Source organism: Rattus rattus, chromosome 9 (genome assembly GCF_011064425.1).
Source record: "Rattus rattus isolate New Zealand chromosome 9, Rrattus_CSIRO_v1, whole genome shotgun sequence".
Taxonomy (NCBI): Eukaryota; Metazoa; Chordata; class Mammalia; order Rodentia; family Muridae; genus Rattus; species Rattus rattus.
In genome coordinates this window covers 81,994,237-82,066,325 of record NC_046162.1, presented here as the reverse complement: position 1 = coordinate 82,066,325, position 72,089 = coordinate 81,994,237, and the positions used below count along the sequence as shown (strand labels likewise).

Here is a 72,089-nt window from a genome sequence, read left to right as displayed (position 1 = left end):
GTACACACGTGTGTCTATAACATACGCCACACACAGAACATGAAACCAGGAGCTCGGTTTTGTGTCAAATGCAAAACCTATGGCTATTCTGTTTACTTTTTATCGTTTTAATTTTATTTTAAATTATGTGTATATGTGTGAGGATGGGGGTGTGTGTGCGTATACAGAGGTCAGAAGAGGACTTTGGACTCATCCCCTGGGGTTACAAGTGGTTGTGAACCACGTGACAAAGATGCTGGGAACCAAAATTGGGGCCCTCTGCAAGAGCAGTATGTTCTCTTAACCACGGAGCCATCTCTCCAGTCCCCTGGAATTAGCTCAGAAGGAGTTATAGAGTTAAACGTGAAGGTCAATGCTGTGTAACTTCAGGATGAAATATAAGAGAAAACAGTGCTTACATTTTTTCCATGTGTCTGTTTGAAGCAGGTCTTGTTAGGTTACCTGGGCAGGCCTTGAACTCCTGGACTCACGGGATCCTCCTCCCTCAGTCTCCACCAGTGACTGCGATCCAGGTACAATCCACTCCATCCAGCTGACAGAAGTTCTATAAAAAGCTTACCACGGGTTCATTGGAAGGTTCTAAGCATAGAGCTGAGTTTCGCGCATTGAGCAATCTTGCTAAGCTTGTCTGTTATCTGGAATTGCTTATTTCTGCAGATTCTGTTGACTTTTCAAATGTAGACTGTGATGTCATTTTTGAATAGAGACAGTCTTACTTCTTCTTTTTTTAATCCATATGCCTTTTTCTTGCCTTATTGCATTAGCAATAGTGAACTCACCTTAACTCCTGCTTTAGGAATTACGGTTTCTTTGGCTCTCATTAGCTAAACTTGTAGCAAGAGGGAGGCACTCTCTCCCACTAGAAGCTAATCTTCTGTCTCAGGGGCAACTTGCAATCTAACTTTGACTTCTAAGGCCCTGGTATACCTTTGAGGAAAGTTGGAGCCCAGGATCTCAAAGTCAGTCCCAGCATGCATAACTCTTCTAACACTTCATCTTTCTTAGAAGGGGAAATGTTAGAAATGGGCCAGGAGTCTCAACAAAGCGGCCACACAATCTGTGGTGGTTTGAATATGCTTGGCCCAGGGAGTGACACTATTAGATGGTGTAACCTTGTTGGGGTAAGTGTGGCCTTGTTGGAGGAAGTGGGTCACTGTGGGGGTGGGCAATGAGACCCTCCTCCTAACTACGGGGGAGCCAGTATTCCAGCAGCCTTCTGATGAAGATGTTGAATTCTCAGCTCCTCCCACACCATGCCTGCCTGTATCCTGCCATGCTCCTTCCTTAATAATGGACTGAACCTCTGAACCAGTAAGCCAGCCCCAATTAAATGTTGTCCTTGTAAGAGTTGCCTAGGTCATGGTGTCTGTTCACAGCAGTAAGACCCCAACTAAGGCACAATCTTACTTCCTCATAGAGGTGCAGAGCTGTGCCATATCAGGGAGGCGAGCACTCCCAGAGAGGGGCTGCTGAGTTTTTATTCTTGATGTCAAGGGGTCTCGTGCCCTACTCTGAGCAGTCAGAGCTCAACCTGACATTCCTTCGTGACTGACTAAATGAAAGCGGCACACAGCTACTTTGGAGAACAGGACGTAACCCCAGGGCGCGTCCCTTGACCTTAGAAAAATGCTGACTCCAGGAGGGACCTGCTGCCGGATGTGCCTTTAAGACTCTCTCTAAAGATGGAGAGTCCTTTGTCTCATTTAACCCTTTGCTAGAAAAGGCTGTCCATTGCATTTGCACCTCACACATCCTCGACGCCTAGTCCTCGGTTTTAAAACAGATTTATTTTCAAGTCTGTGCACATGAGCACCGTGCTGATGGACGCTAGGGCAGAGATTCAGGATCACTGGAGCTGGAGGTATGGGCAGCGGTAAGCCACCTGATGTGGGCGACGCTCCCCGAGTTTAGGTCCCCTGCAAGAGCAGTGACTGCTCTTAACCACTGAGTCATTTCTCCAGTCCTGACACCTATTCCTTTTTTATTCTCAGGATTTTGAAGCCAGTCCCAAAACGGAGACATCCTTTGGTATTCAATCCTGCCACCTAAAACAAACAAGGGAAAATTAATCTCAGAAAGTTTACATAATCTGCCTGGGTCATATAATTAAGAAATGGCATACTTTGAACTCAGATCTGTTGGGAAAAGAAAGAATGTCCTTTCTTCTAGACTGTACTATTAGGAAAAGCCGGGCAGGATTTGTCACACTCTGTGCAGACACAGAAATGCATGGTGTGAAAGAATTCTCAAGTTTCCTTCAGCCGTCTAAAAGACCAGACTGTGGCAAGTGAGAAAATGGTGTCGCATGTGTCCTCCAAAAGGCTGTGGAACAACGTTCCTCTGAAGTCCTGAAGCAGGTGCAGAAGTCAGAGGCCAAGAGTCTCTAATTATCAGCCCTGGTCCCCTGAAGCTTATTTGAATAATTCCAACCAGGAACCAGAATTGCCAATATGGACTTAAGTTTTTGTCCACAAAATTATCTACTGGTTTTTAGGTCAAGGAGCCCAAGCCCGTTTGCTTCTGTGACCACTTCAGAAAGCCTGAGAGTCACCTGGAGAGGGCTTCATCCTGAGGGAGGATGGCAAAGCCCAAGCAAATGTTTAAGATGGAAACAGCTCCCATTGCAACCACAGGGGAAGAGAACCAGGTGCCTGGCCGCCCTCCACAACCCTTGAATGAAATCTTGCTTACATTTTCAAAATATCAGTTCTTCTAAGGGCTGGAACATTTAATTATAGAAAGGTATCTCAAAACGTCGTTCTTGCAGGGTTGGAGGGATAACTCAGCAGTTTAGAGCCCTGATTGCTCTTCTCGAGGACCCGGGTTCAATTCCCAGCACCTACCTGGTGGCTCACAACCATTTGTAACCCCAGTTCCATGGGATCCAACTCTCTCCTCCGGCCTCATGGACATGTATGGGATGCACAGAGATACGTGCAGGCAAAATACCTATATGATACAATAAGATAATAATAGCTTTTAAATGTCATTCTTGGAGAAATGTCTTAAAGAATAGAAAACATATTTAACAAAAGTCTGCCCCCAGTGTTCATAGTTACACTGTTTGCTTGTTTGTTTGTTTGTTTTCCCAGACAGGGTTTCTTTGTGCTGCTCTAGCTGTCCTGGAATTCTCTCTGTAGATCAGGAAGGCCTCGAACTCACAGAGATCCACTTGCCTCTGCCTCTCTGCCTCTCTGCCTCTCTGCCTCTCTCTCTGCCTCTCTGCCTCTCTGCCTCTCTGCCTCTCTGCCTCTCTGCCTCTCTGCCAAGTGCAGGATTAAAGATGAGTGCCACTACCACCTAGCAGCTATACTATTCTTATATTTTTGGTTGTGAGCCTAGCCTTTAACGGCTGAGCCATCTCTCCAGCCCAGCTATACTATTCTTAATCATCAAAATGTAGATATAACTAAAACAGCCCCAAACTCACAAAGATCTGCCTGCCTCTGCCTCAGTTGCTGAGAGTCCATGTTGTATTGTGTTGTGGTTTTAAATCTATTCTGTTTTGTCTTCTTATCTCATCTGTTTTGGTTTTCATTTTGGTGGTTTTGTTTGAGAGAGAGAGAGAGAGAGAGAGAGAGAGAGAGAGAGAGAGAGAGAAATGAGTAGGGAATCGGGAAAGACGGGAGGAGTTCAGGGAGGAGCCTTGACTGCCCCTTCCCTGTGTGTGCCTCACCACTGTGTGCCTCACAAGAGCTGGAACTATGGTGCTCTTACAGGCCCTTCCGTCCCTAACACATAGACTGGCCCTGCACGGTAGGCTCTTAGTAAATATTTAGTGTCTAAATTAACCAGTCTTAAGCCTATCTCTGTAGCTTAAATACTTATTCTCCAAATATCCAACAATACAGCCAAACTAAGCTCCCAGAAGCCAGGCAAACCTAGGTGTCCAAGCGTCTGGGGTCGTCGTGCTCCTTGGCTTTCCTCCCTGTCAGGAAACGCCTGAGAGGAACTGAGAGACCAGACTGATGTTGGTTTACGGCTGCAGAGGTTCTGGCTCGTGGTCACTTGGCCCCATGGCTCTGGGGCTGAGCCAAAGTTGAACATAATAACAGAGAAGGTCAGGGGAAGACACACACTATTCCCTTCCAAGCCACCTTCATCCCCTGCTGCTTCTTATTGGGCCTCACTTCCTGGAGTATCCTCTCTCCAGTAATGACCCCAAAATGGCAGCTCTATCAGTGGATTAATCCACTAATGTAGTCAAAGCCTTCATGGTCTAATCACTTCTAAAAGTACCACCTCGGAGCACTGGTGTGTCGGAGCCTTAAGCCTTTGGGAGGACTGCTTCATAATTAAGCTGTGACAGTCCCGTTGGTCGCTGCTTAGATGGTTCCTGACCATCTGGAAATCTGAGCACACTCTCTGTTATTCTTTGAAGCAAGCTAACATGCTTGGTCTTTGTGTCCAACAGTCCCAGGCCCCCAAGCCTTGTGTTCCATAGCACCCCATATAGCCCCTTGTGGCAGGGCCCTAAAATAATTTATCAACATTTTCCCTCTTGCATCAAGGGAACTGATTGGCTCCTCTCAAGTCTCCCTGATCACCAGAGCTACCAAGTGTGAGACACTGCGCTTGGAGTATTATAGGCGATATTTGAGACATAAATAAACAAGGAGCCACATGATGAAGAATCAGCCTACAGATGTATGCATGCATGCATGCATGGGCGGATGCACAGATGCATGGATGGGTAGATGCACGGATGCATGGATGCATGGATATGGATTCCATACAGGCAATATGAATCGAATTAGAGAGGGAGGCAGCTATCACCAACTGTTCAGACCTGGCAGCAGGGAAGGAAAGAGGAAGGAGGCAGAGTCTGCAGTTAGTGGAGAGGGAAGGGAATGGTAACATCACAATGCCCAGCCATTCCTCCTGAGGCACACCACAGTGATTACTGAGCCACACAAACAGCCAAGTCTGCGAAAGCTACGAGGAGAAGCTGTGAGCGCTGGAGACAGCCACCTGGTACAGGCATCACCTCCTACTGAGCCTAGACCAGTATTCCTCCTCGTCACCTTCCCTTTGACGTTCAGTCCCCCTCAGCCCACTCGTACGTAACAGGAGCATATTTCCTCACGACCCCTAAGAACGCCTGTCTCTTCCGCCTGGTCAGAGCGAGCTGTGCACGCTGGCCCTTGCTCAGCGCCTGGTGCTCCTGGCTCAACATCTCTGTTCTGTTGCTTGCTGTGTCTGCAGCCAGGTCCCCTGGGTGCCTGGCCCTCTCCCTTTCCCTGAACACTGTAAGAAGGCTTAGGTCCCAGGGTACACCTCTCTCCTGGAATCTTTCTCTGATGGCAAGCCACTCTGGGCCCTGGATTGCTAGGATCTGTAGGGAACGGTAAATCCAGAAACAGGTAAATCCAAAAACACAGACTGGATGGAACTATTACATGGCCTATGGTGTTATTTCCATGAACAGACACTGGTTGAACAGCTCTCTAAGGCCAGTCAGCTGCCTGATACCAGATCCAAGCCCCTGAGAGCTATCCAGTCACCTCCTGTGAGCTGAGGGGACAGAGAGGCATGGTGGATTTCTGGTCCTAGGATTTCTTTGTTTCCTTTTCACTAGTCTATTAGCCATAAGTGCTGGAAGACAGTGAGCAGAAAGAAGCCCCCAACAGGGAGGAGCCGATGAAGAGCCAGCAAACACTCGGTTCTAAACTGTAGATGGAGTTGGACTAGGGCCAGGATCCCCCACCTGGAAATGAGGTGGTGATGAATCATCTGGGCTGGCAAGATGACTCCGTGGGTAAGAACACCTGCTACCGAGCCTGACAACCTGAGTTTGCTTTCAGGGACCCACCCGGTAGCAGGAGAGAACCAACGTCCACAAGCTGTCTTCTGAGCCTTACAGAGGTGCCATGGTACGTGTATGCCCACACCCAGACCTACAGCATGCATGCAGACAGACAGATGACAGATCGTGGACTCATTCCCTGGGACACTCCCGTGGGATTGGGTGGGGCTCCGACATGGAAGCCAGCATCTCTAGAGAGGGATGAAGCTTGGTGGTTTTGCGTTTTTCCCATTTATCTTTAACGCGTCCGCTGCTACCATCAGGATGCGGACCCATTGCATGTAGCAATGCAACACTAGCCAACTGTAGCTGAGTGTTTCTCTGAGCAAAGCCACAGGCTGAGTATCTTTATCCAGTGGGCGAGCCGGTAAACAATTAAGGGACCACTGTGGATGAGGTGCTGGGAATATTCAAATGAATAGGATCCACTCTCTGCTGAAGCAGAGACCACAGGGAGCCAGAGAGCAGACACGACAGGCATCATAATGGCGGAAGTCACCTCACAGGCATGCAGAGGCATGTGAGGTGCCTGAGGAGAAGCCAGGCTTCTTAGAGATGGCGGTGGACTTATCGCCGGAGAGGGGGCATTGCTGGGTCATTAGATGCTGATGGCCAGGCCAGGCCAAACCTTGCAGCAATCCCAAAGCTAGAGAGGCAGGAAAATTTCAGGGAGTCTGAGGCTAGCTTGGGCTACATAGCAAACTTCAGATTGGCCTTGGCAACATAGCAAGACCCCATTTCCAAAAGGAAAAAAAAAGGAATAGAAAAAAACAGAAGGTAAGAACAGCTTTCCAGGAAGAATGGGGGTTAGGAGAGAGGTCACGGGGCTGAGAAAGTGAATGGAGAATAATGGAGGTGTGATGAGTGGGACCTGGGTATTCCGGAGACAAAGCTCAGATGTTGTCAGCCTAGAGAGGAGAGCAGCTGAACACTCTTAATGATGTAGTGACAGGGTCAAACAAGGAAGAGTGGTACCAAGAAGCTATTTCTATGATAATAAGGCAGTCTTTCATGAGTTTTGACATGATGCCTATGAAAAGTTTAAGTCCCTCTGTCAAGTAGAGGCTCCTCTCAGAGCTATAGCCCCCTCTAGCAAAGCTTTTTCAGTGAGATATATAGGCTTCATCACTGAGTAATGTATAGGCACCCCAGTGATGCCAAGGCCCGTCTGTGAGGCACGGGACCCTTCAGTGAGGGCTTCAGTGTAGGCTTCCTCACTGAGGTATAAGATTCTCTGTGAGGGACAGGCCCCTTCCATTACTGAAATGCAGGCCTTTAGATGAGGTATAGACCTCTCTGGGAAGTGAAGGTTTCTCCACTTAGAGATGACATTAGTTCAGGGAGTTATAGACCCATCATTGAAATGCGGATTGCTCAGTAAGAATAGGTCTCCTCTGCGTGGTGCAGGACCCACTGTGAGGTACAGGCCACTCAGTGAGTACAGACCTCTGTGAGGAAGAGGTCCCTTCATGAGACATGGGCCCTCTCAGAGAAGAATAAGGCATTTTGTGATGTACAGGTTGGCACAAGGAACCTGTACCCATTCCTGTCATTATATCTGCTTGACTTGAGTCCGGGTCTGCCCTAGCACCCGGATAAAATACTCCGCTCGACTCCTACACGTTGGACATTTGAGGTTAACTTTGTGCATGGCTGAGGGAATCAGAGTGAAGCCCCCAGGACCCTACAGACCCTTGCCAGAGCCTCACTTTTGCCTGTCCGGCTGATGGCTTGCCTCGCTCTTAACTAACCTCCTAGCAGAGAACTCCCCATCCCAAGGCCTGCTTCTGAGAAACCTGATGTAAGGCACCTCAAGGAGGGAAGGTTTCAGACACAGCTGACGCCAGCCAGAGCCACACTGGCTTCCTGTAGGGATGCCAGACTTAGAAAAGGAAAACACAGGATGCCTGTTCAATTTGAATTCCAAATAAACATTTTTTTTTCTTTCTTCGGACAGAGTCTCATTATGTAGCTCTGGCTGGCCTAGAACTTGCAATTCTCTTACCTCAGTCTTCCCAAGGCTGTGACTAGAAGCATGCTCTACCACACCCAGCCAATAATCTTTTGTGGCTATTCCCCCTGTAACATTCATAATAAATTCAGACTAAAATATTCATTGCTTATTCGAATTCAAATTAACTGGGTATGCTGTCTTCTTAATTGCTTTTCTATTGCTGTGATAAGACACCATGATCAAGGGAACTTACGAAAGAAAGCATTTAATTTTGGGCTTGCTATTCCAGACGATTGGAGTCCGTGAACATCATGGTGGGAACATGATAGCAGGCAGGCTGGGGTGGCACTGGAGTAGTAGCTGAGACATTACATCTTGATCCACAACCATAAGGCAGAGAAAGTGACTGGCATGAGCCTTTGAAAGCCCACCTCCTCCATCAAGGCCACGCCTTCTAATCCTTCCCAAACAGTTCTACCAGCTAGGAACCAAGTATTCATATATATGAGCCTATGGAGGCCATGCTCATTCAAACCACAATTGTCTTTTATATGACAGTCTTTAGGAAAAACCCTATGTTTTTTTGTGGTCTCTTCTGGGGGTATATTTACAACTAAATTGGTAGAAAGATTGATGTGTTTATAAAAAGATAAAGAGAAGGAGGTATGTTCTATGGAGGTGTAGCCAGGTATGGGAGAAGGGGTTGCCTCGGCGGTATAGTATAGAATAGAGTTTATTCAGGGCTTGGGGAGGGGAGTCAAGAGGGTGGTAGAGGCAGAGAAAGGCAGAGAGAGAGAGAGAGAGAGAGAGAGAGAGAGAGAGAGAAGAGAAGAGAGAGGCCGCCATGAGCACATGGAGAAAGAAAGGAGGGGAATGGGGAGAGAGTGAGAGCAAGAAGAGAAGAGCAAGAGAGAGGAGGGGACAAGCAGCCCCTTTTATAGTGAGTCAGGTACACCTGGCTGTTGCCAGGTAATAGTGGGGCGGAGCTTAGACAAAATGCTAACGAAGATAACCATAACTCGGACCACATATTCATTACCACATATTCATTATTGTTATCTTCTTTTTCTTCTGCTTTAAAATGAGTTAAATAAAATGTGGTCATTGACCCCTGAAATCCATGGGCACCAGGTACTATACCTACTATGTTAATCGGTTTTCTGCTACTATTTTAAGTTGCAAATGTGAGGAGCTGGGAATGTGGCTCAGTAGGCAAAGGGCTTGCTGTCCAAGTATGACGACCTGACTTCAGATCCCTAGAATCCATGAAGAAACTAGGCATTGCTGGCATACTTCCATAGTTCCAGAGCTGAAAGTTAAAGACAAGAGGATCCTGGGCATTGGTAGCCAGCCCATTATAGCTGAAACAGTGAGCTCCAGGTTCAGTGAGGGGCTCTGCCTCAAGGATAAGATAGCAATATAGGAAGACATTGGGGGGGGGGAGATGGCTCAGGAGTTAAGAGCACTGACTGTTCTTCCAGAGGTCCTGAGTTCAATTCCCAGCAACCACATGGTGGCTCAAAACCATCTATAAAAGGATCCAATGCCCTCTTCTGCTGTGTCTGAAGATAGCTACAGTGAAATAAATAAATTAAAAAAAAAAAGACACTGAATATCAACCTCTAGCCTCCATGTGTGCATGCATGGCCAAGTGCACCTTCCCACACATACACATATGCATACACCTTACCCCACATACGTGCAAATAAGATACCTTAGATAATCAACTCCATTCAGAGAAGATTATTTTCCTTCACAGTTTTGGAGAGTCCAGTCTGTGAGTTAAGTGTCCCCATCGCTTCGGCCTGTGGTAAGTTAGCACGTCACCTTAGAAATGTGTGATGGAACCGAGGGTTCAACTCACGTTCAGGAAGAAAAAGAGAAGGGAGGAGAGAATCAGACTCTCACAGCCTCTTTGAAAGGTAGTCTTCAAGAAATATAAAGACTTCTTCTTAGGACCCACGCCTTAGGGGTTTCGCCATCTCTGCGCTGGTTTAAGTTGTCAACAGAATGCAGAATCACCTAGGAGATGGGCCTCTCTCCAGGCACGCCTGCAGGGGATTTTCTTGATTGCATTAATTGAAGTGGGAAACCCACCTGAGTTTCCATGGCTGCGTCCTGGATCCAAGCAGAAGCACACATCCATTACTGTTTCTGATTTAGGGATGTGATGTGACCAGCTCCCTCAATGATTTCACCCACTAGGATGTACACAAACCCTGAACTGTGAATTTCAATTAACTTTCCTCTTTAGGTTGCTTTTTAAAATTGTTGTTGTTATTTAATCCTCAGTAACACCACCCTGGAGAGCAAGCCTTCACTACATGCCCTTTAGGGGGCACGGAAGGTCTAATCCACAGCGCCTGCTATCCCAGTGGATAATTTAGCCCTGGTGCAGTTCATAAAGGGCCTTGAATGCTGTAAATAAATGTGTTCCCATTTTATCAACCAGTGTTCAGAGACAACTCTGTGGTCAGACACCAGTGGAGGGAGTGGAGAAGGAGACAAGACCAGAATATTTGACCAGGGATGAGATGGTCACCATGATGAAGGGCAACCAACCAGCTCATTCATTTGTGTGTCTGCACTCTAGTGAGCACAACAGGTTTCCATCGTGTAAACTCATGGCCTGGGGCACAGGCAGCCTGTGTGACGGACTTAACTAAATGGACCAGAGCAGCTTCTTGGTCTTAGCCCTCCTTGTCACAGCAGCCAAGATCTCACCAGGCATAAACTAGGATCTGGGCCACTTTCAGTGAAGTATCCCCAAGAGATGTTTCAAGCATGACTCTATGGTGTGTTGTCTTTGTGTGTGTGTGTGTGTGTGTGTGTGTGTGTGTGTGTGTGCGTGCGCGCACTCATTTGTGTACATGTTCATGTGTTTATGTGCATGTGTCTATGCATGCAAATATGGAAGCCAGAGGTGGATTGCTCTTTGCCGCTGTTTTTGTAGCAGGATCTCCAGCCGAACCTGAAGTCTGCCGATTTGGCTAGACTGGCTAGCCAGCAAGGTTCAGGGATTCCCCTGTCTCCACGTTCCCAGTGCCTGGGATCATAGGTGAACCAACTGGGTCTTGTGGGTGCTATGGATTGGATTCAGCTCCTCCTGCTTGCATAACAAACACTTCACCCACTGAGCCATCTTCCCAGCCCTGCCTTTTAATTCTGTTTATGTTATAAGACACGGTCTCACATAACCCAGGCTGTTTGACTCACTTTGTGGTTGAGGATGATTTCGAACTCTTAATTCCCCTGGCTCTCTGCCCCTCCCCAAAGGAGTGGGATTATGCATGAGCCACTTTACTCAACTCGTTGTCCGTTTAAAAATACTTTTTAAAATATCTATTTTGCTTTATGTGTAGCTCTGTGTGTGTGTGTATGTGCTCACACATGTGTTCAGGTGCCTTTGGAGACCAGAAGATGACGTCAGATCTCCTACTTACATAGGCAGTTGTGAACCGCCAGATGTTGGTGCCGGGGCTCAAACCTGGAGCCTCTGGAGAGCAGTGGATCCTCTTAACCACTGAGCCATCTCTCCAGCACTTCCTTGTCTATTTTTATAAATGATGTTTCACTGAATAAGGAATACATACGTGAGACTCTACTGCTGGCTGTTGTTTCTGTGCAGAAGCCTAAAACATTTACTACGCTGTCCTTTACAAAGTTCTCTCAGTTCTTCTCCTAGGCCATAGGAGGAAAGTCACAGGATGGGATTTTGTGAGAAACCGATACTTTAAGAGTGTTTAAAGTGGAAAAAAAAGCGCCTTTTCAGTCAGTCCTCGATGACTGCACTAAGCGTGGTCCTTCCCTTAGCCACAGACCAGACATAAACCCTATGAGGTATCCTGGGTACATGGAAGACCATGTTACAGAGTGAAATACCACAGAGAAACCCATCCACATGGTATTCAATCAGGAAACTTGATATGCAAAGCCCAGGGTGCCTTTGAGGCAGCCACCGCCCAGGCTCGGAGCTTAAGGACTGAGGAGAACAGGTGTTTAGGAGGAGAGCTGCTATGCTGCTCAGACCTCCCTGCCCGGCCTTTGTGGTCTTTCAATCATCCACCAGGCTCCATGGGTACATTACTTGACCTAATTAAAGCTTGCGTTGCCATTTTAACTGAGAAAAGGCTACTTTCAACTGCTTTTTTGAAAGGGAGTCGGGGGAGGACATTGTCAAGACCATCTCTTGGAAGATTAGGACCAAAAAAAAGGAGACGCTTCAAAGCTGTTTTTGTTTTCCCTGGCTTTGAAATACACAGACAGCCTGATAATTTTATCTTCCTCAAAATACAGCAAATATAATCTATTTACTATCTGTAAGCAATTTCACACATAAATTAAAATATGCACACACACATACACAGACACAAACACACACACATGCAAGCACACACACACACACACACTCGTGTGCACACTCGCACACAGCATAAAGCGCTTTAAACGGCCCCTCCCATGAGTTCCCTGATCCATCATCTCTCTCCCTGTGGTGAGGGCTTTCTGCCACAGATCGATGCAATTTGAAAGTTTCAGAGGTGATTTTGTTTTTCACGTTTTGCCGTTTGATGAGTTTTCAGATGGCCATCTAAAGCCCAGCTCCCACACGGCCTCATACTGATCTCCCCAGCCTTCGGGTGAGACGGCGCGTTGTGAGATGGTTAGCAGAGATAGACCGTTCTATCTCATTTCTCTAAGTCAGCTTTTCAATGAGCTCCGACACACGGCTTAGGAGACTCATGAAAAACCTTTCTTTAACCTCAAGAATAGTGTTTCCGCCTCTCATCATCATATTTAGTAGGAGAGTTGCTTTTCCATTTCAAAGAAGGTCTCTCTAGGCACAAAGTGCGCCACAAAAAGCGTGTGCAAGGAAAGAGGATTCCCTTTGACTATGTTTCTGAATGCTCTCAGTTGAAAGTGGGATATGATATTCTTATTTCCCTAATTAAATTTTTTCAGACAGCTTTGTGGCACTAAAAAAAAAAAAAAAAGAATCCTAAGCTAAGCTGATGGCACAGCACACCTATATGGCTTGGGAGGTAGAGTCAGGCGGGCTCTGAAGCCAGCAGGCCAGAAAGCCCAGTCTAATTAGCAATCTCCAGGCTAATTGAGAGACACTGTCTCAAAAACACAAAGAATGACACCTGAGGTTGTCCTCTAGGTGTCTCACACACATGCACATGTGCAAGTGTTACTTGTACACATGTGCATTTGTACACACATATGTTCACATGCATACACACAAGAAAACATCACATTTTGGTAGACGATGACTTTGTTTTGTCTCTTCAGACTCTTGCTATATATATATAGCTCAGGGTGGCCTTGAACTCTTGGCTTTCCCTGTGGGGTGCCTAGTTTGGCCTCAAATATTCAATTCTCCTTTCTTAACCTCCCCAAAGCTAGGATTACAGGCCTGCACCACCACGCCCACCAAAGACATGCATTTTTGGAAGGTCTAATTTGGCTATTTTCGTTTCTTTCTTTGATCAAATCATCTAGTTGTCTCTTGAATGGACCACACAGTAGGGACGCCGAGACTCAGGGATATGATTCATTCCGTGTATTTGTTCATGGTCTGGGGCAGATGAACACAGCAGAAGGAATGGCAACACAGTGTAGCAAGTGTACCCACAAACCCTCTCTCTGACGTTACCTCTGTCCCCCAGTGGTGTATAACAACAAGATTGATTTGTTGGCCAGCTGACTGATGGATCCCCAAGCTTCATTTCTAAAAAAGACATTATCAATAGCGCTCATCAAATGGTACAGCAAAAAAGCAAATGGACAGATGAGATGGAAGTTAGTTGGCTCTCGCGCTTTCTGTCAACGAGGATAAATGTCTACCTCAACCCTTCCGTGAAGAACACATTCAGCCGTGGTAGCTCCTTTTTCCAGGCCACTGATGTCACCTTGCTTTTCCCCACTTCAGCTTTCTTTACTATATCAGGAACGTAGGCTGGCAAGATGGCTCCACAGGTAACAGAACTTACTCCGTAAACCTGGTAGTCTGAGTTCAATTCCTAGAACTCACAGAAAGGTGGAAGGAGATAACCAACTCCACAAAATTATCTTCTGACCATACATTTACCATAGAATGTACACCTCCCTGCCACACATACACATCACACATCACACACACACACACACACACACACACACACACACACACACACACCGTGGTAGTCCCTACAAGCATAGTTCAGAGGTGACCAATCTCATTTGACTCCTGACTGCAAAGCCAGAGAGCTGTTTGTGGCAAACAACTGACTGTCCAATTAAAGTAGTGATATAACTGGGTGGAGGAGTATGTTTTCCTTACAGAATAATTGTAGTGGTTTAAATAAGAATGGTCCCCATAGGCTGATATTGAATGCTTTGCCACGAGGAAGTGGTACTATTTGAAAGGATTAGAAGGATTAGGATGTGTGACATTGCTGGAGGAAGTCTGTCACTGGGGGCGGGCTTTGAGGTTTCAAAAGCCCAGATTATCTGTGTCTTTTTTCCCTGTATCTGTGTCTCTGTCTGTCTGTCTCTCTCTCTGTCTCCTTCCCCCCACCATGGATCAGGATGTGGCTCTCAGCTATTGCTCCATGCCATGTGTATTACAATGTACCCAGTCATGATGATAATGGACTAAATGTCTAAATCTATAAGCAAGCGCCCCCAATTAAATGCTTTCTTTCATGATATTAGCCTTGGTCCTAGTGTCTCTTCACAGCAATAGAACAGTGACTAGGACAATAATAAAATCCACAAGTGCTGATTCTAAACAAAGGGCAAAAATGGAATTCAAAAAACTTAACCAACATTCACCAGCTCCCATAATTCAGAAGCAAGGCCTGACCCATCAACAAAGCCCCACTCTGACAGTCATGGCTGGCTGAGTCCCATCCCTAGTTTTATCCTGACTCAGCAGCTCAATGGAGGAAAGATTTGGACCGGCTTCAGGAAAGTTTTCTTGGCCTTCCCTTTGTGAAGATACATCTGCCACACCTCCAAACATCTAACTTGTCTAACAAAAAAGTCTAGAAGCAGGTGGGAAAGAATGAGTGCTCCTTTCAGTGTACTTTAAAAAATTATTACAATTATTGTGTGTGGGACTGCCTGTGTGTCTGCTAATATGTGTATGAGTCTGTGTAGAGTGAGTGTATGTATGTCTATGTGTATGTATGTTTATGAGTGTGTGTATATGAATGTGTGTATGAGTGTGTGTGTGTGTATGAGAGAGAGAGAGGGAGAGAGAGAGAGAGGGAGGGAGAGAGAGAGAGAGAGAGAGAGAGAGAGAGAGAGAGAGAGAGAGAGAGAGAGAGAGAGAGAGAGAGTCACAGATAACATGTGGAGGTCAAAGAACAACTTATAGGAGCCAGTTCTCTCCTTCTATCATATATATCTCAGGGACAAAACTCAGGTCCTCAGACTTAGCAGCAAGCCTCTACCTGCTGAGCCATCTCATTGACCCCTCAGTGCACTTTTTATCAGAGGAAATATCTCCCAGAAGCCCAAGGACTCACCCTCTTAGTATTTGCCAGGATTGAGTCAATAAGCTTGTCCCACCCCCCACCCCCCGGCCCTTTCTTTGCAGCATTGGAGGGTCAAACTCCAGCTATCAGCTATCCCCTTCCATCGAAAGTACAGCTGTTAGCTCGGACCAATCATAGTTCATTCTCTACGAGCTGCAGAAGTCTTCCCAATCCCACCCTGTCCCACCCCACTCACCTCCCACCCATCCACCCCCCACACCTTTGCCAAACCACATGCTCGCCTTGTTAGAAACAAAACAGGAGATCAGAGGGAAGCAGAGCCGGTCACGGAAGAGCCTCTGGGTAATGCCAGCCACGAGAGGTTTTCAGCGCAAGCCAACTGTTTTCATTGTACCCGGTTGGTGGGTTGGGATTGGGGACCCACTAGTATCGCCCCTTTTCCCGCCTAGACCTGAACACGTGACTCTAGAGCTCTTCAAAGCTGTGACAGATAGCTCCGACTTCCACACTGAGTACCAGACAGCCCTGATCTCACAAACTCCAAGTGGAGCGCCTCAGTGGGTCATATTTTACCCAGATTCACAAAGTTTGAGTAACAGGTACTCTGCCCCCACACTCAGGCCGTCCCTCCATGTCTTCCACGTGTACATTGCCGTAGGAAGTCCAGAGGAGCTCCGGAAACTACAAGGTAAACTCACCGTCATTGGGAGAGTCCAGAAAAGAACTGCTCATTCATTAGTTTCACTCATCTCAAAAGAAATCTGTGCGCAGTAATAAAACCAAAACCAAAAAGCCCCCTCCTGTGAAACTAGGAAGCACTTGCAAAGGCACGAAAATAAATAAGTACGTTTTAGGTTGTCCTACGCAGAGACCTTTGGTCCTGCGACTGCCGAGGGGCTCAGCCCTGTGGGAAGTACGCACCGGTGTCTGCATCCTCCGTGGGTCCACTCCTTCAAACAGTGATGGGCTCTACTCATTAGAGGAAGAGTGAGGAAGCCCAAAACACTCTGAGGAAGGCCTCAGGTGCTCAGGAAAGCAGACTTAGGAAGGAGATGGAAGGGAAGGGAAAGGTTTTTCAGCATAATTGAGAGAAGCGATCAGACGTGCAGCACAATATGGCTGTGACCCATAATGCCTGCCTAGACACACCTTTTTTATTTTTATTTTATTTTTTTTTCCTTTTCTTTTTTTCGGAGCTGGGGGCCGAACCCAGGGCCTTGCGCTTGCTAGGCAAGCGCTCTACCTCTGAGCTAAATCCCCAACCCCACCTTTTTTATTTTTAAAAAATATGTATTTATTTATTTTATGTAGATGCGTGCTCTATCTTCATGTACACCTGCATGCCAGAAAAGAACATCAGAACTCACTATAGATGGTTGTGAGCCACCCTGTGGTTGCTGGGACTTGAACTCAGGACCTCCGGAAGAATAAGCTCTGCTCTTAACCGCTGAGTCACCTCTCCAGCCCCAGGCTGGCTTTAAATTCAGAGATCCCCCGGTCTCTGCCTCCTGGGTGCTGGGACTAAAGGATTGTGTCACCACCATTGCCTAGATACATTTTATAAACCAATTCGGAAACCAAGATCCAAGTCCAAACCAAGATAGAGTGCCTGTGAAGCTATGCCACGGCCCCCAAAGATGAGCTAGCCACGCTCAGCTTCTCTACCACGCGTAGCAGCCCAAAACACACAAAAACAACTCACCACTTCTGTCCATGAGCAGCCTGCTCTTGGCATGCTCTCAGGCGACCCCTTCTGAGTCACTAATTGTTTTTCTGCTGTGCCTCATGCCACACGTTTGCCCACGTTGAGGGCGCTCTTTACCTTGTATAGCTCAGAATGAGCACGAAGGTTAGCTATTGATCAGAAACACCAGGCATGGTGTTGGACCCCTTTAATCCCAACGCTCAGGAACGGAGATGAAATGATCAGTAGTTCAAGGTAGTTCAGCTGTACAGTGAGTTCAAGGCCAACTTGGAATTCATGAGAGACATTATGAGAGAGAGAGAGAGAAAGAGAGAGAGAGAGAGAGAGAGAGAGTTATTTAAGAATTATTTATTTTATGCATATGAGGTACACTGCTGCTGTCTTCAGACACACCAGAAGAGGGCATCAGATCCCATTACAGATGATTGTGAGCCACCATGTGGTGGCTGGGAATTGAGCTCAGGACCTCTGGAAGGGCAGTCAGTGCTCTTAACCTCTGAGCCATCTCTCCAGCCCGAGAGAGATCTTTTTAAAGTGAGCGTCTAAGTGTCAAGACACACCCTTGTAATGCCAGCTTTAGGATGCTGAGGCAAGAGGATTGAGAGTTCAAGGCCATCTGAAACTGTCTCAGATTCCTCCTTCAAAACATGAACTTTCAAGGGAATAATGGATTAAGGGAGGGTGAGTTTCCTCAGAGCGTACTGAATTCTTGAGTGGAAATATCACATCATGTTCATTAATATACATGTTTAATATATCTTAATTGAAAATGTTAAAAATAAAGTGAAAAAAATGGAGCTGAGTAGTAGAGCATTTGACTAGAATGCATGAGGTTATAGGTTTGTTTCTCAGCACCATAAAAAATAAATAAAAATAATAAGTAAAAATTAATGCAACACATTGTTTAAAATCGTGTGTTCTGCATGGTTGGGTGGGGGGAGGTCAACCTCCAATATGGTTCCTCAGGCACCATCTGCCTTCAGGTTTTGTTTTGCTTTGTTTTGTTTTTGAGACAGAGTCTTTCATTAGGACCTGGGATTGCCAGGTTACAGTAGACTGGCTGTCCGATAAGCCCTGAGGGTCTGTCTGCCTGAGTCCACGTCCCAGCTCTGGGGGTACAGTGCATGCTACCTCACCAGGCTTTTTACATTGTACTGCGGCTCAAACCCAGGTCTTTACACAACCAATGCTTTCCTGACTGAGCCATTTTTCCAGACCACTCTTACGGCTGTTTTCTGTTTGTTTGTTTTTGTTTTTTGAGACAGGGTTTCTTTGTGTAGTCCTGGCCGTCCTGGAACTCACAGATATCTGTCTCTGCCTCCGGAGTAATGGGATTAAAGGTGCACGCCACCACCGATTGGCTCTTCTTCACCTTCTCCTTTTTAATAAATAAAATGATAAAGCAAACTTCTAAGAAGAGCAGAAAGCTATACGCCCGCTTCCTGAGAACTGAAGTGAACCAGTTGTCTTAGTCTAAACTATTTTTTCCACCACTAAATGTTACACAAATTATAGCCTAGACATCCAGAGAGCCATTTATGTAAAAACTCAAGTAGGAAAAATGTCAAGATCAAAATGAAAGGCTTGGCCTGTAGAACTTGCGAGGATTTGCCCCCTCCCCTCCCCCACCTTCATCTGTGAACTCTTTTTTATTTATTTTTTTAATGGTTCCACTTCTTGAATCAAATTCTAGGAATCCCTGTTTTTATTTTTTCTGGTTCTCTCCTGCGTAAAGATTTCTTTAAAAGTCTGCAAGAGAGTCCTGAATAGAAAAGTTTATGCTAGTGGGAGACATAGCAGGGATTTTTTTTTTCCTCTCCTGAAAGGGGTCCTTCAAGAAATTTCCCTCATCCAGGGAGTCAGCGGGTAGACTTTCCCAAGGAAGGTGGCGGGCCACTCTGCCAAGCTCAGAAATGGGTAGCCGTCATCAAGTCCCAGGCCTTCAGATAAAGGGGACTCTGTTCTGCTAAACATCCCCTGCAAGCCTGGACTGACCAGAGATGAAACTGGGGATCACCTTTCCCTAAAGTCAGGAAACCCACTCCTTGGGTTCTTCCTTCAGAAGGTGTAGGAGGCCCGTGGCAAGCATTCGCTCTCTGCCACTTTGACAGTGGGAGTTGGGCATTCATAGTAAAGGGTTTCTTGTTTGCATTTAAAATTAAAAAAAATATATTTATTTATTTATTTAGGTGTGCCCGTACATGGTAAGGAAGACTTGTATATGGAGGTCAGAGGACAACTTGGAGTCAGTTCTCTCCTGTCATGTGAGTCCTGGGTCCTGGGGAAAGAGCTCATGCTTTTCAGCATGTGCCGGTACAGAGCCATCTATCTCTCCAGCCCCCAAACCTCTTTTTTTTTCTTTCTTTTTTTTTTTTTTTTCCGGAGCTGGGGACCAAACCCAAAATCCCCAACCCCCCCCCAAACCCCTTTTTAAATAAAGAAAAAACGTGAAGGCTGGGAGATGGCTCAGTGGTTAAGGGCACTGGCTGCTCTTCCAGAGGTCCTGAGTTCAATTCCCAGCAACCACATGGTGGCTCACAACCATCTGTAATGGGACCTGATGCCCTCTTCTGGTGTGTCTGAGGACAGCTCCAGTGTACTTATATAAAGTGAGTAAATCAATCTTGTGAAGTTTTGGGCTTACAGGAGCAATACTTGTGATCAGTCATTGGACCCAGAATAAGGGCCTGAAACCTAGCACCCTGTGCTACGAGAGCTAAAAATAGAATTGAATGAGGATACCCGGCTTAGAAGCCTCCGTCTTCCAAGTGCTTCTGCTTCAAGGCCCACAAGGGTCTCTTGTAGCAGCTCCCTGCAGTAAAATGAAGGGAGCCAGCGTCCAAGATGTAAAATCTATTCCACTGTTGCTCGCCCACAGTTCTGGGAAAGTGACCTAATCGCCGTGTTCCTTTCACTTCCTCAGAAAACAGGATTAATTTTAAGCTCAGAGAGGCAACGAAATATTATATAGACATCTTAGGGGCTCCAGTGGCTAGGATGATGTTTGCTACACTGGGCTGCTTTTATGGTTGTTTTTGATGGGGTTTTTGTTTTACCTTGACACAGGTCTCATATATTCCAGGTTGGCTTCAAGCTCAATATGTAGGAAATGGTGACCTTGGACCTCCTGTCTTGCTGGGATTATCGATATGTGCCAACATGCTTGCTTTAATACTGGGGATTAAGCCCATGACTGTGCGTGCTACAGAAGCACTCTACCAACTATGCTACCCCACTCCTTTATTTTAAAGACAGGATCTCACTATGTAGCCCTGGCTGCCCCGCAACTCATTATGTAGATCTGGCTGGTCTCAAATTTGCAGTGAATTCTTCTGCTTCTGCCCCTCTGCACCTCTGCGATTATGGTCATGAGCCAGCAAGCAGGCTTTTGCTATATCTGGGTAGCCTGGGCTATGTGTGCTAACCTATAATTCTAGAGGTCTTGGGGTCTCGGGGGCTCATTAGATTAAGTTCTTCATTCAATTGGCCCACTGTGGGATGGGCATTATTCTATTCCATATGCCCTTCCCTTTGTGGCCTGAGATGCTGGAGTGCCTCATATGTAAGTCATTGCTAGCTTATGTTTTAGGAATCCACACAGGCCCTTGAAGCTTCTATCTAGAAGACGCACAGGTCATGTCTGCCAGGTGTCACTGGCCCAAGTCATATAATCAAGTCAGCCCTTAATAAAGTGGGAATGTAGACTGGGGAGCTGGCTAAGTCAGTAAGCCATGCACACTTGAGGACCTGAGTTCAGATTCCCCAGAACCCAGGGGAAAGGCTGGGCATACGGGCTCATGCCTGGGGAAGGGGAGTGTAGAGACAGGACAGGCAGATTCCTGAAGCTCATTTGCAAACCAGCCTAGCTAATCCTGACATTAAGGTTCAGTAAGAAACTGTCTCAAAAAGTAAAGGTGGAAAGTGATTGAGGAAAGACAGCCGAAGTCGACCTCTGGTCTCCACGCATGCGTGTGTACACTCTTCCAGATGCACACATTTCTTAGAGTCTTGCTGAGTCTAATGAGAAAGGCGAGATCTCACTCGTGTTGTGGGACCCTCCTGAGTGTAGCTCCATTCCACACACAGAAGTGTGCACACATTCACACTCACAAGTATGTACAACCACACACACACATATATATTCCTCCTACATGGAAAAAGCCCATGAATATTGCAAATACTAAATTCTGTCATTGCTACATGACATCAAAATCCCCAACTCCAGAAGCAAATATAGACACTCTTCCTTCCTCATAATTATGCCCCTAAATGATGGCTGTCTTAATTTGGGTTTTACTGCTGTGAACAGACACCATAAACAAGGCAACTTTTATAAAGGACAACATTTAACTGGAGTGGCTTACAGATTCAGAGGTTCAGTCCACTATCATCATGACAGGAAGCACAGCAGAGTTCAGGCAGGCATGGCGCTGGGGGAGCTGAGAGTTCTACATCTTCATCCAAAGGAAGCCAAGAGCATAGATAGTGTTTCCAGGTAGCTAGGAGGGTCTCAAAGCCCACCCTTTACAGTGACACACTTCCTTCAAAAAGGCCACACCTACTCCAACAAGGTCACACCTAGTAGTGCCACTCCCTGGGCCAAGCATATGCAAACCACCACAGTCCCTTTGGGGCTCTGTGAAAGCCCCAGTCACAGGGCTACCACCCTCAGCTGCCTGTTCTGTCACCTTCATGCAACAAGTTATTTCCGAATGGTAGCAGATTAGCGTGTGCCCTTCACGAGTGAAGGGAAGGAAGGGTCCCCGATAGACAGGAAGTTCCTACTCCTTAGTTGATCAGGAGAGGAGCAAATGAACAGGACTTAACCCAGACCTTCATAGCAAAGGAACTAGCACTGGGCACCGTGGAGCACACTTTAATCCCAACACTTGAGAGGCAGAGGCAGGGGGATCTCTGTGAGTTCAAAACTAGAATAGGCTGGTCTACACCGTGTCTGAAAACACAGAGAGAAAAAGGCACACACACACACACACACACACACACACACGCACACACGCACACACGCACACACACACACACACACGGGGGGGGGGAGGACATGGAAAGAGAAAACCGTGTAAGAAATAACCAACATTAAATAGAAGTAATCAAACACTTATGGACTTTGACGCCAAAAAGGTCTCAAGTGCAGGGAGTGTGGAATAGAGCTTTAATCAGGAGGGAGCCACAACTCGAGCGAGATCTCACCTTTATAGTCAGCAAGACAATGGGGAGAGGGGTCAAGTCATCCTCTGCTCTCCCTAGGTCTCTGGGGACCCATCTGTTGTTTGTCTTTTTCAAGCATCTTTCACAGCCGAGGTGTGACTGGCACTAGGAACTCATCTGCAACCGCTATTGTTCTGTGATTCTCCGGGGCCCTCTTAGGTGTTGTTTCTTAATGACTGGCTAGAGCCAGTTCTTGTCTCTTCCTCCTCTTGTTTCCTTGTGAGACAGGGTCTCACTGTGTAGCTGGGCTCCTGATTCATCCTCTGGCATGCTAAGGACACAGGCAGGTCCTGCCACACCCAATCCTGCTTGTCTCCATTGTGCCCAACCTCTGTTGGTTCTAAGGGATCCTCCACAAGACCTGAGACGCCAGCTCAGATCTGACCACTGGAGTGGCTGGTGTGACAGCAGCCCAGGAATCCTGATTTTTCTGGGTGCATTTCTCCCCGAGACCTCAGACTGTTCCTCCTCCAGGGCCTTAATTCTGACCTTAGCTTCTATCCAGCCCTGAGGAAGAGAGTTCTCTTCCATTTCCACCACATCTGTCTCTCAGAAAATTCCTTCTTGGAATTTCAGGGAATCCAGAGAGTCAGGGAGCCCAGGCCCACTGCCAAGTTCAGTGTTACTTCAAGTATTGATTTGTATGGTTGTTGTTGTTGTTGTTGTTGTTGTTGTTATTGGTGGTGGTGGTGGTGGTGGTGGTGATGGTGCGTGTGTGTGTGTGTGTGTGTGTGTGTGTGTGTGTGTGATGATACAGTGTGCACACATGCTACAGACCATGCGTAGAAACCAGAGGTCAACTTTTTTTTTTTCTTTTTTCTTTTTTTCGGAGCTGGGGACCGAACCCAGGGCCTTGCGCTTGCTAGGCAAGCGCTCTACCACTGAGCTAAATCCCCAACCCCCAGAGGTCAACTTTTAAGAACTGGTTCTCTCCTGTGGTGATTTAGATAAGATTATCTCTTGGGCTAATATATTTGAATGATTAGTCATGGGGAGGGGCACTGTTTGAGAAGGATTAGGAGGTGTGGCCTTGTTGGAGGAAGTGTGTCACTAGGGGTGGGTTTCAAAAGCCCATGCCAGGCTCTCTCTCTCTCTCTCTCTCTCTCTCTCTCTCTCTCTCTCTCTCTCTCTCTCTCTCTCTCTCTCCTCTCTCTCTGTCTCCTGCCTGTAGATCAGGATGTTAAAGCTCTCAGCTCCAGGGCCATGCCTGCCTATACATCACTGTGCTCCCCACTATGATGTAATCGGCCAATCCTCTGAAACTGTAAGCAAACCTCCAATTAAATGGTGGTTTTTTTTTTTTTCTATAAGAATTGCTGTAGTCACAGTGTCTCTCCACAGTAATAGAACTAAGACAGCATCCACCGTGGGGGTTCCAAGCATTGATCTTCAGGCTCCTGAGGCAAGTGTTTTACCTGCTACGGTATCTTAAAAGCCTTATTAGGTTTTGGGGTTTTTTTTTTTTTTGAGCCAAAGTCTTAGACACCCAGGCTGGTCTCAGACTCACTACACAGTAAAACATGATCTTAGCTTCTATCCTGCAGTCTCCTGCTGGGAACATAGGTATATTTCCCCATCTCCAGTTTACGAAGTGCCAAAGATCAAACCCAAGGCTCCATATATACCAGGCAAGCTCTCTAACCGAGTGCCATCCTCAGCCTCAGATGATAGTTTTAAACATGTTCTGTCCCTTCTAGTTGCACACAGAAGCAAGGCCTTGGTGCCTGCAGATCTTATAAGAAGATGAACCACTAACCTTTTTCCCTTCTAGGACAGCTTTCAAAAAAACATAGCAGCCACTGCCACTAGCTGAGCAAACTACTCCTTAGACCCCAGCCTTAAGCTAGGTACGTCTTGTGGTTCATGCTGTGAATGTTCTATCCTTTTCTTTGAAAACCATGGTGACCCCTTGGTCTCCAGGACAGTGCCAACTCTGCCTGAGGTGAGGTTCACCCTAGGCAGCCCTTGCCTGGCTTTCTATTTTCCTGTGGTAACTAGTGAAGGAATCCAGTGTCCCCCAGAATCAGGGTGGAGACTGGGAAGGCCTTTCTAAATGGCCTCACAGAGCAGTCCTTGTTCACTGAAACTGCATAGGCCTGCCTGTGCATGTACGGTCAACCAGCAAAGGGAGCTTTTCACGTTTATTGGTTTCCCCCCAACACAGGGCTGGATTTTATTTTTGGAAAAAAAAAATCACTCAGGCGGCCTGGTCCTATGCTGCTGACGTTTTACTGGTGTGCTTGATGAAGTCAATAGATCGAAAGTTTCTAACAGATGTGATGCCGTTCCAACTGCATGTGGCCTGCGGGCCATACTTTAAATTCCAGCCCTCAAAGTCAAGGTGAAATGTGCCCTGAAAGCCCATGCTAATGCAATTAAACACCATAATTACATAAGCATTGATTCTGATCTCAGAATACCCCTTCCCGCTGCATGGTACCACTGGGACATATTTCTGCTAGGTCTGATCCTTGGGTGACAGCTTTAATCCTAATCCAAGGGCTCCACTTGCCTAGAAATGTCACAAGGCAGCTGACAGCACGTGCTTCTTGCTGATCAGACTTTTAGATAGCTGGTGGCTCAAAGCTCCCTACCTCCTGGTCTAAACAGCCAGGATTCCTTGTTCTGGTTCCCTTCTCCTCCCCGATTCTCCTCTTCCCTCCTCTCTTCCCCCCGCCTTTCCTCTTCCTCCTTCTTGCTTCTTCTCCTTTCTCTTTCTGTCTTGCCTCTTCTTTCTTTCCCTCTCTTTCCATTTCTTTCTCTCCCTCCCTTTCCTCTCCCCTCCCCTCCCCCCCCCCCCCCTTCCCTTCCCCTCCTTTCCTTCTTTGGTTTGTTCAGACAGGGCATCTCTGTAGCCCAGCTTGTCTTCAACTCACCATCCTAAAGTCTCTGTTTCCTGTGATGGGAATGCAGTCATGCACCACCACACCTGGCATACATTGGTCCTTCTCAAAGACACCATGTGGGAACTTCCTGAGAGAGGAAAAGGCACTCTAGGGGGAGGAGACACAGAGCATAGGCACCTACAACAACGAAAATCTGGGGAATGTTATGTTCACAGGCCATAAGTTTTTTTTTAGATTTTTTTTAAAAGTGTGTTTGTGTGTGCTTTGCCTGACAAGAGCCCTGGGAACTCTGCGAGAGAAATACACACTCTACCCTGTGGACCATCTCTCTAATCTCTCTGTGTGTAAGTTTCCATGTTGTGTAGGGAATCCACACAGACAAAGTATACACACACACACACACACACACACACACAACACAGTTGCTGGACATGATGGTTCATGCTTGTAATTTCCAAACACAGGAAGCTGAAATAGGAAAAGCTCAGTGAGTCCTGAGGTCATCCTGAGTTACATAACAGCACTCTATCTTTTAAGACAGATGGACAGACAGATGGATGGACAGACGGGCATACATAGTTTATCTGTTTATTGGTCATGAGTCTGGGCCTAGGTTTGCTGATCCTCTGTCACACAGACTGCAGTCCAGGTTAGACCAGTGTTTCTATTTGAGTATGAAATGGACCCACCCTCCGGACCTGTGTTTTGAGTGCTGGGTCCCAGCTCATGGTGTTGTCTGGGAAGACTGCCTCCCTGGGATGTGGTGTCTGGCTGGTGGAGGTTGGCCACCTTGGGCCAGGCTTGTGATGTTTCCATCTAGACCTAACCCTGGCTCTGTTCTGTTTACTTCTCGACCTACTATAACATGAACAAGCTTCACCTCAGGCATCTCTGAGGCCTCCCATCACACCGTCCCTGCGTGATTGCCCATACCCTCTGCAACTGTCAGCCAAACAAAACCCCTTCTCCCTTGATATAATTCTGTCTGGTGTTCGTTCACCACCACCAGAAAAGTAACTGATGCAGCCAGTCTGTGGGCTCCTCTGCTGACATGGTATGACGATCCAAGCACATTGTTCAAGTTCTCCTTAGCCGGGCATAGAGGCAGGTTTCAGGCCCTGGAAGCTACCCACTCAGTCTCCCCGGGGATATGGCCCTTGAACAGTTCACGGCAGGAATGCTTTACTCCTTTGAGGCTATTGGGAGATTCTCTTGCTCCGCTCAGCTGAGATGGCCATCATATATACGGTATATAATCCTGGGCAGCGACATCTGCATCACCACTTCCATGCACCGTTGAATAGTCACAGGGTCTGCTGACATCTCTAGGAGACAAGGTCATACGGAGACATGGCTCGTTCATCAGAGGTCCCCCTCAGACCCCTCCCCCATACTGTTGTCTGGGTCTCCCTTACTCTTCCACTTATGGGCAAGATGGCCTCTCAGCTTCAGGCTCTTCGTTGTAGAATGGGATCTGTGGGAGATCAAATGAAATAGCCCATCTTAAAAATTCAAACAGCAGGTTCTGATCGTGGTTATGACTAATAGCTATACTATGTTGGAGATGAAGAAGCAGAGAAATGGAGCCAGCAAGATGGCTCAACAAATAATGTCGTTTGACCAAGGTTGATGACCTGGACCCAATCCCTGAGACTGGCATGGTGGAAGGAGAGCACTGCCACCTGTCAGTCAAGAGCCATGGTAAAAATAAATAGAAATCAAACATTCTAGAGAGAAGTTGTTGCGGTAAAAATCAAAAGTGGATTGGCGGCTACTGGTACCCACGCGTTCGTCCCCGTCAGCCGCTTCCCACACTGCCCCTTTGGCGGGTTGTTACCACGCCTGACACACACATCGCATTCCGTGGGCTGTTTTAGCGTGGCGTCCTGTCACACTAGCCCCAGGCATTCTATAGCTGCCCTCTCCAGGCTGTCTCTCTGCCCTCCAGGAACTTTGCTCACATCCCCTGTAGCCCGGTAAAATCAAAGTTCTAGAAACTTGTAATTTATCAATCAGATTTATATGTTAAATTCTCACTCCACAATATATCCACACAATAAGTTCACTGCCAATTAATAAAGATATAAACCGCCCACCTAGCCAAGATAAAATTGACCTAGTCCACCTGGATCTGGATGATCCCGCTCTATAGTCTCCATCTTGATTTTCTCTTTCCTCCTCCTCCTCCTCTCTCCTTTCTAGACCTTTTCCCGCCTACCTTTCCTTCTCATCCAATGATTGGCTTTGCCTTACCCTGGACCCGCCTTGCTGCATAATGACATCATCCTACAAGAAGTAACTAAGAGCATAGGCTACTTGCGCCTGTGGATACCCTATAAAACCTCCAGGGAGGTCAGCTCCAGCCTAGACTAGGACCTGGAACATTCTGGAACATAGGCAATACTGCCAGCTTCCCAGACCCTAGACTATGATTGGTAATGAGCATGCTCAGAGAACACGAAAGGGCTTAAGCAAGATGCTCTACTCCTCTGTTGTGAGCCTTAGGTTCTGTTGTGAGCCTCAGAGCCACCGGGCCCATAGAGCTAGCGGCCTCCCTTGGTCCAGAGGCCAAGCTGAGCAACCGTCCTCGTGTGGTTTTGATTGATAGCTCCCTTCCAGGAAGTTCTCCACATTCACTACCTCCAACTCTGGCGCTTGTTCACCTGGATTAACAAGAGCCATTGTTCATTATTGGCGGAATTCCATGAGTCACACAAGAAGAATTTTTAATAGCAAGTAAAACATACACTCAATCCGCCATTGCTGCACCAACCAACCAACACGCACCTAACATCAAACACACGAGGCAAAGATAACAAGTTGCAGTAATTCTCAGCAGCCATGACACCGACACTAGCTCACGAAGTTTCACAACGATAAGGAACACATCTCTTGAAGAGCAATGCCGCTCTCCTAGCCGAGCTCCCGCCAGCGAATTGCATCATGGGAACTCGGTTCTTCAGCTCAAGTTGAGGGGGCACCCTGCCTGTACAGCATTGTTTTGAAAGGGATTCTAGACACCAAGCCCAAGGTCAGCCACTCCGCTCTCCTGTCCTCACGCTTGACACACATACTAGATGGTGCATTTTTCTCATCTTGGGATATTTTGGCATCTTGGATTTTATCTCTCAGGGAGGTAAAGGCATTTTTCTAATTATTTTCTGTCTTGCTTTTCTTCCTTTCTTTCAAACAAAACAAAACAGCTGCACCACAACTGGAATTTGAGGGGGTGGTTGCTTTGAGGCTTATAGGCTTGGACACACACACACACACACACACACACACACACACACACACTTGCTCTATTTCAAAGGAGGAAATGATCCTTCAATAACGTCTGAGAGAATTGGACGGTGGTATCCATCAGCTTGTCTGGAAGCGGTAGGCAGCTCTATTGTATGAGAGGGCAAGGGGTCTGCGGTCTACTTAGCTTTCCATTTGGGGAAATTTCCTTTGGAGGATTTTCTTTACAGCCTTAAAGCCCTGTGTTTATAAGGCCGGGAGCTGTATACCAAACAAAGCAGGACACACAGCTGATAGCTGAAACTTGCTTTCCTGTGTGTGTGCGTTCATGTGCGTGCATGTGCATGTGGAGGTCAGGGGTCAACATCTTTTGCTTTCTCAGTGCTTCTCCTCCTGACTTTTTAGAGACAGGAGCCTAAAACTCATCAATTCAGAGAGGCACTGGCTTGCAGCCCCAGGAATCTGCCTGGCTTCCTCTCCTCAGTGTTGGGACTGCAGCTGTGGGCTGTCACATGGCTTTCCACATGGGTGCTCTGGGTCTGAGTTCAGGTGCCTATGTTTGCACGGGACCCATGTTACCGACAGAACCGTCTCCCAAGCCCCTCTTTTTAGTTTTTCTTTTATTTACTTGTTTATTTATTTTTGATTTATATATTTTATTCATATGAGTACGCTGTCGCTGTCTTCAGACACAACAGAAGAGGGCATCAGATGCTATTTACAGGTGGTTGTGAGCCACCATGTGGTTGCTGGGAATTGAACTCAGGACCTCTGGAAGAGCAGTCAGTGCTCTTAACCGCTGAGCCATCTCTCCAGTCCTTGAATTGTATTTTTTTTTTTTAAGAAATAAAAGAACATTAAATGTATTTTGGCTTGGGATTAGAGCAAGGTTTCTAGCAACTTCTAAGATGGTTGCAACCTGCTTTGTACTTGATGTTTACACAAAGGGATGTCCTTACCACTTCAGTTATAAAGTCAGAATATTGGTCATCTCTGAAAAATTTTGAAGGTGCCTTACAGCCTGCAGGCAAATTTTATCTTGTTATATTTAAATAAGCCAGCGCATTGATTAGTATGCAGATTTGCTTTCGTCTTTAATAAGTGGTAGGAGTGTATATTTACAAAGAATTGTTTTAAAATAAATTCCTTCATGGTTTATTTATTATCAGTAAATGACCAGGGACTGCTCCTCAGGTACAGGGTCGCCCTAGGCGAGTACTTCATCACTGAGCCCTTCTATTTTAGTTAGTTAGTTAGTTAGTTAGTTAGTTAGTTAGATAGTTAGTTAGTTAGATAGTTAGTTAAATAGTTAGTTAGTTAGATAGTTAGATCGTTAGTTAGATCGTTAGTTAGATCGTTAGTTAGATAGTTAGTTAGTTAGTTAGATAGTTAGTTAGTTTTTTGCTTCATTTGTTGTTTGTTTTGCAATGAGGTCTCACTATATAGTCTTGGTGTACCTAGAACTCACTATAGTTATTGGCCTCAAACCAGGCTGGCCTCAAACTCATAGAACACTGCTTGCCTCTGCTCCGGAGTGCTGGGATCAAAGGTTGTACAAACATACCCAACATTCTGGTTTTTTGAGACAGAGTCTCACTCTGGCCTGGAACTCATAGCATTCCTCCTGCCTCAGATTCCTGAGTGCTGGGGCTATACACAGGAGCCACCAACCACAGCATTAAGCTTTTAGTTTTTATTTTGAGACAGAACCTAAATTGTCTAGACTGACCCTGAACTTGCTCTGTATCCTAGGCAGGCCTTGGCTTTGGCATCACCCTGCATCCCAAATAGCTGAGATTATAGGCCTACAGCACCAGGCCCTGCTTGGGGCTTTGCTGTATCGTGGTGAAATGTTTTAGAACTAGACTGACATCACTGTGGATGTTTCGGGTGTCGCTGAATTATTCTTTCTAAATGACTATTATTCTGTTATGTGATTGTGATGGTTAATATCGCCAGCTTGCTATAGTCTAGATTAGACAGGCCCCTGGATACGTCTGTGAGGATTAGCTAGATTAGGTGGGAAGATGATCCACGTTAGCCATATATAGTTAGCGCTATTCCATTTGTGGGCCAGAGTCCTGGTCTGAATAAAGGAGACAGTGAGCTAAGCGCCAGCATTCATCTCGCTCTGCTTCCTGACTGCAGACATGACGTCACCATCCTCTTCAAGTTCTTGTAATTATGAGTTCTCTGCCATGACGGAATGCATCCTCGAACTGTGAGAGAAAATAAATCGTCTGTGATGGTTCGTTCTATCTGCTCAACACAATGTAGAAACACCCAGAAGAAAGCCTCTTGACTAACTGTGGCCTGCGTCAGTCTGAGCTGAGAGTCAGGGGGCCTAGCATCTCCTGGGCCATGTCTTTGTTTCGTTAGATGGATCTTTCTGGGGTCTTTCTTGGTGTACTTGGTGTTCTCCAACAGGGTTGGACCAGAGATCCATGGCTTCAGATGTTCTTGTCTCAGGATTCTCTGTCCAGCTGTCTACTGAGCACGCTCAGGATGGAAGGTATCAGGGCCTGACTCTGATCTGTTACTTGAGCCTGCTTACTCTATTATTAGCACATCAAATCCACCAACATACAGAAATGCATCATGACTAAATACGAGGTGGATCAATAATTCAAGGCTAGTTTAATATTTAAAAGATCAATCGAAGCAATTCACGGTGTTAACAGAACGAAGGGGACCAAACGTAATCGCCTTGGTAACTATATTCACTCATCCCTCTGCTTCCAGACTGTGTATGCGGCGATGAGACCTGCTGCTTTGAGTTCCTCCACAGGATGAACTGTTCCCCTGAACTAATCCTGTATGGGGTTGTTTGCTCCAAAGCACCCTCTGACCCCTGCAGAAACTGATTGATTTCCAGTAATAGTCTCACCCAAAGTGTGAGCTCACCAAGGGTCGCCCTGCCAGTCCGGCATTCCTCTCCTCCGTCATGCAGGCATAATTCCAGACGCTCCAACCCTGGTGGTCTCCTCCTTGCTTACCCCTCTCAGGTGGAGATTGCCCAGAAGAGTGATTTCAAAGTTTAGTCCGGCTGTTTGTAGCTGCCCCTGCTCCTCTGGACCCCTTCCAGAAAACAGGCTAGAAACTGTTGCTGGAGAAGCTTCGTGAGTATAGAAGCCATGTTGACTCCAGAAATTCTCCAAGTGGGAGACTCCATGCTGAACCTCAAGGAAGCCAAGAAGAAAAAAGGCATAAATGACCCAGGCTTCGAGGAGATGAATAATCTAAGGAATATTGTTTAACATATGCTTGATTCTAGGATGGCAACCACAGTGAGTCAGATGTCCTCGTTTAACTTGCAGGGGCCTCTGAACTCCTCAGAGTCTGCTTACATTACAACCGTTTGGAGATGTAACAGTTTCTAGAGACGAAGATCCATGTGTGGATGCTTTGTTTTTTTCTTTAATTATAAATTTTATTTTCTGAAAATAAAAATGTCACACCGCAGATATGACTCAGTGGTTAAGAACACTGACTGCTGTTCCAGAGGTCTTGGGTTCAATTCCCAGCCAACACATGCCAGCTCACAACTATTTGTGACAGGATCTGACACCCTCACACAGACATACATGCGGGCAAAACACCACTGCACATAAAAAAAAATAAATTAAAAAACTTGAAATATGTCATTAGTATGAAACAAAAACACACAAAAAATCCGAGTGATTGCTCAGCAGCAAATGATAACCTGCAAATCTCTGAAACTAATAAAGAAATCTACAGCTAATACCGTGCTAATGACAAGAGACTGGAGAGATGGCTCAGTGGTTAAGAGCACTAACTGCACTTTCAGAGGTCCTGAGTTCAATTCCCAGCAACCACATGGTGGCTCACAACCATCTGTAATGGGATCTGTTGCCTTCCTCTGATGTGTCTGAAGACAGCTACTGTGTACTCATATACATTAAATAAATAAATCCCTAAAAAAAATAGAGAATAAAACAAAGATTACCTTTCTCCCTTCCTTCATCCTTCATTCCTTCCTGTCTGTCTCCTCCATTCCCTTCTTTTCTCACAATGTAGCCTAGGCTAGCCTCAAATTCTTGAGCCTCCTGTCTCAGCCTCTTGGGTAAACCTCAGAAGTATGGCAAACTGTCTGGCAAGATGTTAATTAAAAAAAAAAAGTGAGGCGTGGAACTAGAGAGATGGCTTAGCAGTTAAAATGCTTGCTGCTCTGGCAGAGAATCTAGAGATTCCCAGCACCCATATGGTGGCTCCTAACCACGTACTCAGTCCTGGGAGATGCCTTCTTCTGGTTCCACGGGGACTGGGTAGGCATGCTTGTATTTCACAGAAGAGGAGGAGGAGGGGACGGGGAAGGAGGAGGAGGATGGGAAGAGGAGGAGGAGGGGAAAAGGAGGAGGAGGATGGGAAGAGAAGGAGGAGGAGGATGGGAAGAGAAGGAGGAGGAGGACGGGAAGAGGAGGAGGAGGAATATATTTCTCTGTGTGAGTGTGTGCATGTCTGTGCATATCCATGTGTGTGTGGAAGCCATGGACTGAGGTTGACTCTGAGCATCTGTCAGTTGCTATCCACCTTTTAAAAAAAGAATTATTTCTAAGATGGGCATGGTGAAGCACACCTTTAATCCCAGCACTCAGGAAGATGAGGCAGGCAGTTCTCTGAGCTTGAGGTCAGGCTGATCTACAAATGAAGTTCCAAGGCAACCAGGAAAACACAGAGAAAATCTGTCTTGTGTGTGTGTTGTGTGTGTGTGTGTGTGTGTGTGTGTGTGTGTGTGGTATAGTATGCCTGTGTGGTATAATGTGTTGTGTGTTGTGTGTCTGTGTGTGTGTGTGTAGTGTATGTGTGTGTGACTGTGTGTATGTAGTGTATGTGTGTGTGGTAGGGTATGTCTATGAAGTATAGTGATATAATATCAACAAACTCTTAGGTAGTATGTGTAGTGTGTGTGTGTGTGTGTGAGTGCGTGTGTGTGCGAGCATGTAGTATATGTATATGTGGTATATATAGTATGTATGTGTGGTATAATGTGTTGTGTGTTGTGTGTCTGTGTGTGTCTGGGTGTAGTGTCTGGGTGTGTGTATATGTGGTATAGTGTGTGTATGTAGTGTATGTGTGTGGTATACTATGTAGGTAAATATGCATGGTATAGTGTGGTGTGTGGTGTGTGGTATATGTGTGTGTGTGTGTGTGTGTGTGTGTGTGTGTGTGTGTGTGTGCGGTGTGTGTGTGTGGTATACTATGTAAGTATATATGCATGGTATAGTGTGGTGTGTAGTGTGTGGTATATGTGTGTGTGTGTGTGTGCGGTGTGTGTGTGTGTGTGTGTGTGTGTGTGTGTGTGTGTGTGGTGTAATGGATGTGTACATGTACCTCTGCATGTAGTCAGAGGAGGATGTCAAGTGTCCTGATCTATCACTTTCTACCACTGTCCACTGAAATGGGGTCTCGCACTAACCTGGAGCTAGGCTGACCACAGGCAAGCCCCAGAGACCCTTCTATCATTGCCTAGTTCTTTGCATCTAGGTCCCAAGGTCATAGGCCCACCTCCACCATGTAGATGCTGGGATCTGAATTCAGGTTTCCATGCTTGTTCAGCAAGGGTTCTTCCTTACTCATTTAGCAAGCTTTGGCTGTCATTATTACAGGAATCGTCATGCTGATTCTAAAACTTAAAGGAAATCTTAAAAGACCTAGAGTAGTCATGAAAGGGCAGACTTGGAAGATCTATGTCGTTGGGGTTCAAGTCTCACAACAGTACTCATAACATGAGAACACATAGAAGGATCAGCCACGTGGAATAAAACATGTAGGAAAGGGTGGGTACATACATAACCACAACGGATGTAGACAACATTTCAAAGGTAACTCACTGAGAAAAATCATCAACCTTGGCCCATACCCTATGGCACGAAAAAGCTAGCTCAAATGCAATCTATGCCTTTATATGGAAGCTAAAACTAGAAAGCTTCAAGAATAAAACAGGAATGGGCTGTTGGATGTGCTACGATTTCTTAAAACCCAAAAGACACTAGTGGGGAAAAAAAAAAAACAAGCAGCACCTCATGAAAATTTAAAACTTTTGGTTTTCACGATGCATGATTAAGAAACTGAAGAGACAAGCAAGAGACGAAGTTATTTTCAATACCTACGTCTGATAAATGATTCATACTGTACTGTATAACGCCTTCTAAAACATGAAAAAATAAACCAAACATGGTGACTCACATCTGTAATCCTACAGGAAGGAGACTGAGATAGGAAGAGTGAACGCAAGGCCACTCTAGGTTAGGTTAGGCTCTAGACCAGCTTGAGCAACATAGTAAGACTGTCTTTAAAAAAACAAGAATTGGGGTTGGGGATTTAGCTCAGTGGTAGAGCGCTTGCCTAGGAAGCGCAAGGCCCTGGGTTCGGTCCCCAGCTCCAAAAAAAAGAACCAAAAAAAAAAAAAAACAAAAACAAGAATTGAAGGGGCTGGAGAGAGGGCTCAGTGGTTAAGAGCACTGACTGCTCTTCCAGAGGTCCTGAGTTCAATTCCCAGCAACCACATGGTGGCTCACAACCATCTGTAATGGGATCTGATGCCCTCTTCTGGTGTGTCTGAAGACAGTTACAGTATATTCATATACATACAATAAATAATTTTAAAAAACAAACAAGAACTGACCATGTAAGTGGTAGAGTACATGCCTATCAGACTACAGAAAGGGGGGAAAAACAGTGAAGCAATAATGTTAAATATATATTCATTATATCCTGGTGCTGTGTGTGTGTGTGTGTGTGTGTGTGTGTGTGTGTGTGTGTGTGTGCGTGTGTGTGTGAACTTGGCACAAGCTAGAGTCAGTTTGGAAGAGGGAATCTCAACTGAAACAAGGAGCCTAGCAGATTGTCTATGAGAAAGCTTAGGCTGCATTCTCTTGATTTAGGGTTGGTATGAAAGGACCTGGCCTATGGTGGATGACACTACCCCTTGGCTGGTGGTCCTGGGTACTATAAGATGTCTGACTAAGCAAGTGATGAAGAGCAAGGCAGTAAGCAGCATCCCTCTATGGCCTCTGCATCTGCTCCTGCCTCCAGGTGCCTGCCCTGTTTTCTGAGAGAAGACAGGGCATGAACTCAATGAAGTGTGAGGTGAGAATTGTAAGCTGAAATAAACCCTTCCCTCCTCAAAATGCCTATGTCATAGCGTTTTATCACAGTAACAGAAACCCTAAGACAATACCATAGTCATCCAATTCCTGGGTCACATCCAAAAGAAAGAATAGACATGTGTATGCACAAAAGTCTCGTACAAGCCTCTAATGCCCTAAGTCTAAAATAGACCAAGTGTCTATCCCCGAGGAGTACACAAACACCAGGCCATAACCAGATAATGTAATTCTCTACACAGCGGTTGGCAACCTGTGGTTTTGACTCTTGGGGGGTCTAAAGACCTTTTCGTAGGGGCCATTTATCAGATATCCTGCATATCAGATTTCTACATTATAATTCATCATAGTAGCACAGTTAGAGCTGTGAAGTAGCAACGGAAATGTTATGGTTGGGGGTCTCCACAACATGAGGAACGGCATGAAAAGATCGCAGTGTTGGGAAGGTTGAGAAGCACAACTCCACAGCCACTGTGTTAATCTGCCACACAAAAGGCCACAGTGCCTGCGCCTGGGAGGTGCAGGATCAAGGATCATGGTGATAGGAGTGAGAAAGCTCTCTGATATTTCTTCCTAACGAACGTTACCTCGGGACCTCCGGAGGAGCAGTCAGTAACCTTAACCATCGAGTCATCTCTCCAGCTCCCCTTTTTAGTCTTCAAATTTTTTAAAAAGAGGTTTTGTTTTATGTGTAAGGGTGTTTTGCCTGCATGCATGTGTGGACATCATGTGCGTGCCCGGTGCCCTCGGAGGTCAGAAGAGTCTATTAGATCTCTTGGAACTGGAGTTAAAGATGGTTGTGAGCTACCGTGTGGGTGCTGGGAGCCAAACCTGGGTCCTCCGCGAGAACCACAATGTTGCTTTACCACCGAGTTATCTCTCCAGCCCCTCTTTTATTTTTCATTCCCAAGCCTCGTATTTTGGGGACCACAGCTGCCTCTTGCTCATTCTCACAGTGAAGAAGGTGGGGATGGGGTCTCTGGGGCTTACTGCTTTGCACAACATCTCAACAAATACAAAGATACATTCAGGCTCCCAGGCAGGAGCCATACAAAGAGTCCAAAAACACTGGAGGACCTTGAACTTTTTCTGGGTCTTATTGGCTTCCCTTCACTGGAGGGAGACCCCGTACACAGGACTTTGACTCTGCAATGGGCTGATAATGCCAATTTTCCTCCTTAAAAAAAAAAAAGATTTATTTATTTTATGTAAGTGAGTACACTGTAGCTGTCTTCAGACACACCAGAAGAGGGCATCAGATCCCATTACAGATGCTGAGCCACCATGTGGTTGCTGGGATTTGAACTCAGGACCTCTGGAGGAGCAGTCAGTGCTCTTAACCACTGAGCCATCTCTCCAGCCCCAACTTTCTTAACGCAGATAGCTTTATTCCAACAGTGTTGAAAGCCTCTGGTCCTTTTTTTTTTTTGGCCTTTTCATGTGTTTTGCTTGATTGGTTTTTGTTTGCGTTCTTGCTTGCTCTTTTTGGTTTTGCAACTACGCCTCAGGTAGCCTGGGTTGGCCTTGAACTCCCGATCCTCCTGCTTTTGCAGGAATGTTCCACTGCACCAACTAAATCCTCATCATTCTCTTTGGCTACTGTTACTGGTTTTCTGTGGTATAAAGATCAAGCCCGGGACCTTCCACATACTAGGCGAACATTCGCCCATTGAGCTAATCCCTCAGCCCCTCTGTTCCTTGATTAGTCAGTTCTGTGCTGACACTCAAGCCCAGCCTTCATCCCTTGTCTAAGCTTGGTTTTCCATGTGTCCTCCCTCCTCACCCCAGTGCTTAGCTTAGCCCCCAATGTTCCCAGGCTAATGAATGGCCTTGCTCTGGGAAAGCTCCTTACAGCATCCCTGCCTACCAGGCAGCCCTACCCACCTCTGCAAAGATGAAGATGGCTGGGAAGAAAGGACGACAGGGTGCACCAAGCCTGTTGACCCAGCTAGCTGGTTCGTGTGTTTTCTAACATCATCAGCTTTTGTTTTTCCTGGCTAAATCCCCACCACCACAGACACACTTCCCACAATCCTCCCTGCTTCTCTAAAAGCCCTCTCTCATTTTGTACTTACATTCTCAGAGCCTTGCTCATTAAAGGCAATTTCGCTTTCTGTTTTTATGGTAATTCTTAAACTCTTAAGTGAAACTTGTTTGAAATGGCTGTCGCTCTGTTATTACAGAAACAATGTAACGAAAATACATTTTCCTGGAAGACTCTGATGTCACAACCGGGAGAGGGAAATTGTTCTTGAACTTAAATATTTGAACTTGAAAAGTATCAAGACAAAGAGATGAGAAAACAAGAAAGAGCTGACAAATAAGGGACATTAGGGGACCAAATTTCTCAGCTAGCCAACAGGACTTTGTAGGGGAGAAAAAGCAGAGGAAAAAGCACAGGACAAGGCATGGTCAATAAAGTCAAAACCACAAACCTCAGAGTGAAAATCCTCAGAGCATTGAGAGAACCCACAACACACCTAGGAATGACCCTGGGTTAAATAAGAGGTTGTCTAGGATACCGGGTGTGCCATGCCAGTTTCCATAGCTGGCCAGGATCCTTAGCATTAAACAAGACAAAGATCGTGCCTCCTACTTAGTGGAATGTTCAAGCCTTGTTGTGGCCATGAAAACGAGGAATGAATAAGTCAACCACAAGACAAGGCAGTGTTCCTGTGGAGATCAAGGCACCAGGTTTGAGTCAGTTTGGGTCCTCAAAACAACTGAAAAGGGCAGAGGAGCCTGAGCAACGCCCCCACCCCCACCCCAACACACACACACACACACACACACACACACACACACACACACACACACACCAGATAAAGTTTGGGGGAAAGAGCCAAGGAGGTAGCTCAGTACTGGTTGACTGGTCTAGCATTGGCAAACGAGTGTGCATTATACATTATACACAGAGAGAGAGAGAGACACACATATGAAGGAAGAATGAAGGGAGAGGAGATAGGGAGAGGACAGGAATGAAGCCAAATTTAATGAGTCACATCCATCATCTCGGTGCTTAGAAAAATCCTGGAGCCAACCAGGGCTGCATATTCTGGGGAGAGAGGGGTAGAGTTTTTCAAAGGAAAGTTGGCATAGAACACAATAGATTCAGACCTTCCAAGCTATAAGGGCACTTGACTTACGTACAGTCTAGGACTCATGGCCTGTGTCAGTCATCAATCAAGTGAAAACGTAGACTAGATCCCCGATCATAAGGCATTCGGGAATACCGACTGCCACACACCTTTGTGTAAAACCTTATTTAATGAGAAGCTCCAGCAAAATAAGAAAGAAAAGCCGAGAAGGGCAACCTAAAACTCAGGAGACAGAGCCCAGGAGAGCCGAGAAGTGTAATAAGCTCCTTTCCTGTCGTTGTAATGAAATGCCGTGACCAAGAGCAACTCATGGAGGAAGAAAGTTTATTTGAGCTAATGAGTCCAGAGGAACAGTCCACAAGAGTAGGGGAGGCATGGCAAACAGCTTTTGCAGCAGGAAACTGAGAGCTCATACCTTCAACCACAAACACCAAGCAAAGAGCTGGCTGTAGTCCCGCCCCCAGTGACGTACTTCCCAGTGACGTACTTCCTTCCGCAAGGCTGTACTACCTCCGCGAACAGCACCACCGACTGTGAACCAACTATTCAAATTCCTGAACCTATGGGAGACGTTGCTCATTCAAACCACCACAGGAGGCCCCGAATGATAGCTGTCCATATCGAAGAATAGAGAGCTATAGAAGGCAGGTCTCCGCAGGGAAGCAAAATCGATAGAATTTCAGTTGGCATGGAAAGTTAAGGAAAATTGAAAATGTGAGGAAGTCAAGCAGTAAAAAAAAAGAAAGAAAAGTGTCCAGACATGATGGTGTATGGCTAAAACCCAGTATTTAGGAGGTAAAGACAAGAGGATTGGCAGTTCAAGGTCAGCCTTGGCTACCTGTTGCATTCAAGGCCAACCTAGGCTATAAGAAACAGTACGCCTAAATAAATAAATGTTTCAAATTCCACATCATAAAAAGGATCACAAGAAAACAAACGTTAGTGGCTAGCAAGATAGTTCAGTGGTTAAAGGCACTTGTATGTGACCCGGACAATCCCCAAAACCTGCCTGTAGGTTGAAAGAGAAAACTGACCCTCAAAGCGGTACTCTGACCTCCACATGCATGCTCTGGCGTGTATGCCCATACACAATCATTGGACACACATAATAACAATAAACAATCTTAAAAATAATTATAAATTAGGACTGTCTAAGCAAAGAACTGTGTTCGCGGTTTCATTGTGAAAAGTCTGTTTTGGTTTGTTTTGTTTTATCTTAGATTCAATCTATAATAAAAGCAGGGAAGAGCGGAGAGATGGTTCAGTCGTTAAAAGCATTTGCTGTGCAAGATTACAGACCTGAGTTCAATCCCGGGAACCCACTGTGGAAGGAGAGAACCAACTCCCACAAGCTGTCCCTCTGACCTCCACATGTACGCCCACCACCGCACACACCATGCACACCCTAAAAATCATAGCCTCAGAGACTTTAGTAAAGTCATGAAACAAAATGAGAGTGCTTTCAATTAGGATGGTGGGAAAGCGGACAGTGGTCCCTCTGTTGCCTTCAGGGAATAATGCGTCAGGACCCGCTGCAGAGGCTCAAATTCGTGGATGCTCAAGTCCCCGAAGTAAAATGGCATTGCATTTGCAGTTTACCTACGTCCATCCTTCACAGCAGCTCCTCTCTTGATTATGCACAACATCTAAAACAGTGTTTTCATTAGACAATATTGTTTAGGGAGTATTGATGGGAGGGGTGTGCACGGATTTAACAGCGGCACAATTTCTTTCCTGAAATTTCAATTCTCAGTCCCTTGTTTCTAGACTGAGAGACTGAGCCCGTGCATACTGGATGTTGACTGTGTAACGCAGAAACCTGAGGAGAAGGAAGGAGGGAGATGCGGAAAGCGGAGGCAGTTGTTGCCTGTTCTAGTGTGGCTCCGGTGAGCCACGGTGGTAGGAGCTAACGGGTGGACCAGAAGCGTGAGCATGTGAGAGCTGTGTCCAACATAGCAATGTGACTGTGTCAGAGAAATGAACTAGGAGGGGCTGCAAGTGAGCAAAGTCCTCTTCCGATGTAGCAGAAAGTGTGTGTGTGTGTGTGTGTGTGTGTGTGTGTGTGTGTTTAAGATGTAAGATAAAGAAATGGTGGCATTTACTCAGGGATCGGAACTCCAGAAACCGTGGTTCAGAAGGCGAGCGGTGGCTGCTCTGGGGATTGGGTTGAGAGAACAGACTTTCGCTGACATAAATACACCCAGGGCTGAGGATAGCTCAATAGGTAAAGCACTCTCAGTACAAGCCTGATGACCTTGAGGGTGGATCCCCCAGAACTCACGTAGAAGCCGGGTACTGTCGTGGCAAGCATCCCCAATCTCAGCATCACTACCGGGAGGTGGAGGGTGGACAGGAGCCAGTCCTGAAGCTCCAGGGCCAGCTAGCCTAGTGTAAGATCAGTGAAGAGACTGTCTCAACCAAAGTAGAAGGTGAGGACCAGCACCTCAGGTCGTCTTCTAACACCCACACACATGCTGTGGCATACACACACACACACACACACACACACACACCCCATGTACACACACATACAAAATTCAATGGAAAGCAGCTGTGTGACGTAGGCTTTCATGAAGACATGTTGATATAATAATATATATTGTAAATATATATTATAATATAATATGTAATATAACATAATATGTAAATATATTATAGATATATCAACCTGTGTCAGGTTGGGAACCACCCTGCTTCTTCCACGGTGGTTCTAGGAGGTGCTGGCCCCATCAGTGCACCTGAGTGGGGATGGAGCAGGGGAAGAGCCGGCAGGGAAGGTCTGGTAACAGAGCAGGCTCTCTGCGGTCTCTCCAGGCTGGCTCACACTGGTGACTTTCCTTAGCCCCTTAATCAAACCAGAACTAAAATGCAGGCAGCCTGCATACAATCCCACACCACAATGACTTTTTTTTTTTTAAAGCACGATCTTTTTGGGTTGGTTGCTTGCTTTTTCGGTTTTGGTTTTCTGAGACAGAATTTCTCTGTGTAGCCCTGGCTGTCCTGGAACTTGCTCTGCAGACCAGGCTGGCCTCAAACTCAGAGACATCCACCTGCCTCTGCCTCCCAAGGGCTGGGATTAAAGATGTGTACCAACCCTGCCTGGCTGAAAAGCATATCTTATTAATATGAGATACCGTTGGCTTTAAAGAAATGTGTTTACATTTCCTGTGCGCCGCTCCGTGATGATGTAATCGCTTCATTTTTGCCCTCGTTATCCTTTGTTGTTATCCATGTGGCACCCAATTTTACACAGGTCTGATCCTTGCACACGTTCGTAAGCACCCTTACCTGCCACAAATGGTGTTGCTCGCCTCATAATTACCTGTTCTAATGGCTTCATATTATGCAGGATCATTTTTAATTAATCACAGGACCCTGCGTTAACGGTTCATTATGATGTCAAGTGTTTCTCCTCTTTCAGCCCCATGATGCTTTCCTATGAAGCTGTTCCACTCCCGAAACGCTTTGTCAAACACTCTCACACCCTCCCAGCATGTGATAGTGACAGGCAAAACCACCTTTACCCTGAAAATGGGGGAAACTAAGGCCCAGAGAGATCAAGCACCAGACAGACAGCAAGGGTGGGGACAGTTTGAGCATGCTCTTCCAGGGGCTCTAAGCCCGGTCCTCTGTCTGGTTATGAGCAGCAGTTGGTAGACTCCTGGGACCTTCCTTTTTACAGGGGAGGATGCTGAAGATGCCAAAGTGGTGAGGTAACTTGCCCAGGGTTACGTGACAGAGCCAAAGTGACTCCAAAGCCTGATTTCTTCCTGATCATCACCATAGCCTGCCTGGCCACTAAACTCAGAGGAAATCTCTCTTCAGGTTTCCTACACAGGATGTGGTTTTCCCCAACTCATCCTGTCTGATCTGTTCTTTCACATCTCTCAGTGAGGTGTGGCTGTCAGCTCTGACCTGTTCCTCATGTACACGGCTGAGAGTTTTGTCTTGTCTGGGTTTGTACAACCCAGGTTGGCCTTGGACTTGCCGTGTTGTCCTGCTGGTCTTGAATTTGATCCTCCGGTTTTCTCATCCCAAAGCGCTGCGATTTCAGCCGTATGCCCCCTGCCCAGTTTTATGTGGTGGTGGGAATTGAACCTAGGGCCTTGTGTATGCTAAGCATACAGGATGGGGCTACGTCCTTAGTACCTCTTCCTTGCATTTTTATTTTCAACTTTCCTCCGTTGGATAAATTGGCATTTTTTTCCCCTGTGGTAAAATGCACGTTATGTAAAACTCACCATTTCAGTTACATCATGAGTGTAGGCAGTGCTGAAGTGCGTTCGCACTGATGCATAGCCCGGCCAGCATCATCCAGCGTCACATCTTTCTGCATCTGCCCCAATTAGACACTGACCCCTCATTATCCATCCTTCTGCCAGCACCGCGGTCACCACTCTAGTGCCTGACTCTATGAGTTTGACAAGGTGCCTCATGTAAATGAAATCATATGTAATATTTATCCTTTTATCTCTGGCTTACTTCATTTGACACTAAGTCCTCAAGATGACTAATCCATGTTACAGAATTCCACTAGTGTGTGTGGGGGACGGGGGTTTCCACTAGTGTGGGGGTTCCACTAGTGTGGGGGGAGGGAGTTCCACTAGTGTGTGTGGGGGAGGGGGTTTCCACTAGTGTGTGTGTGGTTCCACTAGTGTGGAGGAGGAGGTTCCACTAGTGTGGGGAGGGGTTCCACTAGTGGTGTAGGGGAGGGGGTTTCCACTAGTGTGTGTGTGGTTCCACTAGTGTGGAGGAGGAGGTTCCACTAGTGTGGGGGGAGGGGCGTTCCACTAGTGTGTGTAGGGGGAGGGAGTTTCCACTAGTGTGGGGGAGGGAGTTCCACTAGTGTGGGGGGAGGGGTTCCACTAGTGGGGGAGGAAGGGAAGAGTACGGGGTCTCTGAAGGTCAGAGCTCTCCAAGGAGGCTATGTCAACTGTCTAACAAGCCCCAGGCACCAACACTGAATTAAAAGCATACACCACACGCCTGGTTTTAGATTTTTAACATTAGTTCTGGGTCTTGACCTCAGGGTCTTAGCTTGCACGGCTCAGGCTTTAACAACTGAGCTATCTCTTCAGCCCTTAGATTTCATTTTTTTTTCAACAAATTTTTAAGATTTATTTTACTTCTTATATGTTTGCGTGTTTGCCTACAGCTCACAACTGTAACTCCAAGATCTGACACTCTCACACAAACACACATGCAGACAGAACACAAATGCACACGAAATAAAAATAATTATTTTGAAAAATTAGAATAGTGAGTGTTTACCGGCATGTATGTCTGTGCACCAGCTGTGTGCCTGGTGCCTGCTAAGTCCAGCGAGGGCATCAGAGCCTCTAGAACTGGAGTTATAGATGGTTATGAGCTGCCGGATGGGTGCTGGGAACTGAACCTGGGTTCTCTGCAAGAACAAGTGCTCTTGACCACTGAACCATCTCTCTAAGCCCAAGTTTCATCATTTTTAAAGCTGACTATTACTCCACTGTGTGTGTTCCCTGCTTGCTTATCTACACTTCATCAATGATCATTAGGGACCATTGCCAGTGATGCTGGTATGAACATTGGTGTAGGGGGCTCTCTCCCTGTCTCTGAGGTCTTTTAGATCCACTATACTGGCCATGTTGTATTTACAATCAGGAAGGAGGTCGGAGATGAATGCCAGTGCTCAGCTGGCTTCGCCCTTGTCTGCTTCGTGTTCAGTCTGGGACCCTGTCTATATGATGGTGTCACCTACGTTCACGATGAGTCTTCCCTCCTCAGGCAAGCCTCTCTGGAAACATCCTCAAGTGCATACTCCAGGGTATGTCTCCTAAGTCATTCCAAATCCAGGCAAATTGTCCGTGAAGATGAACCATCACAATATATATTTTAAAAACACTTCCCAGGCCAGCAAAATAGCTCAGCATATATGCTCCTACAACACCTTCTTAGCCTGATGAAATGAGTTCAATTTCTAGGATCCACATGGTGAAAGGAACAAATCAACTCTCACAAGTTGCCCACTTGTGTGTACCATGATCACACACACACACATATATACACACACACACACATACACATGATTGATTGACTGATCAATAGATAGATAGATAGATAGATAGATAGATAGATAGATAGATAGATAGATAGATTTCACTATAAACTTTTTAAAAATTACATGAGGTTCTGGGTTTGGTACCAGCACCACAAAAAAAGAGGAGGGAATACCCTCTCATAACTCATCAATAAAAAAGAATAACCCATGCAGAGCAGTTATGATGCATGCCTTCAATTCCAGTGATTGGGAGGCATGCAGAACTCTAAGTCCCAGGCCAGCCTGGTCTACAGAATAAGTTCCAGGGTAGCCAAGGCTATAAAGTAAAACCTTCTCTTGAAAAACCTAGATAGATAGATAGATAGATAGATAGATAGATAGATAGATATAATATAGATATGGATATAGATAACCCAATCTAAAAATTAGCAAGGACAGAGGGAACTTTCTCCAAGAAATGGCCAATAAGCAGATGAAAGGAAGTTCTGTGATCATCAGGAAAGTATAAAATTATGCACAGTGAGATACCTGCCTTGTCACTCCCACTGGGATGGCCAGAATAAAACGACCAATAGCATCAAGCATTGTGGAGGATATGGAGAAATTAGGAGCCTTCTGTACTTCTGGTGGGAAGGAGACAAAGTCAGAATAACTTTGGAAAACAGGTTAGCGGTTTATCACATGGCTAACCATAGAGTTCGCATATGACCCAAAGAATAGAGAATGGGTTCAGCTTTCACTCAAACCAAAGTTTTCAAAAAATGTTCATAGCAACACTCCTCACAACAGCCGAAAGGAGGAAACCACTTAACGGCACCCATCAAGTAAGCGGATGATTTAATGTGATATATCTGCACAGTGGAATATCATTCAAGCAAGAAAAAGAAGGACATATAAGAGGTGTGTGGTTGCCCAAATGCAGAAGCAACCAAACCTTATTCAACGGGTAAATGGGTAAATAGCTGTGGCATGACCAGACAATCATATGTTATGTTGGGCTGAAGATACATGAGGAACCACACTATGAAAAGACATAACCATGAACTATGGTATAAAGACCACAGAAGGTAGGATTCCAACTGTATTGTGTGCTGGAAAAGGAACAGCCAAGAGACGGTGGAAGGATCAGCAGTTGCTCTGGATGGGGGAGGAGGGAGATCTTCAGAACAATGAAACTTTTCTGTCTGATACTTTAAAGGTGAAGACATGCGGTCATCAAAAGTCCCCAAAAGTGCAAAACCCATGGATAGGTTCAGCCTGGTGATGCACATTACTAATCTCAGTGCTTGAGAGGCAGAAGCAGGAGGCTCTCTGTGAGTTTGAGGTACTCCAGGTCTACATAAAGAGTATTGGCCAGCCAGGGCTGCATAATAAGTCCCTGTCTCAAAACAAAGTAAAATGCACACACACACACACACACACACACACACACACAGAGAAGGATATACATGTGTGTGCACAGACACACTCACACACCTCAAAGTTGAATCTCAGTTTAATCTATGGACTTCAGCTGATTGGCTCAGCCGGTCTATTCATTGTAACCACTGTGGCAATCTGGCGTGAGACACTGATGTTAAGTTATGGTGCCTAGGAGAGGCTGGTGACGGGGTAGTGTGAGAAACCTCTGCTTTCTGCTCAACTTAGCTATGAATGGAAAAGTGTGACCATCCCAGGAGGTGTGAGTTTTTAAAGATTTATTTATTTATTTTTGTTCTATACGTATGGGTGTCTGAGCATCACATGTGTGGAATGTCCTAAGAGACCAGAAGAGGATATTGAATTCCCTGGAACTAGACTTATATCTAGTTAGCTGCCATAGGGTGTTGAGATTTAAACCTGGGTCTGCTTAACCAAACATTAGGCAGAGCTCAGGGAATACTGTGGAGGAGGGGAGGACAGCTTGGAGGAGCCACAGGGCCCAAGGACACTGGGAGGACATGGCCCACACACTCAACTAACCAGGGCTCATAGGGACTCACAGAGACTGAACGGACAACCAGGAGCCTGACCTAGGTCCTCTGCAAATATGTCAAGATTGTGCAGCTTGGTGTTCTTGTGAAACTCCAGACAGGAGAACAGAGGCTCTCTTTTGCCTGCTCCTGGGACCCTTTTCCTCCTGCTGAGTTTGTTCGCTCCAGCCTTAATATCACGGAAGGTACTGAATCCTATTGCAACTTGATACTCCATGTTTGGTTGATATCCCCGGGAGGCCTACCTTTTTCTGAAGGGGCATAGAGGAGAAGTGAATCTGCGGGAAAAGGGAGGTGAAGGGAAGGAAGTGGGTGGTGGCGGGGAGTTCAATCACGATGTAACCTATGAGAGAAAAAAGGGGGAAAACAAAAAACCCTGGATCTCCTGGAAAAGTGCCTAAGAGCATGAGCCATCGTCCCCAGCCCAGGAATGACGATGTTTTAAAGAGACACTGGTGACCTTCTTGCTGGCTATTGGATTATTGGAAAAATGGACTCCAACGAATTAGTATTTCCCTGGGAATGTCATGTTGGGAAGGAAAAGACTGAAGCCTGGAGCCAGCCAGAGGGAGAAGTTGTCTTCCAGGAGGAGATTCCATTCAGCAGGTTCTGATCACTTGCCAGAGCTTCATGTAAGAGGAACCGGAACTAAGCCAGTGATGATGGGTGGGACCACACCTTGATCAGGACCGCTGAGTGTCTCATGCTTCTTGCATGAACCTCACGTCAGGACCCTGAAGGTTACTTGTTTGTTTAATTGGTCTACTGGGGCGGGGGTGGTGTGGAGAGGTGGGGTTGACTAAGCCTGGATTGCTGGAAGGCTATTAAGGATTCTGACCCTAACATCTCTGGTAAGGAAAATGGTCTAGCAAGTAAGTTTAAAACCAAAAGGAAGAAAGAAATCTACAACAGAGACAAGCCCTTTGACCAATATACTAGCTGATATGAGCTCGCCACCAAAGGCCACACACTGCCTGGTTATATTTGCATCAAATGCCCAGGAAGAACATGGGTTGGGAGACTCTGGGGAGTCAGTGCTTAAGGGAAAGAGGCTGGCTTGTTATTTTGCTTGATATAGCATCATTAGCCAGCCCAAGCTGGCCTTGAACTTTGAATTCTCGTGCCTTAACCTCCAGAGTGCCAGGATCAACAGAGTGTGCTACCATGCCCAGGAGAGGATGTCTTTTTAAGATGTAAAAATGTTCTGAAGTAGAGAAACTGTACATATCAGCGAATATCTAAAAAACAAGCAAAACAAAACAAAACCATGCATAAATTGTCTGGCATAAAAGCTATGTCTTAATAAAGTTGTTCTACGCAGAAATAATTAGTGTTAAGTAATTAGTCAGATCATTAGAATTGGAAGCCATTGGGGCTGAACCCCTCGGCAGCGTATAAAACTGCTGGAACTGCAGGGTAGGCCAGATGCCTGAGATGGTGGTCCTGTCTCTGGCCCTGAAAGGAGACGCGACATCCTGTACTGATTGCTGGTAATTACTGGATGGCCATTACAACCTCCTTCTGGGAGCCAATAAACTCAGTTGTTAGCAAGGCGCTTTCTGATAAAGAACAAAGGCAGACTGTGGCCCCTCCTGTCCGTCCAAGCAGGCCTATCAATCATCTGAACAGAAAAACATCCCTCAGGCAAGCTGTCTATGCTAAAGGCTTTAAGAAATGGTACAAAAATCCAACCTTAAAAACATGTGTACTTGGGGGCTGGAGAGACGGCTCAGTGGTTAAGAGCACTGACTGCTCTTTCAGAGGTCCCGAGTTCAATTCCCAGCATCCACATGGTGGCTCACAACCGTCTGTAATGGGATCCGATGCCCTCTTTTTGGTGTGTAGGAAGACAACTACAGTGTATTCATAAACCTGAAACAAATAAAAACTTCATTGAAAAGTGTATACTTACATATAGGTTGCTAAGACAGCACCTCCTATGTAAGCCCAGAGACCTGAGTTCAATCCCCAGAACCTACAGAAAGGTACAATGAGAAAGCCATAGACATACCCTGTACATATACACTAAACCTGTTTTAAAGCATAAAACTGTGGGTTGGCCATTGTCTACTCTCCCCCATAGCACTACCTGAGTTCATTGGCTGGTTCCGTTCCTTGCAATGCCCCGTTTTACTCTGATAAACTCTGTCTACACTGAGCTCAGTACAGTGAAATCCTTTCACTGAGGGCCCAGGGGAGTCCAGAGTGATACCCTACCAACAATAGGACCATAGTCTCTGAGAAGCCTGTTCCACTTATCTTCCTGGTGGCTGAGAGTCTGTCTGGGTAACCTCTGAGCCAGGCGTCTGTGCCCTAAGTGATGGACAATGGGTCCGATGTCTGCCAGGAGTTTTCATCCATATAAAACCATCTGGGCTTAGCTGCTGACAAGTCATCTGGGATGGGCATGTAGACAAGACACACGATCTCCATCAGAACACCGTGACAGAGATGGAGGGGACACCGCTGACTTGTCGCCTGAGTCAGCAAAAACAAGGACCTGAGAGAAAAAGCCAGCCACTCTGCCTTTATGTAAAGTACAATTTACGAGGCCTGTCTCCTGTCCCCAGGAGAGGCAGCCAACCCTGCCGTCTCCCTCCCCAGGAGACAACTGCTGGCCAAGGGCGTTCTCAGACCCACCAAGCCCACACCTGACCTCTCCAGTCTAAAAATCAAAAAGATATAGACAGATCGGCCTGGAAATGTCCCTGGAGGTCACCCAGGCTGACTTCTAGACCTTGCACTTCACAGAAAAACATCTGGGAAGACTTTCAAGGGTCACTCTGCTTTAACTTCACTAAGTTTGGACGACTTTCTGGGTTGGTGACGTAGCTCAGTGTACGGTGTTTGCCTAGCGTGTGTGAGACCCTGGGTTCATCCATAACACAAAAGAAACTATTAGTAAGAGGCAACATTTAAAATTGTAGGTGAATGTTCATGACATGTGTGTGTGGCGCTCAGAGGACAACTGTACAGTTGGTTCTCCGCTGCCACCTCAGGTCTGGGGATCTGACTGGGGTCCCAGGCTTGCCTGGCGAGCACCTTTACCCACTGAGCCACCTTGCTGGTCCAAAAGGCAAAGTTTCCTCTGTTTGACTCTCCAACTGACTGACTATTTGTCTAAATCAAGATCTTACTCTAGTAGCCCTGCCCTGGATCTCAATATATACACCAGGTTAGCCTGGAACTTGTAGCAATCCTCCTGCCTCAGCCTCTCAAGCACTGGGGATTATAAACACACACTGCCATGCCCAGGTAAAAGGTATATTTAAAAACTAATGTTATTTGATTAAAATGAACAGAATTGAGATGATAGAATGTCAGACGAAAGGAAAACAATCTGTAACAAATGAAGCAGGATTATTTTTTTTAAAGCGCCTTATTTCTTGTTACCCCCTCCTTCTTCCTCCCTGTAGTGAAAGTGCATGAATCATGGGTCATAGGTGAAGACTTCATTCTGTACCAGGAATAGCCTTGGGGCCCACACTAGAATCCATTTTCCGCTGGGTGCTAGGATTCTCTGGAAGCCGATTGATTCCAGGATCTTTTTTTGGTTTGTTTTGGCGTTTTTGAGAGAAGGTTTCTCTATGTAGCCCTGGCTGTTCTAGAACTTGCTTTGCAGACCAGGCTGACCTCAAACTCACAGAGATCCACCTGCCTCTGCCTCCTGAGTGCTAGGATCACAAGCAAGAACCACCACCACCCAGGCAGTTCCAAGATCTTAACAGCGAGCACACGCAGGTTTGGATCAGCTTCCCCGCCTCCTTGACTGCTGATTTTTACGAGTTCCTTGCCTTCTCCGAGTCTGAAGCCCCTTCTCTATAAACGAATTTGAATCTCAGAGTGGTTTTTCTCTTTCCAAGAGAATTATCACAAATTAAAAGACTGCAGTGCACAGTAGGGCCTGCCTTGAATGTTCCAAGTCCTCTGGTAAGGAAGCCCTCTCTCCATTCAACCATTCCATTTTTTTTTCTGCCATTATAGTTGATAAAAATTCTTTCCTAGATTTGGACAAATGCAGTTACTGATGTCAGATGTGCATCTTAGGGTCACTTAGAGCAAGTCTTATTCTCCTGTCATGTGACCATACAGCACAAGTGCTGGGACTTGTGCCACTAAACCCAGTTTGTAGAGCTTTTTGTTTTGTTTGCCTTTGCTATGTTGTCATTGTTGTTATTGTTGTTGTTGTTGTTGTTGTTGTTGTTGTTGTTGTTGAGACGGGGTCTTGCTTTGCAATCTTTCTTTCTTTCTCCCCGCCACCCCCCCCCCCAGAGCTGAGGACCAACCCAGGGCTTTGTGCTTTCTAGGCAAGCGCTCTACCACTGAGCTAAATCCCCAACCCCTTGCTTTGCAATCTTAACTGGCCTGGAAGTCACTGTGTAGACCAAGTTGGCCTCAAACTCATAAGGTATATGCCTACCTCCTCCTTCTGAGGACTAAGATTAAAGAGCTGTGCCGCCATGCCTAGCTGCTTAACTTACTTACTTACTTATTTACTTGAAACTGGATCTTACATAGCCCAGGCTAGTCTCAAACTTGCTATGTAGCTAAGGATGACTTTGAACTCCCAATCTTCCCCACCTCTACCTCCCAAAGGCTGGGGTTAAGAGTATTATATGTCACCATTCCTGGTTTACCCTGCCCATCTTAAGGCTTGTTCTTTTAGTCTCAGAAGGCAAGGGCACTTTGGACAGTCCCAAACGCAAGCCCACTTCTTATCCTTATTACCTTCGTGTACTATTGGCCAAAGCAAGTTTTGAGGTTATCCCAATTAGTTTTTATTGTCGACTCAATACAACCTAGGAAAAGGAATGCTCTGTCAAAAAGACTGTCCCAATCAGACTGGACTGACATCGTGTCTAGGAGATGCTTTTCTCAGTTGATAATTGATACAAAAGGGCTATGCCCACCATGGGCAGCACCATTTCTAGGCAGAAGAGCCTAGGCTGCCTAAGAAAGCTGAGTGAGCTGAGCAGAGAACAAGCTAGCAAGCAATGTTCCTCCATAGTTCCTGCTTGAGTTCCCTCAAAGGTGGGCTATGACCTGGGAGTGTAGGTTGAGATAAACCCTTTTCCCCACAAATGGTTTTGGTCATGTTGTCTAGCACAGTAACAGAAAAGCAAAGTAAAATAAAAATGAAGCCCCAAGGAAAAAAAAAAGCCAAAGTCAGAGAGTGGATGTCTCATTGTAGCCCTTAGACCCAAGTCAAAGGTCATAGTCAGCAAACGGTCTTGTGTAGCCCTTAACTACCAGCCAAAGACCACACCCAGAGAGTGGACGTCTCATGTAGCCCTTAGCTGGTGCTCTCCGTACACTGCCTCTAATTTCGTGCCCTGAAATTATAAGTGAGCATCACCAGGCCCTTCTGGCTTTTTTCTTTTCAATGGCAAAGGCAGGGAGGCTGCCCCTCTTCACCTTTTCACGGAGCTCTGCCCTCTGTTCTTTGACAGGCTAGCAGTTACCAGCTGGTGCATCTGAGGGATACAGAGCTGGGAAAAACCTCTCCATCTTGTCCTGGGGCATGGCCTTGGCCTCTACCACCTGACCATTGTTGATGAGGATTTGCTCCTGGGACTCGTCCTGCTGACTCACCTCCTCAGAGGAATACCCACGTCCTGACTGCATGCCCACTGGCCAGACAGCAGACCAGATGCTCACCAGGTGGTGCGGGATCAAAAGCACACCACCCATAGTTCACCACTGGTGTAATTGACAAGGGTCAGCCCGGGGAAGCTTCAGATAAACAGAGGCCAGGGACACAGATTGCTGCCTGGGTTGCTAGTGGAATGGCTGCCTCCCACCCCCGTGCCTCTGCAGAATGCTTTCTCCTCCATGCAGCCTGGAAGTCAGGCTTCACCTTCATCATCCTCCATTACCATGAACCAAGGACAAGTTTCCATCCCTGGACCATGCAAACCTTTAAAAACAAACATAGGTGAGCGGTAAAGTCAAGTATCCTTCACTCATGTCTGTCCCTCACTGGCTACAGGATGGCCTCAGATTTCTCATCCTCAGCCTGGTTGTCCTAAAACTCACTTTGTAGACCAGGCTGGCCTTAAATTCACTGAGATCTGCCTCCCTCTGTCTCCCGAGAGTGCCAGGATTAAAGGCGGCGCCACCACCTCCGGGCGGATGACTTAGACTCTGTCTTTAAACCTCAGTTTTCTCAACTGATGATGCCTATTTTCCAAATGTGTGTAGGTTGTGATTATCCCTACTGCTCCTGACTGTAACAGACTCATGGAGCAGCGGCATCCTGAATGTTCTACAGCCAGTGGAACGCAGAGGGTTAAGGATTCAGAACTGAGCCTCTCCAACAGAGGAGAAAATAGTGCCACTTCCGGTGCACTTGAAGGACAGATTGCTGGGGATGGAATTGCAATCGGGTCTCGGAGTGGGAGAAGTGATTGCTGCCCTCATTAATATTACTGCTGGCGAGGGCTGCGTGGTACTCAATCTGGTAATTGAGGTCCCAAATTTCGTTTTTTATCCAGATGCCGAGATTAATCGAAGTGGCTTCTTCAAATGAATTCTTCGGAGCTTTCGTTGTAAGCACGACGTCCGCTGGAGTTGATGTTAGCGGTTTCAGACCTGAGGGATCCGGAAGGGAAGGCCTATTGTCCGGTTTAGCTAGTGTAAATGTTAGGACGGTCAAGGTCAGGGCATCTCTGTACAGCTGTCAGCTCTGGTTTGACTCCAGGGACGCTTCGACCATGTGGACCCCTGGACAGCCACTCTGAGAAGACGTCGCAAGTCATGACCACAGTCGTGATGGGAGGCAATTAACTTTGGTCACTATGGAAATAGCAATAAAAACTAAAACTGCAAATCATAAGTAATCATCTAACAATACCTCCTGGTGGTGATCAGGGCGGGGCAATGACACCCATCTGTGATAAATATTTATCTACATGCATCGTGCACGTTACCCTTGAGTCTCTTCTGTTCCTACCAGTTGTATGCCTTACAGTTGGGCGTGGTAAGCAAAGTATTTTGCTAAGTACTGGGGGTCGCTCTGCCGAAGACCATGGAAACCTCTGGATCTATGGTCTGGTGCACACCACTCGTGTCTAGTGGCTAAATCTGCGGTGTTACAATACCTTGATTTGTGGGGTCCGAGTAGTTTTGGATAGTTAGTGTCAGAATTGAATTTGGTTATTGGACGCTCCATTGGCGTTACAGAATTGGAGAAGGGACTTGTAAATTCTATCAGTGTTTCCACGTAGGGATGCTATAGATTCACTGGTAAATCTGTCTCGTAGTATCTTTGTGCTTTTGTGACACCATTGTAACTAATATGGCTTTTGAAAAAATTAGTGTGCATACAACACACACACACACACACAAACACAGTCAGAGTACAACCTTCAGGAGTCAGTTCTCTCTTGCCATTATGTGGAATTCAGGTTACAAAGAGACTGTGTACAAGTCTCTTTGCCCACTGAGCATTCTCACTGGCCCAACAGGAATGTCTTAAAATTCACTTTCCAATTAGTTATTTGTTGGTGCATGAGAAGCTGGTCATTGTATTAGCTTCTCTTGGAGGCCTTGTTAGGCTGACTTAATACTCGTAGCTGATTTTTAGCTTATTTTTATTGTTGTTGGGTGTTTTAGATATATTTTAGGGGTGTGTGTGATGTGGGTGTACACTTATGCATAGGGTCTGTGGAGGCCAGAAAATGGCATCAGATCCCCTGAAACAGAAATTACTGACAGTTATGAGCTGCCTAATATGGATGCTAAGAAGCAAGCCCTGGTCTTCTGCAAGAGCAGCCGGTGACCTTAAACACTGAGCAACCTCTCAAGCTCTTGCACTTTTTTATACAGCTCCTGGGATTCCTTGTATACTCCAAACCATCAATGGATAAGGACCACTCACTGTTTGCCTAATTATCATAAGCCCTCTTGCTTGCTTTCTTTCTTCCTTCCTTCCTTTCTTTTTTTTTTTTTTTTGCCTTATTCTGTGAGACTCTGTTAAGTCACAATGATAAGAATAGATACACTCACCTGGATCTAATAAATAGATAAGAATTAGGAAGAGGTATCACAAAAGCACAGGATATTAGAAAAAAAAACCTATGCCTTCTTAGAGGGGAGGATGGACCACCAACCCCATACATATGTGGAAGCCAACTGGAAAAAAAATGCTAAACTCTTGAGGGATAAAATCACTAAGCAATCTAGGAGTAGAAGGAACCCAAATTAACCTTATATTTAAAAAACGGGGGGGTTGGGGATTTAGCTCAGTGGTAGAGCACTTGCCTAGCAAGCGCAAGGCCCTGGGTTCGGTCCCCAGCTCTGAAAAAAAGAATTAAAAAAAAAACAAAAAACAAAAAACAAAAAAAAACAAAAACAAAAACAAAAACAAAAACAAAAACAAAAACGGTGACTGAGCTGATCTTGAATCCCAGCACTTGGGAGACAGAGGCACAGGCAGTCTTTAAGAGTTTGAGACCAGGCTGGTCTACAAAGAGAGTCCAGGACAGCCAGAGCTCTGTTACACAGAGAAACCCTGTCTCCAAAAACAAAGACAAAAAACAAAAACAAAACAAAACAAAAAGAAAAAAAAAGGAAAGAAACATGGCTCCCAGTACTGGTGAGAAGGTGAAGTGAGTAAAGGAACTTACCACACAAACCTAGAGAGGACCAAACTACGCAATGTCATCCTCTGACCTCTGGATGTACATGCTATAACCCATGTGCCCACAGGCATACACCGAACACAGTAAATTAATAAAATTAAATTTTAAAAGAAAAGCTGTGTGTTACCTAAGCCTTGGGCAAAATACTGAAACATCTTGCTGCGACAGGGCTAAGTCCACCTGTGCTGGTTTGAATGCTTGGTCCCCAGTTAGTGGAACTGTTTGGGAAGACTGAGGAGGCGTGGCCTTGGAGGAGGTGCGTCACAGGAGTTGGGGTTGCTTTAGAGGCTTCAAAAGACAGTCTCAATGCTCTCGCTCCCTACCTCCTACATGTGGGTATTTTGCCTGTATGTTTCTTTTTTTTTTTTTCTTTCTCCACAAAGAATTTTTATTTGGGCTTGTCAGAACCACTGTGCTCACTAGGGTCTGTGGCCCAGAACCTGCTGACAGAGGTCATAGGCCAAACCAGGAAGGGATACCAGGGCACCGTGGGTCGCTGCTTTGCCTCTGCTGGGGTAGCTCCTCTTCCAGAGGGTCTGGAGAAGTGGGTTCCTTTTCTGGGAAAAGATCTGGGAAAGTGAAGGTCTGCCCGTGGGCCAGCTGCACGTAGGCCACTTTGTAGTCCGGTTTCTTGATCCTCACATTCTTATGGTCCCTCCTCCTGTTGGAGCCATGCTGTACCCGTGTGCGCACAGCAGCCACAGGAACGTTGTAAATCTGCTCAAGGTAATTTCGAAGGTCCACCCTGGTCATCTCCATGGGGATCCGGAATTGCACTGTATCTTCAGGCTGTGTGGTACCAGGCCGCACCAACTGAATGAAGAAGTTAGTTCGAAACACACGGAGCTGGGGGCCGCCCAGCTGGTAGAGGGGGTACAACACATTCCGCGCCATGGTAGCCGCACCTCCTGGTCCGCCTGTATGTTTCTATGCGCACCATGTGTATTCTTGGTGCCCTTGTAGGCTAGAGGACATCAGACCCCCTGGAGCTGGAGTTCTGAGCTGCCATGTAGGTGCTGGGAACTGAACCTGGTTCCTCTGAAGGAACAACCGGTTCTCTCAACCACTTGAGCCATCTCTCCAGTTCCCAATATTTTTTGTTTTTATGTGTATGGACATCTTACCTGCTTGGGCGTGTGTGCACCAGGTAGGTGTAAAACGTTCCTGCAGGCAGAGATTTCGAATGTGAGCTTCTGGATCGCAGGAGACTATCACAGTGGCAAGGAAATACACAAAATAGTGAAGTTTCAAACGCTGAGAAACCATGGAGGTGGCCGGCTGTCATGTGACCCAGGGAACTCAACGACCTTAACTCTTGTCCCAATCTGCTAGTCCCTTTTCAAGTGACATGGACTGAAGGAAAAAAAAGAAAGAGAGAGAGAGAGAGAGAGAGAGAGAGAGAGAGAGAGAGAGAGAGAGAGAGAGAGAGAGAGAACACAATGCCAAGCCCAGCATGGCCAAAAAAGACCTGGATCCTGTCTCCTCGTGCTCTTCCTACAAAATCCTGAGGGATGGAACTGACAGAAAGCAATGCCAGCCAGGTGCAAAGGACCCCATGTGACCCAGGTGGACCTGGTGATTACTGACAGGGGAGGTTCCATCCTCTCAGAGCTGTGATGAGACAAGGGAGTGGCTGTCGCCTCCACAGATCGAGTAGGGCTTCCCGGGAACTCTGGGGGCGGAGCTTGGAGCGCTCATCGCTCATCACCGAGTGAATAGGCAAAAACCAACGGCCCAGACCTTACTTCATCTCCTGAGCTGCCACCCTTTCCTCGGGCTCTGTTAACCCCACCCTCACATTCTCGGATGCTTAACTCATCTCTCTCCTCGGCTGCAGTGAAAATTTGTCTTGGTAGTTACAGCTTCGGCCAGATAGAAATCTCCAAGGGCTGGAGAGACAACAGAAGATTAAATGTCTGACCCAGAAACAGGAGGACTCAAGTTCAGAGTGCAGATCAACCAGCACCCACGTTTAAAAAGAAAAATGCTAGTGGGATTGGAGAGGTGGCTCATGGACTGAGCACCGATGCTCTTATAGGACCCAAGTTCAGTTCCCAGCTCCCAAAATAACATGACTCACAGCCACCTATAATTCCAGTTTCATAGGATAGGACACCGTCTTCTGGTCTCCCTAGGCAACTGCATACACGTGCAAAAACCTCCACGTGGACATACACAGACATAATTTAAGATGCATACATAAAATCTGGTGTGGTTGTATACATCTGTAACCATAATTCAAGGGCGGGGTGGGGCAGAGTCAAGCAGACACCCCAGAGCTCACTGGGCCAGGCAGTTTAGTCGATCGGAGAGTCCCGAGTTCAGTAAGAAACCATGACACAAACTATAAGGTATAAAGTGAATGGACACCTGATGCCAGCCTCTGGTCTCTCTGCTCACCCATACACATGTGCACCTACATGTGCACACACTTACTCAAACACACACACACACACACACACACACACACACACACACACACACACACACACTAATCAATTCATTAAAACATAAAATGTCCCAGTTGCTCAGTCTTGGCTTCTGCTAGTGATGTCATCTGTTCTAGACCTAGGTTCTGTCCTCCCGCCTGGTCATTTCTCTGGCTACTTTTAGGTCCCTGGTTTGGACTGTTCAATTCCTTGGTTCTGTCCACGCCCAGCTGAGAGATTAAATCAACCCTTCTCTCTCCCCCCAGCACTCGGGATGCCTCGCTACCACAGTCCACCCGTTTCTTGCCTTTTCCCTACCAGTGGTTAACAACACTGCCTTTATTTAAGTTGATCAGCCCTCCAGGGAGTGTTCCTGCCCCTGTAAATTAATGGGGCCAGACAAGGTCACGGATGTGGTCTGCAACAGCCCACAGACCTATTTAGAACATACAATATTTATTTTATTTAGGTGAGCATTTTAAATTGGGCGCATCTACATTAAAGTCTTGAGCTCCATCTTCTCTGGGAAACCAGGGCAGCTTGGTGGAGCCGAGGCATAGAGAGACGTTTCTGTTTTACCTCCCTAGTACGGTAAAGCAGCAGTCACAAGCCCCCCTCTTTATTTCTTCAGTGATGAATCACAGATAAGAGTTCATCATCCAGAGTTAGAGGGACGGCTCCGTGGTTAAGAGAGTTTGCTGCTTTTGTGGAGGACCTGAGTTCGGTTCCCAAAGACCAACTCGGTAAGCTGAGTATTACTCCAGTTCCAGGGGGATCTGTTGTCTCTGGCCTACCATGGGCATCCACACATCCACACATGCTTGTGCATCTCCACAACGCGCACACACACACACACACACACACACACACACACACACACACACAAGTACACACTTAAAAGATAATATTTCATCATCATAGGGCAAGGGTATAGCTCACTGTCTTTACTCATGCCGAACTTACCCACTGGTGCACACCTTTACTCCTAGCACTTTGGAAGCAGAGGCAGGCAAGTCTGTGAGTTCGAGGCCATCCAGAGCAACATGGGGAAATCTATCTTGGAAAAAAAATGTTTATTCATCATGAATAAGGCCCTGACTTCCAGAAGGGGTGTGGACAGAAAGACTAGTTAAAGATTTCGCTTTGCTAAGGCAGGGTGTGGCTCATTGCTGGTTGGAGGGCTTGTCTAGCCTGGATAAGACCCTGGGTTCTATCCCTAGCAATGGAAGTTGTGCATGGAACTGGGAAAAAAAATTTAGTCATCCTTAGAAATAATTAATGCCAGTTTTCTAAAAAGTACTGTTGCTTTTAGGCTCTACCGAGAGAGCACCTCCTCCCCAGCAGCGAGCCGGGGACAGCAAACGCCGACATTGAAAACACATTTGCAAGGTAATCCAACTGAACATTGACTTCTGAACAGCACCGTGAGTACCTGGGCAAATCCTACCCACCTCCAACCATTTAGGCAATTTCAAACACATTTCCCGTGCATAATTATGTGAGGACCTTGGTCGTAAAACATGCCGCTGAGAACTTCGGCGAAATCAGCACAGATTAGTATTTGTAAGAAAAATGCCTCCGTGCCAGGTAGGCCCATCAGCAGCTTCTCAATGAGTTTCCAGTCTGCCATTTCCCACCTACCCAGTGGGCTCCAATCAGCTCACCCACGGGTCTCTGGGAAAACCATAGAGAGCAAGCATCCAGCCCCAGAAGGGAACTCAATTAGCATCTAGCTGGAACTGAGCAGAATGACTCCCAAACCTCAGAAGTTTGAACTTGAAAGCAAAAGTCAGTATGTGGCTGAACAGTAGGGAAAGGAAGGGGTCCTTCATTTTCTATCAGGAACCTGCCCCTGGCCTCACCTCCCTGGTGATAAGAACGGTGCAGTGTTTCTCTCCCGGGTCTGCACATTAGTACATTTAGGGGCTTTTAAGAAAAAAATGCCTATACTTGGACAATTGAAGACCGATCCAGGCAGACCTTCAGCGAGATCCAGCTGACATGGCGTGCATATGTCCGTGCACATGCACACGGGTGCATATGGAAACCAGAGTTGATGTCAAGTGTCTCCCTCAATCCCGTCTCCATGGTTATATTTTTGTTTGTTTGGTTGGTTGGTTGGTTGTTTGGTTGGTTGGTTGGTTTTTTGTTTTGTTTTGTTTTGTTTCTTGAGACAGGTTCTCTCACTGAACCTGGACCTTACTAATTTTGGCTCTTCCTGGCCAACAACCCCAGGGATCCTCATGCCGGTCTCCTTGGTGCTGAGGCTACAGCACCTGTAATTGCCAGAACTAAGACTGCCGCCACACCTGGCTTTTTATGTGGATGCCGGGGGCTGAACTCAGGACACCATTCTTATGCTGCAAGCATTTTACCCAATGACCCTTCTCCCCAGCTTCTCATAAGGGATTTTTAAGTACTTGGGTGGCTCCAATGTGCATCCAGGGCTGAGAGCTGTTGACCTATCATGGTTCTCAAAGTGTGGTCATCGTAGCAAGAGCATCATGGGAAAGAATGAGAGATAAAGGCAAATCCCTGGCCTCATCCTCACAGAGTCAGAACTCATGGAGGCCAGGAATGGGTTTTTAGCAGTATTGCAGGTGATCCTGATTTGTGCTTGTCTTAGTCAGGGTTTCTATTTCTGAACAAAACATCATGACCAAGAAGCAAGTTGGGGAGGAAAGGGTTTATTCAGCCTATTTTTCCACATTGCTGTTCATCACCAAAGGAAGTCAGAACTGGAACTCAAGCAGGTCAGGAAGCAGAAGCTGATGCAGACGCCATGGAGGGATGTTACTTACTGGTTTGCTTCCCCTGGCTTGTTCAGCTTGCTCTCTTATAGGACCCAGGACCACCAGCCCAGGAACGGCACCACCCACAATGGGCTGGGTTCTCCCCCCTTGATCACTAATTGAGAAAATGCCTTACAGCTGGATCTCATGGAGGCATTTCCTCAACTGATACTCCTTTCTCTGTGATAACTCCAGCTTGTGTCGAGTTGACACACAAAACCAGCCGGTACAGTGCTTAAATGTCAAAACCACTGAGGTCGCAGCTTCAGTGAGACTCTGGTTCCCATCCCAAATCTACCACATGATTCTGTAACTGGGGGCAAGATAAGATTCAGTTCATACCTCTGTGAAATGGGGTGAACATTTCAATGCAGCACTGCACCTGGAAGCTATTATCTACTTCAGCTCCCCATTTTTCTCCGTGCACAGTCCCTGACCCTGTCCATTCTGCCACTGTCATGGGCTCCTAGTCCTCATTGCCCCTCTGAGGGATGTAAAAATCCTGTCTGAGGCCTGAGAATACACCCAGGGTGATGCGGTTCTGATTGGAAAAACATCGCTGCCCATCAAATAGCTGTGTTAGCTCACCTCACAGACTCTGAGAGGTGGGGGGAGGGGGGAAGGAGAGAACAAGCGTCCCTCACACCTAAGTCCTGAGTTGCGTGAGCTTGTGGATACCTCCTATGTCAACCTGGTTGGAACAAAGGGCCAGAGTTGGGGGCCTTGCCTATTCTAAGGTCCCTGCCAACCAACAAAAGACATTGAGCTTCTTGTAATATATTCCAAATAATGGCAGCCTGAGAGTGGGGGCCCAGAGGTTGATGAATACTGCAGCTACCAACCATAAAGAACATGGATTTAGAAGTGGAGGCACATGGATCTGGAGCTCAAGGTCTAGCCTCAGCTACAGAGCAGGACCAAGTCCATCCTGAGCTACATGACACATAACACCCTGTCTCCAAAAAAAAAAAAAAAAAAAAAAAAAAAAAAAAAACAAGAATGTAGTGAGAGAGGGGACTAAGGTACAGTGACACAGATGTCACCCACACAAGTGACACGTAAAGACACCATGATGAGGCTCAGTGTGTTATTCAAGAACCTTAATTTTTTTTATTTAGACCCACTGAAGATGGCTCAGTGCATAAAGGCTTTTGCCACCAAGCCGGACAACCTGATTTAGATCTCCAAGATCCATGTGGTAGAAGGAGAGAGCCAAGCCCCACAAGCTGTCCTCTGACCTTCACACGCCATGGCACATACATAAAATAAACAAAATTGATTTAAAAAGTACCAACCAGGCTTGGTGGTTCTCACCTTTATTCCCAGAAGTACTCTGGAGCCAGAAGCAGGCAGATGTCAATGAGTTCAAGGCCAGACCGGTCTAAATAGAAAGACCCTGTCTCAGAAAAAGAAAAAATAAAAAAATTGGGTACAAAAGATATGGTCCCTCATTCCATTGGCTTTATCCCTGCGTCACATTAGGTATTTTGTTTGCTTGTTTCTTTGTGACAGATCCCATGCATACGGGCTACCTTTGAACTTGCTGCTCACTGGGTAGTCCTTTCCTTGGACTCCGGATCCTCCCACTTTCATCTCTTAAGTGCTGGAGAGAGAAACACACACACACACACACACACACACACACACACACACACACACAGAGAGAGAGAGAGAGAGAGAGAGAGAGAGAGAGAGAGAGAGAGAGAAAGTGCAGACTTAAGGTAGGAGGATTGCGATGAGTTCTAGGCTAACCTTGGATTCATATCAACATCTGCCTCAAAAACAAAGCCAGGTCCCTGATAAATTATGTCATGATTGGGCCTGGAGAGATGGCTCAGAGGTTCAGATCACTGGCTACTCTTCCAGAGGACCCCGGTTCAAATCTCAGCACCCACATGGCAGCTCATAACTTCCTATAACTCCAGTTTCAGGGGATCCCAGACCTTCACACAGACCTTCACGCAGACATACAGCCAAAACATGCATGCACATGAAATACAAATAAATAATTTAAAAAATAACAGTATGATTCAAGTCACTAAATACCTACTGATTATATATATATATATATATATATATATATTTAGTCTTTAATGCAACCGAGGCCTGTTTTCAGCAGCGATGCTCACATGCACACACTTGTATTATGCACCTGTACCTGCACACACTGCACGTACAAACAGCCAATACTAGCCACTTGTCTCCTGGCTATGCCACTGGAGTCCAGTTCAGAGCATTATGCTGTAGGAGATACACATGAATTTAGGACTCTGTGCAAGTGATGCCCTTGGATCAGTTTTCCCTTACAAATGCAGGGTTGAGAAGATGGGAGATAATAAATATTAGACACCTGGCACAGAGACAGAGTCATAGTCAACAGAGACCCAGAGGCTGCTGGGACGCCAAGCTCAGGGCTGTGCTTGGACACAGGGGAGCAGCCCTAAGTGCCCACTGAATGGAGTACAGCAGTCTGAGGGATAGATGTCTGCATATATTTCCCAAGGTTCACAGGGTGTCCTTGTCCCAGGTGGCCACCCCCTCCCTCCTGTCTCCCTCTGCCTCATTCTTTCCTAGTGTAGCTTCTCTTCTCGAGACTTCGTTACAAACTAGTTGAACTGCCTGGGCACGTGAGGCAGGTGAGGAGACGATAGGGTCCCCAGTCCCTGAGACTCCCTGGGGACTCACACGGAGTTCTCTTGCCCGAGGGGATCCTGGTGACCAGGATGTGACTCAGTCCCCACGGACAGACATCCTCTTCAAACTCTAAGACCTCAAAAAATAAAATAAAGACTTGACAGATCTCTAAAACACTGCATTCATGGACTGAAAAGGGGTGACAAGTTGGAGAGTTAAGAGCACAGGTCACTCTTCCAGAGGACCCAAGGGCCACAGAGTCCACATGGATGGCTCACAGCTGCCTGTGACTCCAGCTGCCAGGGACCCAACGCCTCTGAAGGGATCAGAACCCACATGCACACACACACACACACACACACACACACACACACACACACACACACACACACAGAGGATAAAAATAAAACAACCATGAAACAAAAGAAGATAAGTAGTCATCCTACAAGTTTAAATGCATATTCCATATCGTCAGAGCTTACCATTGCTCCATGAGAAACCATGAATAGCTTCACAGATGCCATGTACCAGAAGACAAGACAGACACAAAAGAGCATCACTGTATTATTATCTCATTGATGCGAAACCTGATCAGGCAAAACCAACCAGTAACAATGGCAGCCATAACGCAGAGGGTTATTATGTGTTGAGGATATGGGTGCTCAGAAGGGACATGAGAAGACAACGTGAGTGCCAGAAATAGCCTAACCTAAATAGCGATGTGTGTGTGTGTGTGTGTGTGTGTGTGTGTGTGTGTGTGTAATAGATACATACACACAGATGCACACATATACAAAAACTAAAATAAATATCTGTACAAATCAATAATTGTTAAACAAGAAGTTGGGAAGCTGGCTCAATCAGGAATGGACTTGCCACGCGAAGGGTAAAGACCTGAGTTTAGATCCCCAGGACTCAGATTGGATGTGGCAGCCCTTCCATAATCCCAGCACTCAGGAGGCAGAGACAGGACGGTCCCCAAGGCTCACTGGCCAGCAATCTGGCTGATTCACAGAGAGATTCATGGGGTGGCCAAGATGGTGCAGCAGTAAAGACACTAGTCCTGCAGTCCTGGTAACATTAGTTTAAAGGTACAAGGAAAGAACCAACTCCAGAAAGTTACCCTTTGACCTCCATGTGCATGATGTAGCAGAAATACAGAGACGCACAATAATAAATAAAAAATTTAAAGGTAGAGAGAAATAAGGAAGACATCTGGTGTTGTCCGCTGGTCTGGGCGTATGCATACTCACACGCATGTGCAAGCAGACACACACACAAACGTACATACACTCCAATAATTTATAGAAAAAAAATTAAACAACGGTTCTTGCATTTTGACTTCCCACAAATGTAAGAGCTGGTCCTGGAGGTGTCAGAGAGTGAAGGTAACCACCACACCTCCAGGACCAGCCTGAGCCAGTTACAGCTCAGCTCCCTGTGAGGGGAGGCATGGAAGCCAACTGCTCGATCTCCGATCTCCGTGCCTCGGTTTCCAGCCAGTCACGTGGAGGTAATGGCAGGACCACCCAGAAGGTATTTAGAGAATCCCACCGACCCTCAGCTCTGGGCTTGGCCCATGGCGTGTGCTTGGTGTGGCACATTGCTTACACGTATGACGAAGGTGGGTATAGACGTAGGGGCCTAGCTGTCCAGGCCTTCACATTCCAAGGGGGCCTGGGATTAATTCCGCACATCCTGCTCACTCCCTCTGCAGTGCCCGATCTGACACCAGCTGCATCCTTACACACCAGGACAGAGTGTGTCATCAGCTTGTGAGAGCCTGGCCCCAGCCAGCAGACAGGGTCTGAAATGCTAGAAGGTAATACATCAGCTACGAGTTATCTAGTCCATCTTTGATTTGGGCTTCACTGAAGCATGGCCGATGTTTGGTTATCTTGGGCCCTGTAAGGCTCTCCGGTAAATAGACTTTTGGAGAGAGAAAAAAAAAAAAGACCTGTCTTGGAAAAACTGAAAGAAATCTCACTACAGCAAGAGTGCATCTTCTCTGTAGCCCTTCCCCAAAAACATGGATGGGTTGGGGGGCTGGGAAATGCCCAAGAACAGCCTGGTTGCTCATGTTTGAGTTCCCTCTTAGTTCACCTTTGGGAGCCCCAGTGTGTGCGCCTACAAATCAAACCGGAAGTCCAGCCCCTATGGCTGTGGTGTGGGGTATAGACATGGGGGGAGGGCAGGCCGGGGGGGGGGGAGGCACAAACTTTGCTTGCAAGTACCCAGTGAGCACACACACACGCACACATGCACGCACACACACACACACACACACACACACACACACACACACACACACCAGTGGATGCAGACCTCTTCTATGGAAGCTTCCAGAGGTCCATAGAGATCCACAAGTCACACCAGTGAGAAGTCACGAACTACAAAAAAAAAAAAGTCAATGAACTAATCCTTTCAATCTTTCCCATCCAAAGAAGTTGACCACAGACCTCAGGGTCATTTTAACATGATAGCCAGAGAGGAATTTTATAGTCAGTGAGTTCTAATCGCACCAATACGGAAGGAACTCAGTGAAGGCAGTTGACCTGCCCAAGGTCACGCAGCAAAACAAGGTGAGCTGAAAAGATCGCTCGGTGTTTTCTGCTTTGTGCCGTCCTGCCCTGCCCGCTCCTGCTACACCCGCTTCTCTCTTCTGCACCGATGGGCTTTCTCCCAGGCCCATCAGACTCTTGGCCACGTTCTACCAGAGATCCATTTTTCTTACTGAATCAGGCCGCCATTTGGTCCTGAAAACCTCATAAGTCTTCAATGGATGAGCAGACCCCTTAATCTATTATCCCAGAGCCCTATTTATATATGTTTATCCATATGGCTATATAAATAGGGCTCTGAGACATATACGTGGCAGGTTATTGCTGTAGCATGGTTGTTCTCCCCAAGAGGAAAACAAAGATGATGAACGGCAAAGGCTCTTTCCCGGGCACAGGCTCCCGGCTGATTTATTAAGAGCTAGGGCGCAGTCACATGCTCTGAAGTACAGAATCTATTGCAAAGGGATGCGAGAACAGAACGCTCTGAGCTCCAGACACCAGACAAACGTAGGCTTTGGATGGAAGATACTAGGAGCCTGAGAGCAGTCACTCCTTAGCACCTGCCACTCCCGGGACACAAACCCATTGTCTTTTGTGGGTGTGTATACACATGTATATTGTGTGTATTTGTGCATAAACATGTGTGTACATGTATGTGGAGGACATCTGGTATCTCCCTCAATTGCTCTCCATATTTTTTTAAACTTTTAAAAAATTATTTATTTATTTATTTATTTATTTATTTATTTATTTATTTATTTATTTATTATGCCTGCATGCCGGAAGAGGGCATCAAATCCCAGGATAGATGGTTGTGAGCCACCATGTGTTTGCTAGGAATTGAACTCAGGACCTCTGAGAGAGCAGTCAGTGCTCTTAACCTCTGAGCTGTCTCTCCAGCCCCTGCATCCCGTATTTTTATTATGTTATGGTTGTGTTGAGATTGGTCTCAGTACATGGAGTGCACTATGTAAACCAGGCTGGACTCGAACTCATAGAGATCTACCTGCCTCTGCCTTTTAAGTGCTGGAACTAAAGGGATGCACCACCATACTGGCTGTTGAGCTTTGGTTTTGGAGTCAGGGTCTCTTGCTGAATCTGGAGCTAGACCGGCTGGCCTTCAGGGTTTCCCTGAACTCCACTGGGATCGCATGTGTGCCCCAGCGTTTCACACGTCTCTGGGGACGAGACTCAAGTCTTTACCAGTCATCTCTTTCCCTAGCTCTCCCAACGCTCATTTTCTTCTGGTTGTAAGTTTAAGTTAAAAAACAATTACCAGAACAAGGGCTAGAGAGATGGCTCAGCAGTTAGGAACACTGGCTGCTCTTCCAAAAGATCTGGGTTCAATTCCCAGCACGCACATGGCAGCTCACAACTATATGTAACTCCAGTGCCAGGACATCTAACACCCTCATGAAGACATACATACAGGCAAAACACCAATGCACATAAAATAATTAAATAAATCTTTTTTTTAATTAAAAGAGAGGGAATTCATTTATTTATTTATTTGAAAGAAGGGGCATCCAGTCTATCATGTCAGGAAAGGCAAGACGGCAGGAGCTGCAGACAGCTGGCTACATTGCATCCGCAGTCAGGACACAGAGAGAATGGGTGTCTTGACTACGGTTTCCATGGCTGCAACAAAACACTAAGACCCCCCCAAAAAAGTTGGAGAGGGGACTGGAGAGATGGCTCAATGGTTAAGAGCCCTGACTGCTCTTCCAGAGGTCCTGAGTTCAAATCCCAGCAACCACATGGTGGCTCACAACCATCTGTAATGGGATCTGATGCCCTCTTCCTATGTGTCTGGGAACAGCTACAGTGTACTTATATAGAATAAATAAATAAATCTTTAAAAAAAAAGTTGGGGAGGAAGGAAAGGGTTTATTCAGCTTACACTTCCAGATCATAGTCTTATCACTGGAGAAAGTCGGGACAGGAACTGGAACCTGAAGGCAAAAGCAGATGTAGAGGCCATGGAGGGATGCTGCCTACTACCAGGCTGGTCATGGATTGATCAGCACCACCCACCACGAGCTGGGCCCTCCCCCACTGATCACTAATTGAGAAAATGCCTTACAGCTGGATCTCATGGAGGCATTTCCTTAGCTGAGGCTCCTTCCTCTCTGATGTCTAACTTGTGTCGAGTTGACACACAAAACTGGTCTGGACAACAGGAGTTGAAACTGGGCTATAAAGCCTGAAGGCCCACCCCTAACTGACTGATTTATTTATTTATTATATATAAGTACACTGCAGCTGTCTTCAGACGTACCAGAAGAGGGCATCAGATCCCATTACAGATGGTTGTGAGCCACCATGTGGTTGCTGGGATTTGAACTCAGGACCTTTGGAAGAGCAGTCAGTGCTCTTAACCTCTGAGCCATCTCTCCAGCCCAAGACTTCACTTCTTAAAGATACTATAACCTTCCCAAATAGCACCACTAGCTGGGGTCCCTATCTTAGTGAGGGTTCCATTGCTGTGAAGAGACACCATGACCAAGGCAAGTCTAATAAGAACAACATTTAATTGGAGATGGCTTACAGTTTCAGAGGTTCAGTCCATTATCAACAGGGCAGAAAGCATGGCAGCGTGCAGGCAGGCATGGTGCTGGAGAAGGAGATGAGAGCTCTACATTTTGATCAGAAAGCAGCCGGGAGGACACTCTATATCCACCCTGGGTGGAGTTTGAGCATAGGAGACCTCAGAGCCCACCTACTCAGTGATGCACTTCCTTCAACAAAGCCACATCTTGGGGGCTGGAGAGATGGCTCAGTGGTTAAGAGCACTGACTGCTCTTCCAGAGGTCCTGAGTTCAAATCCCAGCAACCGCTTGGTGGCTCACAACCATTTTTAATGAGATCTGATGATCTCTTCTGATGCTACGGTGCACTTATATGTAATAAATAAATAAATCTTTAAAAACAAACAAAAAAACCAACAACAACAACAAAAAAAAAGCCACATCTACTTCAAGAAAACCACACCTCCTCATAGTGCCCTTTGGGCCAAGCATTCGAACACGTGAGTCCTTGGGGACCAAACCTATTCAAACTACCATAGTCCCTGTGTGCAAACACACGGACCTTTGGGGGATGTTTCACCCTCAGACCAGGTAATAAAAACCTGGGTCCAGTCATTGCCAAAGGTGGACTGTAAGGTTGGGTGCTAAGGAGGAGAGTAAGCATCCACGTACATAAAAATCATCAGGGGTTAACTGGGGATGAGTGTGCTGACCATAGACCCATGGAAGACAGTCATGGCAGCAAAGGCCTGTAATCCCAACTACTCATGAAGCTAGAGCTGCAGGGCCACAAGATCAAGGCCAACCTAAGCAACTTAACTAGACCTTCTTAAAACGATTTTTAAAAAGGGGCAGATGAGATGGCTCAGTAGGTATACAATGCTTGCCGTGCAAGCCCAAAAAAAAAAAAAAAAAAAAAAAAAAAAAAGTTGACCTCTGAGGGGTTGGGGATTTAGCTCAGCGGTAGAGCACTTGCCTAGCGAGCGCAAGGTCCTGGGTTCGGTCCCCAGCTCCGAAAAAAAGAAAAAAGAAAAAAAAAAAGTTGACCTCTGACCCTACACATTGCCTGCGTGCCCCACCCCCACATACATATACAGTCACCTAAGAATTTAAAATTTTTTTTTTTTTTTTTGGTTCTTTTTTTTCGGAGCTGGGGACGGAACCCAGGGCCATGCGCTTTCTAGGAAAGCGCTCTACCACTGAGCAAAATCCCCAACCCCAAGAATTTAAAATCTTAAAGTTACATTTGTGTGTGTGTGTGTGTGTGTGTGTATACACATGTACACGGATGTCTCACAGCCAACACTCATGTAGAAGTCAGAGGCCAAGTTTCAAGACACAGCCATTTAAGCTGTTCTATCCACTGAGCTGTATAGTTTGCCCCCAATCATAACTCCTTAATTAGAAAAATTAAAGAGGGGCTAGGGATACAGCTCAGAGAGGGATGTCAGACACTTACAATCTCAGCACTCAGGACATGGAGCAGAAGCATCAGGAAATCAAGGTCATCCTCAGCTTCGTAATGAGTGTATGGCCAGCCTGGGCTATGTGAGCCCATCTCAAAGCAAAGCAAAACAAGTCCTATTTTAAAAATACTTCAGCCGGGTGGTACTGGCAGTGCATGCCTTTAATCCCAACACTCAAGAGACAGAATCAGGCCTATCTCTGAGTTCGAGACCAACTTGGTCTACAGAGTGAGTTCCACAATAGCCAGGCCTACACAGAGAACCCTGTCTAGAAAAAAAAAAAAAAAAACAACTAATTTTAAACAACTTTAAAACTGTTTCACACACACACACACACACACACACACACACACACACACACACACACGTGCGTTGTGCACTCATGTCCTTAACAAATGTCAGCCTGCAGACTTGAATTGCCCTAACGTAGTATCTATTACCTCTGTTCTCGGAACTCAAGGGGCCTGAGACCACAGGCTGTTCAAATCTGCTGCCATTTTTCAATGGCTTGGTTAGGAAAGGCAAGATTTCTCTCCATATTGTGAGATCAAAGCGGAGGGTAGCAGTAATTTGTTGGTTGAAGGAGCTCCCCGCCATCCATAGCCGGGGCCGTGGTTTTTTATTTGTCCATTTGTGAAATCTATTCACGGATACCATCACGGCTTGGAGAGAAAGCTTTTCTTGGTAGTGATTTCTATTTGCAGAAAAGTGGCAGCTTCTGAGTGAGCTTCCCCAGGATCGTTTCCTCCCAACCTTACCACTGAACGGAAGCTCAGCCCAGCCCTCAGGCCCGGGAGCCCCCCCCCCCCCGTCACTGCCAAAACAGGAACTAATCCCCCATAATTTCTTCAGATTTCACAGCTTTCCCACTGAGGGCCTTACTGATCTCAGAGTCAAACGCAGGCCGTCACATTGCATTTAATCCAATCTACGTTTTCATCCGTCTCAATAATCTTCATCTAGTAGATAAATTCCCACACACACCAACGTACACATTTGTTTTACTTCTAACTTACTTTTATTTGTTGTGGGCTGAGGTCAAACCTCATGCATGTTAGGCAAGTGCTCTACCATTGAGCTACACTCCTAGCCCAGGAGACTGAACTTAACAATAACAAAATATTAACTTTGTTTTTCATAAAGGAGTTTGGGAAGCTTTCTCTCTTTTTTTTAATATTTATTTATTTTGTATATGAGTACACTGTACACTGTAGCTGCCTGCAGACACACCAGAAGAGGGCATCGGATCCCATTACAGATGGTTGTGAGCCACCATGTGGCTGCTGGGAATTGAACTCAGGACCTTGGGAAAAGCAGTCAGTGCTCTTAACCACCGAGCCATCTCTTCAGCTCGAGAAGATTTCTTTGAAGAAAGAAAGAAGGGACATAGTATACTTGTTTAAATAAATGTATTCACTATGTATGGTGGCAAAAGTCTTTAATCCCAGCATTCTAGAGGCAGAGACAGGTGGATTTCTAATAAGTCAAGGCTAGTCTAATAGCATAAATAAATAAAAGTATAATAGTATAAATAAAAATAAATTAAAATGTTTGTTTAAGGGCTGGAGAGATGGCTCAGTGGTTAGGAGCACTGACTGCTCTTCCAGAGGTCCTGAGTTCAATTCCCAGCAGCCACATGGTGGCTCACAACCATCTGTAATGGGATCCGATGCCCTTTTCTGGTGTGTCTGAAGACAGCTACAGTGTACTCATATAAATACAATAAATATTAAAAAAAAAAAAAGTTTGTTTACCACTAGATGGTTTAATGTCAACTTGACAAAAGGCAGAGTCGTCTGAGAGGAAGAACCTCATTTAAGAAAATGCCTCCATCAGACTGGGCTATGGGCAAGCCTGTGGGGCATCAGCTCCTGCCTCCAGGTTCCTGCCCTGCTTGAGTTCCTGTCCTGACTTCCTCCAGTGATGAACAGTGACACGGAAGTGTAAGCCAAATAAGTTCTTTCCTCCCCAAGTTGCTCCTGCTCATGGTGTTTCATCACAGCAATGGTCACCCTAAGACAACACCCATCCTTCTGTCCATTCACTTTTGCAGTGGTGGGATTAGAACCTAGGGCCTTTGGTGGTACACACCTGGAGTCCCAGCACTCCAGGTCCGCCAAGGCTCCAAACACTTTCCACCGCGTTTTCAAGAGACTGCTGCTAGGCGTGGTGACACACTCTGGTAATTCAAGTACAAGTTCACCACCATTCTGGTCTACATAGCAAGTTCTAGTCTATATAGCCAGGCCTATATCGTAGGACCATATCTATATCTACAGTTACATCTATCTCTATTATAACTATATCTATATTATAACTATATCGTCTATATCTGTATCTATATCTTCTTTATCACCTATATCTATCTATATCAGAGAGAGAGAGAGAGAGAGAGAGAGAGAGAGAGAGAGAGAGAGAGAGAGAGAGAGAGAAACAGATTTCAACCAGGCCAGCTGAAAGCACCTGTAATTCCAGCTGCTCAGGAGACTGAAGCAGGAGATTCTTTGTTTGAGAACAGTCTGGGAAATTTAGCAACAA

General features: G+C 46.2%; 1 protein-coding gene across 1 annotated transcript; it reads right to left on the bottom strand.

The window, feature by feature from the left end:
* Window positions 1–55,511: 55,511 nt before the first annotated feature.
* On the bottom strand, window positions 55,512–56,035 carry LOC116909186 (39S ribosomal protein L23, mitochondrial-like). The gene has a single exon (XM_032912677.1). It carries the CDS (start codon window positions 56,033–56,035, stop codon window positions 55,595–55,597), a length of 441 nt encoding a protein of 146 aa, XP_032768568.1. The 3' UTR covers window positions 55,512–55,594.
* Window positions 56,036–72,089: the final 16,054 nt, after the last annotated feature.

Excerpts from the sequence above, each read along its gene's own strand:
- LOC116909186 (XM_032912677.1), bottom strand. The coding sequence starts at position 56,035 with ATGGCGCGGAATGTGTTGTACCCCCTCTACCAGCTGGGCGGCCCCCAG.